This window comes from Hydra vulgaris, chromosome 13, assembly GCF_038396675.1.
Source record: "Hydra vulgaris chromosome 13, alternate assembly HydraT2T_AEP".
Taxonomy (NCBI): domain Eukaryota; kingdom Metazoa; phylum Cnidaria; class Hydrozoa; order Anthoathecata; family Hydridae; genus Hydra; species Hydra vulgaris.
Window position 1 is genome coordinate 56,247,984 of NC_088932.1, and position 71,102 is coordinate 56,319,085.

At 27.4% G+C, this 71,102-nt stretch overlaps 3 protein-coding genes across 3 annotated transcripts in view; 1 reads left to right on the forward strand and 2 right to left on the reverse strand.

Moving 5' to 3' along the window:
• The window catches only part of LOC100207116 (Krueppel-like factor 9), a 1,317-nt gene extending 802 nt beyond the window's left edge, over positions 1 to 515 (reverse strand). Inside the window, exons 1-2 of the mRNA XM_065814899.1 lie at positions 364 to 515; positions 1 to 258 (exon numbers count right to left, since the gene is read on the reverse strand). The exon at positions 1 to 258 is cut by the window's left edge and continues 802 nt beyond it. Of these exons, the coding sequence (XP_065670971.1) occupies positions 1 to 137 (137 nt within the window). The 5' untranslated portion in view covers positions 138 to 258; positions 364 to 515. The remainder of the gene's footprint in view (positions 259 to 363) is intronic.
• A 6,652-nt stretch (positions 516 to 7,167) lies between these two features.
• Positions 7,168 to 30,936, reverse strand: LOC100203524 (regulator of nonsense transcripts 1). Its single transcript, XM_065814900.1, has 21 exons — positions 30,324 to 30,936; positions 27,927 to 28,016; positions 27,106 to 27,454; positions 26,866 to 26,939; positions 26,183 to 26,270; positions 25,315 to 25,498; positions 23,634 to 23,742; positions 23,395 to 23,514; positions 22,953 to 23,040; positions 14,291 to 14,437; positions 13,674 to 13,877; positions 13,435 to 13,584; positions 12,345 to 12,406; positions 11,683 to 11,834; positions 10,253 to 10,370; positions 9,965 to 10,121; positions 9,268 to 9,511; positions 8,865 to 9,193; positions 8,514 to 8,630; positions 8,325 to 8,429; positions 7,168 to 7,915 (listed from the first exon to the last, which is right to left on the reverse strand). The coding sequence occupies exons 1-21, from the start codon at positions 30,743 to 30,745 to the stop codon at positions 7,766 to 7,768; spliced, it is 3,459 nt and encodes a 1,152-aa protein (XP_065670972.1). The 5' UTR covers positions 30,746 to 30,936; the 3' UTR covers positions 7,168 to 7,765.
• A 4,576-nt stretch (positions 30,937 to 35,512) lies between these two features.
• LOC100203780 (small ribosomal subunit protein uS19) lies at positions 35,513 to 43,810 on the forward strand. Its single transcript, XM_065814901.1, has 3 exons — positions 35,513 to 35,651; positions 35,766 to 36,092; positions 43,670 to 43,810. The coding sequence occupies exons 1-3, from the start codon at positions 35,649 to 35,651 to the stop codon at positions 43,781 to 43,783; spliced, it is 444 nt and encodes a 147-aa protein (XP_065670973.1). The 5' UTR covers positions 35,513 to 35,648; the 3' UTR covers positions 43,784 to 43,810.
• Positions 43,811 to 71,102: the final 27,292 nt, after the last annotated feature.

Genomic DNA, 71,102 nt, shown 5'->3' on the forward strand with positions numbered 1-71,102 from the left:
GGAGGAGTAGGGAAAAAACTGTCATTAAATTCCTTTGAAAGATTTTCATTTGTGCGAGCTCGGTTTTCTTTTAGAGATGCTAATATGTTGATCACTTTTTCAAGTGTATTTTCTAGAAATTGTTCGTTCGTTGTCATCTTATCTTTATTAGTTAATTTATTTTATTTATTGATATCTTTTTGTTGTTATTTGTTGTTTATTGTATTTAATTTTTTCTTTGAAAATAGAAGCTTCCCAGTTCAATAAAGCGCAAAAAATCTATAATAATCAGATTAAATTTTTCAATCAAACAATATTCGCTTAAAAAAAAATTATCAAAAATTGTTGTTGTTATAAAACTTAATAAAAAGTTGTTATTCTTACTTTAAAACATGTTCCTCACTTTCCTACCGCATTTACGTAACTAAATCAAACAGCTGGCTTTCGGCTCAAAAATGAATTAAAATGTATATTTTATCTTTTGATTGGTTTAAAACACAATTGTTTCGAACTAAAAAAAATCTAGTGGTTTAAATAAAATACGATCGGTAAATTTTTAGAGAACGCACTGGCAGTTTATTTAAAAAAAGTTTGTCAAGCGTGAATTAATATCACGCGCGATATTCATTTTTAATACAATTCTTTAAAAGCAAGTTCACAGTGCGCGCTGGCATTTTAAGATCATTGAAATAATAATAATATGTATAATAATAATAATAATAATAATAATAATAATAATAATAATAATAATAATAATAATAATAATAATAATAATAATAATAATAATAATAATAATAATAATAATAATAGTAACAATAATAATAATGGTAATAAAATAATAGTAATAGCGATAATAATCAAAAAAATTAGTAATAATATTTAATACCGTACTATAAAACAGAATAATCTACATATATTTTTAATACTATATTCAAAATGAAACATTTGCAGTAAATAGTGATTATCATTAATAATAATGTAAAAAAATATATAAAAAACATATAATATCAATAACAAAATAATATAACAGATAAAAAGAAGAAAAGAAAAAAGAGATGTTAATGACTTGGAAAGAAGAGTTGAAGAAGTATAAGTCCTAGGAGAGTTTTGTTATGTGTCAAAATTTTTTAAGCATAATAATTTAGAAGGAAATAGACATATATACATTAAAAGAAAAAAATTAAATAAAAATTAGTTATAGAGAATAACTAAATGGGGGCGATGGCATAAAAAACAGTTCAATGATTTTTTATTTATTATTATTACAAGCTTCATGGTTTTATAACAATGCCACAAACTTTACAGCCATATAAATTTATAGGATGGTGAAAATGAGATTATTTGATTTAGACTAAATGAATTTATATATTTTTTTTTATGTTTTATTTTTAAAGTTTTATCTTTTTATTTTTATTATGAGTTTTTTATATTTTATATATTTTTAACACACACACACACACACACACACACACACACACACACACACACACACACACACACACACACACACACACACACACACACACACACACACACACACACATAAGCCATTCGTTTCTTTCTAGAGAATGTTACTATCTTATTATAACTTTGTAATGTAATAACGCTTATTTTTTAAATAATACGAAAAAGCTTTTCCAAAAACCAAGAAAACAATTTGTTCCAAAAACCTGTGTAACCCCTGGATGACAAATGGCCTTTAAAAATCTTTAAAATAGAAGCTCTACGATAATTTAAAAAAATAATAAGTATTAAGTAATAAAAGTAAATATAAAAAATACAAAAAATTCTTTGAAAAAATTAAAAAAACAAATAAAAAAAAACTATTACTGCCCAAAATATTTGCACAATCTCATGTCATATGCAAAATATTATATCTGCACAAAAATATTATAGAAAAAGCTGGGGTATAATAAAGAAATTGGAAAAAAAAAATTATTTATTTTAAAATTTCCAAAAACAATAAAATTATACGTATTCGATAAAAAACGCGACAACAACAAATAAGAAAAAAAGGAAAGGCAGTGAGTTACTTAGTTATGAGTCGTAATAAAAACCTTAAAAAGCTTTAACTAGACAAAACAAACTATTTAAATATTACAAAATATTTTAACTTACTTTTTAACGAAAAGACTAAATACTAATAAATTGATAGACGGTCATTTGAAAATGGATAGAAGATGTTTTATGAATTATATAATGGAAAATAATTTGCTGTAAAATGATGATATAAATGCGAAAATTTTAAGTTTTGTTTCCGAAAGCAATTTTGAAGAATCTAATAATAGTTTGTCAATTATTTTGAAATTCATTTATTGAGCCAAAAAAAAGTGGAAAAAATCAAATAGAACGAGTGCAGTATTTGAAAAAAGAAACAAAATTTGGTTGACGTAATTATATTTGACTGGAAAAAACAAAAAATTGAAACGAAAACCTGTGGTATTTTTACTTTAACTATGAATAAAATTTATTATAACTTATACAATTTATTTCTATTGTTTTGATGAAAATTAAATTATTGTTAAATTATTGTTATAATTTAAGGTGGACGCCTTTCAGTTTTGTTTGAAGATGCGTCTGTGCGATCGAAAAATTGCATAGTTTACGACCTTTTGGATAAATACAATTTTAACGAACTTTTATATGCAGCGAGTAAATGTTTGAAAAAAGATAAAAGATTTATAGAAACAAAAGTTGTTAAACTTGTCCTTAGCGTTCGTCTTCGATGCTAATTTATCCAAAGAAACTTATAAGCATTAAAGAAATAATACTCTTCAATTTAACTCTATATACCCATCATATAATATTGTAAAATAAGCTTAAATTAAATGCTTACCTGAAAACGTTAAGGTCATTGACTACTCTGCAGAGGAACCATTACAAACTATTATTTCAATAGCTTACCAATGCTGTTCAGTGTGTGGTGCATCTCCAACCGAAACGAACAATCTATCTTTAGTAGTTTAAAAAAAAACTTTAGAAGGCAATATTAGGCATGTGTTTCAACTTTGTATGCAAGGATAAGGATTATAGAATGTATGCTCCATATTTCTTACAAGATGCCAATTATGAAGTGGCAGGCTAGGACTGAAGGAGAAAAACGTATTGCTAAACTAAGAGAGGTTCAAGTTCAAGCTGAATTTTAAAAAAGGATGGGTATTGTCATAGACCAACCAAGAGAAGGTGGGGCAGGTACATCAAGGAATGCAGCTAGGCGATTTTTTCAGCAATACGATGTCTCAGCTAATATAACGAATATAGATGCAAATCTTATGAAAAGGTTTTATATTATTCTGGCCACAATGTCATGTGATTATGACATTAGCTCATCAAAATTTAAAGCGTTCTGTAGAGAAACTGCTTTGCTATATGTAGACCTGCATCCTTGGTATCCTATGACCCAAACACTTCATATGTTCATGCACTAGGATCAGATATGCTCAATGACACCGTCTCCTGTCATTGAACTATTGAATGAGCCAACAACAGAATACTCTACTTAAAATATAAATTTAAATAATATCCTAGCTGTTAATTTGTCGGGCGATTTAACGTAATTTTTTATAAATGGAAAAAATTAGAGTTTTTAAATAGTTTGCGTAATTATTAATAAAAGGTTCTGGCAATAAGATCATTATTATAGCGATAAGATCGTTAGAATCTTCTATCAGATACCTTTGTTTGTATTTTAATTTTATATACTTTTTTTTTATCTAGACTTTGGATTTATAAGTCTGCGAATTTTACATCTTATAAAGGATTTTATCATGTAATAAGAACACAAAACATTTAAAACAAAAACAAAAAAAACACAGCTATTGCAATATTGTTTGGGCAAGCACATACTCTTTAGCAGTAAAGAAAACATACGTAAAACAAAAGCAAGCGTTTTAAAAAGTATGCAATCTTAATAGATTAACCCTTTAGAAAAAAAAAGTTGGAGCATATAAAATACAATCTCTTGATCTTAAATAAAAGATGAAAGATTTTTGTGCGAAATGAGTTATTAATAAAGAATATAGAATAATCAAAAGCTGAAAACTATTGGTAAGGCCAAACGCAAAAATAAGTTAAAACGAGCATGAACAGTTCTGTCATATTTGCATTTTTTCATTTTGGTGTCACCCTTCTGTGTCAGATTGTGATGGTGTCACCCAGTGCGGCCCGCAACCCCCTAGTTATGCTACTGAAAATAATTATATATTGTGACAAAATAAATTAAAAAAAAAAATTATTATTATATGAACAGCAAAGTGTATGTGATAAAATATAGATATAATAAAACGGTCAGTTCAGCGGACAATACTATTATGATATACAGGAAAGTGTTATTTTGCAAATTTGGATAAGTTTAGTTTGTTTGAAATTGAATACACTGTCATGTAATATTCAGGTATAAAGTATAATAATTAGCAGCATCTAACCATCTAACACAAAGAGTACTTTTTATAAATGCACGTAATTTATTAAATTTACCAATGCTACATTTTGCACAATTTTGTCAAACTTCTATTTTGATTTTCACGACCGCTGACTCAAATTTAAATGGAATAGGCATATTAGGATTTATAAGGATATGTGACTAACCTAAATAGGGAAATGCAGTGAGTGTACATTCATTACCTGAAGACCAGGGTACGTAGTCTTGTCATTAATTACAAGATAACCTACCCAATTAATTTAAACGATTTAATTTTTGCTAACGTGAAAGTCACCGTTGGAATAAGCGTTTGACAAATGAGCTTGTTTATGCAATGATATTCGATCCAACTTCGATCCGAAAAGTGAAGCCACTTTGACCCAAATTAGAAATGGCTTCCACGACATTTGCTATACAATATTTTGCCCATTTTACAAATGACGGATTAAATTTGCAAACAAAAAAAATTGCTTCGCTTTTCGTCCAATGAAATCCCGCAAGTTAGATATCTAGTGTGTGTGGGTATATATTTATATATTATTGTGTTCAAGAGATTTTAAATATACAAAGGCTGCAAACAATAAGATTTTCTTATACAGTCGTGTGACAATTTATTATGTTTAATCTTATTTTTTTCAGAGGTAGAGTAAAAATTTTTTATTGAAAAGTAATCATTTGTTCAAAATAAGGTTTTAACTCATAAAGTCAGTGCTTTTTTTTCTGCTAGTGGCAACACAGTCACTTTTGACAGCCATTTTGTATGATGTGGTCGTAATTATAATCTTTTCGCTGTGCACTTGTTGAGATTTATTACCAGAGTTTTGAATTCGTTTATTAGGTTATCTTTAAAATATTTATTCAAGTCAGTAAAAATATTGTTTCTTAAATATTTCTCTATATTTTAAAGTAAAAATAATTGTATTTGATTTGATATTTTCAAAGTTATGAGTACCAAAGCTAACTCTAAACTGTAGTACTGAAATGTGATATTTTATTTTAGTTATGGGGGAAAAAAGGACTTGTTACCACAAAAAACTGCTGAAATCAGGGCACTTTTAATAAATACTAATCTTTCTCAACGAGAAATTGCCAGAAAATGTGGTATTTCGCGGGTTTTTGTATAAAATATACACACAAAAATGGCAAATATGGAGAACTTGACGCCATAAAGGGTTGGCAAATGTCGAAAGAAGAGAATCCTAACATCATGCAGGGAAAGAATACTAAGATTATTCTAGAAAATAGACAGGCTACCAACATTGAAATAACTCAAAAGCTGGACCAACCTGAAGTTAAAATGTCAAAGAGAACGGTTCAACGTAGCCTGCACGATCTCGGTTACGTTTCACGTTGTCCTGCTAAGAAGCCTAAACTGACACTAATAATAATGCAAAACGGGTTGAAGTAGCCAAGAAAGTACAGGAATTTAACAGAATGGTAAAATTAATTTAAATGATTTTAAATTATCCATTTTCTTACATCAAAATTTAAAAATTCACTTAACAATCCTTGTATAATATTTTAAGGTATGCTTTAGCGACGAGAGTACTTTACTAGTATTAACAAAGAAGGCTCAATACGTAAAAAGATATAAAGAGGGGGGGGGGGGGAAATACTTATTGGACTGCATCATTCAAACTGTTAAACACCCCATCTCTGTGATGATCTGGTCAGTGATATGCGGAAGGGGAATAGGGAGGCTCTATATTGTCGAGGGAATAATGAATCAGTTACAATATAAAAAAGTCCGGGAACAAAGTTGTTGCCACAATTAGCAGAATAGTTTGATCTATGTGAAAAAAAAAACCTTCATGCAGAACGGGGCACCATGTCACACAGCTAAATTAATTAAAAAATATCTATCAGAACAGAATATCCCATTACTTGATTGACCAGGAAACTCTCCTGACCGAAATCCTTTAGAAAATATTTAGGGGCTCCTAAAGAAGCAAATATCTAAAGAAAATATTAAAAATAAAGTGTTTAATAGAAAGAATTATTCATCGCTGGAACCATAAAAAAAAATTGAAGGAAATGACTGAAAAATGCATCAAAAGCATGCCAAAAAGGTTCTTGTAATTATAGAGGCTAAAGGGGCAATCACCAAATATTGACCTTGAATATATTAGTAGTACTTTTTAAATAATAAAATTTATTACTAACTTGTTAAATGCTTTTTATTTGTCAATATAATACCCAATTTTTAAATAAAAATTGCTTTTGAGTACATAAATCACAAAAAAAAAATTAAAATAATAGACTTTGAAACTTGAGAATGTAAAAAATTGTGGATGGCCATAATAAATTGTCACACGACTGTAGGTTTAAATAAATTTTGGGTACAAAGTGAACACTTTAAGTTACATAGATATACTTTTTATTTATTGGCAGATACAAAATAAAAACTAGATCGATAGTTACATAGAAAATATCATTCTTCACTTTTGGAGTAATGAAGAATTCTACTTCAAAATTAGATTTACTACACATACATGGAATTACTTACTTTGGTACACGCCATTAATTAGTTGGAAAAAGCATGTCGTTAATCAGGGACATTTTTTAGTCCTTGACATAACCAACTTCCAAACATGGAGCAAACATTTGTTTATACTCATATCAAATAAGGATGCTTTGCAAAAAATTGCGATAATTGGGGCCTGGGGAAAAACCTCTCGCCCTCAAATTTTGAAAGTTCTATTATTTCTCTCAAACAAACTAAACCACGGCATGGCATTATCAATAATAGTTTAAAAGAAACAGAAAAGTTACATATATTGTGCTATTCACCAAAGATAATCGCAAGGCAGTATACATTTTTAGAGGAACAAAAAAAATAAAAAAAATAAACGTATTCTTTTTAAAAACGAATGAAAACGCTTCTAGAGTTGATCATTATATGCTCGTATAATTTGTATATGAACGCATCGGTATACTGTCATCGACTTGAATTGAAACGATATAAAGTCTAAATTATAACGAAATATTGCACTGATAGTGAAATAAACACAAGATCTGTTTTCGGCTTCTCAATTTAGTAATCGTATAGCAAGAATACAAAATATTGTGCCAGTGACGTTTTCTTAAATTTGATATTCAAAAAATAAAATAAAAATGAAAACGTCCATATTAAACGAGCATTAACGTTTTGTTTCAAAAGAATTCTGGTGGAAACAGCTTTGTAAACTTGCCGCCTTTATAGAAACGCACAACATGTGTAAAACCATTGAACATTCGCCATCGGTGGCCTATATGTCATCTGGTATCCTGTATATTCGGGAAGAGTGTATAGTGATTAATGAGAAATCACAAGTCATTAAACCACAAGTCATTCAACCACTCCCGGGCCACCACAGGGATTTTTCTTTAATACTGAGAGTTGTACATTGGCTGAGAGTAATCTGCTTGTGAAGAAAACGGATGGTAGCCACCACGATCTCCTTGATAAGACGAATCTTGAGATAAAACCTGATCAGCTTGAGATTTAAGCTGAAAGTCTTCGCCTAAGTAGCTATCCTAAAAATATTAAATAAAAATAATTACTTTAACAGTTAATTGCAACATTTTCACTTAATTACTTGTACTTAGATCGATTCTTCTAACTAAACTATAACCTACTTATTAAACAATAATAAAATAGAACATAAAAATATTCACTTCATAAAAAAAGCTAGTTTACATAGGATATTTAAGGAAAATTTATTTTTGTGCATTATCTGTCAAGTTATAACTGTTTTATTGAGGAACTTTGTCGCAATTATGAAAAAGGGTTCTTTAAGTTTGAAACTTTGATTAAAAGTTCCTGTCAATTTAGGAGTGTATTAAAATTGGTGAAATTGAAATATATGCTTCAGGTTAGAAACAGTGTCTGACCATTAGTTGTCACTATCATGAAAATAGGTTTACTGAAAAAATCATCAATTACCTGCGATAACTCTGGCTGAGAGAGTGGTTGCGACAAAGGATGCATTTGTTGGCTCATACCTCCTTGAGTGAGAGGACCTTGTGATAATGGTCCTTGAGATAAATCCTAAAAATGTAAACATTTAGCAAAAGATTTTTAATTTAAAACCACTTTATTGTAGGTAATTGTAGGTAATTTTATTAATTAAACCTGGTTAGTTCCATTTCTATTGTTATTATTATTATAATTTCCACCAGTTTTCTGGTTCATTCTTGGTCCAACGGGCATTCGTGGACGATTTTGATGACCTGGACGCACCGACATTGCCTTTAAAAATATTTTAAACAAAAAAGTTTAACTATAAATGTAATCTCTGTATACAATTAATTAGTTAAATAAATACAAGTTAGGCTCATCAAACCATGATCATATAAAAGTGTTGCCAATGAGGAAATAGTTTAGTAATTTAAAATGCATAAATCATTGAAGTGCTTATCATTTAAATAATGCTATAAAGTTTGTCAAACTAAAAAAATGAATGTAATACAAACATACACTTACCTGGTGATTAAACTGGTAAGTTGGGGGTGGCATTGGTGACATAAACATTCCAACTGGTATTGGCATATTGGCAGCAAATGCATTTCTAGCTTGATCAGGACCAGTAGGAAAAAAGTTCATTCTATCATGAGTGCGATAGTATGAATCCATCACAGGGTCAACATGTGGTGGTCTTATGTTTCTATTTGGATACATTCCAGGTGCAAGAAGTGCTTCTCTAGCATCAAACATTGTATTTGTCATAAAACGCCCACCTGGATTTGTTCGATTGACTAATTTTCTAGGCTTGCTAAACTGAATCATACTCTCTTTCAAATTGTTTAAAGGACCTAAACCATTTAATCAAGAGCCAATGAGCTGATTAATTTATTTAGTATTTTTTTTAAATGCAAACCACACTCACCTTCTACTAGTACTCGTTTTTCTTTGTAATCATTGAGAAGATGATTCCATAAGGGCTGTTTGGAAAGCACTTTTGGATTTCCAATAATAATTAGACCATATTTTGATCGAGTTAAAGCAACATTGAGCCTTCGAGGATCTTTTAAAAAACCAATACCTTGGTGCTCATTTGATCGAGCACAAGACATTATGATGTAATCTTTCTCTCTGCCTTGAAAAGCATCAACACTAGCAACTTCAATGTTCTAAAAAATTCAAATAAAATATATTAATCTGAAAGAAAATACTGATCAATAGCACTGTATAACAGTCATTTTTTGTTGACAATATAGTGTGTACCTAAAACAACTGTAATGTTTTTCTTTTTTTAAATAGAGTAGTTAGACATGCTACATCACTAATGATATAATACATCTAGTACTTCATGCTGGAAATTTCTGCATTATTTTATTTCCCTATTAAAATATTGAAAATACTTTTTGTTTTGTTTTTGTCAATTAGAAGATTGTTTGTTCTAGTGCGAAAATCAAACATCTTGTATTATTTAACATGTTGCTCGATATTTTTGCAAAGCAATTAATTTTAAAGCACTCAGATTAAATGACTAAAAACAATATATTGACTGCTGTTATTAACCATATAAATCTCCACAAACTTAAAAAACTGAATCAGAGATTACACAATAACTTTATTGATACCTGATATAGAGATGAGTGGAGAGAACCACTAAACTGCATGTAAGCTACAATATATGCTCTTTGACCCTCATATGGAGTTATAATGCCCATTTGCTCTGGTTTAACACCTGCACGTAAAAACCTTGTTGCAATTTTTTCAACTGTAGCAGCTTCAGTTCTTTATAAATAAAAATTTACTTTTTAAATTATTTGATATACATTAACTGATTTAAAAAGTTTATAATAAGGTTTCTTTATTTGTAGCTAATTGTGAAATAAGGATCATTAAACCATTTCTTTAAAAAAGACCTGTTCAAATAAGATGTGCCAGAAGAAGATATTTCTTCTTGTCCAGTGGTTGCATAAAAAAACATTGGTTTATCACCAACTGGCCATGGAAAATCAACACCAGGCTGTGATCTTTCAGCTGCAAAACAAAATAGATTGCATATATACACATATACTCTTGTGATATAAGTCTACGAAGAAAGCATACCTTTTGTAGACTAATTTTTGAAATGAGCATCATCCTGACACTCATTATAAATTCAAAAAAAGAATAACAGAAAAACAAAAATTATTTTGATGTAATTGATCTGTTCATATGTGCCAAAATAGATGCTGACAGATACTGCTATAACTCATGCTCTAATCTGTCAACATATACTGATACACATCCTTATTTCAGTATGATAGCAACATTTCATGCAAATCAAAGTACACAAATATTGATAAATATATCAAGTATTGCATACATTAAACAAAGATATTTTGCATAAATGTGCAAAATATCTTTTTTTCAAAATGCCTTATGTTTTTTGATTATTTCAAGAAAAACCCAATTAAAAATAATTCTTGGCAAAAACTCTTTACAAAATATTTTTTAAAACTAATGCTTTAAATTAATTTTTTCGTAATATTAACCTTAAATTTTTCTACATTTTAAAAAGAAGCTGTAATATGATTTACACAAAATGTCACTAATGACACACTAAAGAACTATTTGTAAATTAATAAAAACATCTCAACTGATAGTTTGAGTTTGACCAAAGAGTTCTAAATATGAAATACATTACGGCATACAGCAAAAATGTTTATTTGTTTTTACATTATTCTTTATTTGAAGAAGTGTATGGAATGAAGTCATAAAAGAAGCAGAATATTTTGACGCGCGCACACACACACACACACACGCTATATTTACTGCTTCATATTGCAAATAGTATATTATACAAATATGAGTATTTTAAATAATTTTTTTACTTAAGTTTATTGTAAAATTTACAATAAACTTTAGTATGGTCTTGATCAATTTAAATATAAGTTAAATGTTATCGTAATGCAAAAGTATTTGGTAAACTAAGATACCAGCTTAAAGGAAATAGCTGAAAACATAATAAGAACTGCATCTTCTTGGAAGATTTTGCTGATATTTTATAATAGTATATATATACAGGGCCTATGCAATGGTTACAATACAAAAACTATATACACAAAATATCAGGGGTGTACCATCGGAATTAGGAAAAACAGACAATAAATTGCCAACCTTAAACTGCTAGAGGTCAGCATCAGGACAGCAAAAAAAAATTTATACAAAAAGGGTTACCATAAAACATAGAAGAGATGTCGGTGATTATATGCTGACCTCAAACACTTTTAGGTCGGCATTGACCAATGCTGACATTAATTCCGAAGGCTGTTGCATATAGACTATTATGATCTCATTCTAAACTTACCAACAGTAACACCATTTTGAAGTGTTCCATCATAAAATAAATTTGATGGAAATTCGCTTAATGAAGGATGCATACGATATTGCACTTGCAAACGAATAGGTCGTATACCAAGTACAACAAGCCGTTCAAATAGTGATTGAGATAAACCAGCACTATTGAGTGAAAAAACTAACATTAAATTCTTTGCTTAACAAAAAAAAAAAAAAAAAAAAAAATTTTTTAATATTGTTGACTATTTAGACAATTTATGTAAAAAAAGTTAGCTCAAAGTTTCTAGAAGCCAAAAGAAGTATATAAGTTTGCTTAGAGTTTCTAGAAGTCAAGAGATAACAGTAAGATTAAAAAAAAATTACACTCTTTAATTTTACATAAATACAAAATACTTAAAGTGAAAGAAAAATAATATAATATTTTGTATACATTTAAAATTTCTTTAACTTCTTAATATTTTATTAAATTAGACGTGAGCTAGATGTAGTAAATAGTTTTTTAAAATTAAAATAAAATAGTTAAATTTAATCGGGTACATAAACCAGTGAATAAAAAAATTTTTCACTAAATTTATGTTTTACAGTTTGATTTATAAGTGCATTAGTGTTAAGTATTTATATAATTATATTATGTTATCGACTTAACCAAAATGTTTTTTAAAAAAACCTTACCTTGCAGCTTTCTTACACATAACTACAGGACCAAGTTGACAATGATCACCAACTAAGACAAGCTATATAAAAATATAATTATATTATATAAATGTAGTTTGTTACAAAAATGCTGCATTTGTATTTTTTTTTTTGAATATAAAAGCAGTTTTTAATGTAAACATTTTTTTAAAAATTAGTTTTTTTATAATGTAGACACTAATGTAGACACAACTTATTATTTTTAAAACATACAACTATTTAAGTCAATAAAGCAACAAAAATAATAGGTTTGCTAACATAAACATTTTGATTTTATCTAAATTTATTCTCATTTGAAAATTATTCTTTGCTGGTCCACCCTCATTTTGAATATTGTGGATTAATTTTTAAATAGAATTGATTATGTGGATTAATTTTAAACTATTATTGTATAGAGATAAACTGTTGAAGTTTAAACTTACAAAATCTTGATTCAATTAATAGAACTTTTTTTCAATTTTACCCTGTTAGTTTTTGAACTGAGAAAAAATAAAAAAAAATTTTAAGAAACTTATCAGTAATAAATTATAAAAATTAACTGGCAAGTTTAAAAATTTTATTAAAGATTGAATGAAGGTTTTGTGAATTTTGGCTCAAACTATTTATTCCACCAAATACTAATTTTAAATTTTTCATTATTTTTTGTTTATTTTATATCTTTTTTACAACAATTTTGAACAAATTTAATTTTGTCTATAAAATTTAATTGCAAATTAAACAGTCAATAAATCACGTTGTCTACGTAGATTCTTAGAACTCACTATATTCTGTATTTTAAACTGTTAGAGTAAACTCTTGGACAAAATGTTTAAAGGAAAGCTTATTGTATTATTTAATATACAAACATTTTTAAATGCTCTTTTAAAACAAAAAAATATTTTTATTCAATTTAAGTGTTCCTTTAAATATAATTAGTTTGTCTTAATGTCTTGAATTTCAGAGAATTCAAAGAAAATGTCTCCTATGTTATAAATAATACATCATCTGAACGCTCAAAATTGTATCCAATATAATAAGTATATTTGTAAAATTTAATTTTATGATCACAGAAAAAAGAGAGCTTAGAAACCTGTTTTGTTCCATGTACAATAGGGACCATACATTCTGGTTCAGTAGCTTGTGTGGATTCATCAATAAGAACACATCTGAAACGCAATTTTGCTACACGAAGTCTTGGATCACCAGCTCCAATACATGTTGTACAAATCACATCAGCATGCTTTAAAAATTTGTGAAAACTTTAGTAACTAAAAATTTTCATTAGATGAAAATAATATTTTTACAAAGTTTTTAATTAAAACTTTTTACCTGAAGTAACTCCTTTTCAGCTGATGTTTTAAGTGTTTTGTATCTCTTTTCATCAGAAGATGAAAGCTCACCTTGATCATCTTTTAACTGTTGCAATTTTTGAAGTTCAGGCATACTATCCATATTTCTTACTTGATTATGAAGCGCAAGAAATCCTACAGGTGAATCAATTGCTTCTCGACTTTTGGCAGCTAAACGAACTACCTATAAACATTTTTTAGACCATTAAATTTTAATTAAAAGTTTAGAGAATTAAAATTTGTGTTTAAAATGTTAGAATTTTTTATATTATTCTTCACATGAAAATTCGTTTGGATTAAAATCAGTACATTAAAAACTTGTTAGTATAATATATTAATAATTACACCTCTTAAATAGTGTAAATTTATATGCTAAAAACTAGGATGTTAAAATATTGTATGATACAGCCTTCGGAATTAGGAAAAATAAGGTTGGTAATAAATTGCCAACCTTATTTTTCCTAATTCCAAGTTGTCAGCAATGACTTGTTTCTATGTTTTATGGTCAAACACTTCTAGGTCGACATTGTCAAATGCCGACCTTACTTACGAGGGTTGATGATATATAACTATATGATTATAAAATATATAATATACCTTTAACCCTGTTTTATGAATTTTTTCAGTCAGTTGATCAACAGCAATATTACTCGGAGCGCAAACAAGAATCTGTCCCAATCCCTGTTTAGCAAGGTGATACACAATACTTGCTGATGTCACTGTTTTGCCAGTTCCGGGTGGACCCTAAGTAAAATTAATTACCATAAAATATATAAGTATTAGTAAATGTTAGCTGTAATCAAAACTCTCAAAAAAAAATTATATTTTTAAAAACCTCTCTTCTTTTATATTTTCAGCTTAAATAGTTAAAGGGATCCCAAAGTGCTGAGACAAGTTGTGTTTATTTTAAAAAGAATGATAAAAAAAACGTTTAGGCAGAATTTTTTTAAGTAAAACAAAATAATAAATGTATTCTAACAAAAAAAACTTTGTTGGTTTTAATTGAAGCTTGTCGTCTCCACAGTAGCAATTCTCTCATAGTCTTTAAAATATGCGGTGCAATCTACAGACTTTATAATTTATTCAAGCGCGTTTAACTCTGAAGAGTTTTAGTAAATGACGTCATTGTAGAATTTCTTTTTTGAATCAATATTATTTGTTATCATTTTATTTGTTTTTTAAAATAGCGTTTTTATCAATCATGACTTTCCTATAAATTTTATAGTAAGCTAAACATAAGAATATTTTTTTATAGAGTGCGAGAACCAAATAAAATTAAGATTTTTATATTACACTCTTAAATAAAATAAATATATAAAAAAGTTGTTGATCACCTTATTAAATATTTTGAATCTTTTTTTCTTTTTAAGTAAATAATGGGAACTTTTTTTTAGTTTATCTAAGCCGTTTATTGCTATGACATTTTTATTCTCCTATCGAAATGACATCTAAAAAATTTTAATTAAAAAATAATTTTGGTAAATGACATCATTTATTAGAGATAATAGCTGAATTCTTTAATTTATAGTTAGAAAATATTATTAAGTATGTCAATTTAGTAGAAATTGATAAACTTTAATGATTTGCATATAAATATTAAGGTAATTTTGTATTTTGTATTTGATAACTAAACGATTAAAATGTCGGCAACTCCATACTGATTCAAACCTCTTAAAAAATGACAAAAAAAACTTGTATGGATAAAAGAAATGAAATAGTTGACCATCGTATCAGCTATGAAAATTTGAATTTTGATATTGCTAAAATGTCAAAGTTAAGCTGTTTAAGTGCTGGCGCTGAACAATGGTGTAAATATGGATATTATAAAACTATGCCACTTGAAAAAGAACGTATTTGTTGCGATGAAATATAGGAAATAAATATCGCCTCAGGTATTACAAATTAAGTAACATTCTTTAAAATATATGTGCGCAGTATTAATAATAGTAATAATAATAAACATTAACTTTTTTGTACAAAATGGCTACGTAAAGTGAAAAAAATTTTGTTCTTTAAAGATCATCAATGCACAACAGAGCATAAAACAGACAGCTTTTTATTATTTAAAGCAATAAATAATGTTTTATGGCAATAATTCAAGACAGATGGCAATTAAAATTGCAGACCCCTCTCTCCCACCCAAGCGTACATACTTTATGAACAATTCCTAAATGCTGTAAATTAAACTTTTATAAGATTAAAAAATACAAAATGATTTTTTAACAGAAACTTTATAAGGATAATAATTTATTAACAATAAATATAATACACAATTAATTTACAGCAATAAACAAGCTTAAAATGTCTGAAATATTTTATTATTATTTTCAATGCGAACTTCATAAAAATAACAAAAAAATAATAATTTGAAATAACTAAAAAAATTCTATAGTAATTTATGATTAAAAAAAAAACAAAATTTTATATAATGATAAGTAACTAAACAAATTCTTTAATAATCTATAATGGAAAAAAAAAATCTATTATTTGCTAACAAAAAATATTTTAAAAATATCTTAGGCCGGGTGAATAAAAATGAGCAACTGCTTTTACTCAGTAATTGGTCAGCCTTATGTGAATGAAAACTTTAGCAGTTTTGCTCAAATTTTACGTAAATAAAAACTTAACAAAATATTCCTTAGGATTTTATTCAGGTAAAGCTGACCAATTACCGAGTAAAAGCAATTGCTTATTATTATTCACCTGGCCTCTTAACGTAATTCTACAAAGACGCCATTTACTAAAACTCTTTAATCGCGCCTATAATAAATTATAAAGTCTGTAGATTGCGACATATATTTTAAGACTCCAAGTGAATTGCTACTGTGGTGACGGCGAGCTTCAAGTAAAACAACAAAAGTTTGTTTTTGTTGGTATACACATTTATTATTTTGTCTTACTTAAAAAAATTCTGCCCAAACATTTTTTATTAAATCATTCTTTTTAAAATAAACACAACTTGTCTCGGCACTTAGGAATCCTTTTAAGAAGAATTTGTTTTTTGATAACATTTAAAAAAAAAAAATCTTCATTTTGTAAATTATAAAAAAATCATACTCTAATCATTCTCATATAGCTTGTATGTCTGACTCATTGGTTGAAACTTTGATATATACTTGTTTTATTAGTATACTATTGTACATTTATTTAAAATTTGTTTATTGTATTGAATTTTACTATTATACTATTGAAATTATTATTATACTATGTATGCTGACCATACCAAAGTTAGTACACCTAAAGATAAAAAATGAGTACAAGCCAATGTAGATATCATCATTGAGTGGATCAGAACTTAGCTAATAGAACTAAATATAAAAAATGCAGTCATGCGCTTTAACTAACAGTCCACCTTTAATAAAACTTACTTTATAACAGAATACAATCAACAAAGCAAAGCAAAAAGGATTAAATTTACTACATCAATTTCTGAAAAATACCTCAGCATCCGCATCTCTTAAAATGTTAAATTAAAAACTTTATCTCTTATTGGCCTGCAAAGCTAAAAATATGCTTGGTTTACTAAAACATACTTTTATAAGCAGAAACACTAAACTACGGAAAAAACTACTCACACTACTTATGTTACTTTATGGATTTTTGTTAAGACAATTCACAATACACCGTTTGAGTTGAGGAATGCCTGTTGCTTGCCAATTATCCTCGTAGACTAAGCATTTCAACTGACCCCAAAAGTCCTCAATTGGTTGCACTTCTGGTACATTGGGTGGATTTTTTACCTTTAGCAGGTATTTGATGTTATTGGCATCGAGAAAAGAAACCACTTCATTTGCATAGTGCGAGCTAGCTAAATCTGGCCAGAACAAGCACCCTTCATTTTTATTATAATCATCAATGAAGGGTATTAACCGCTGGCAGAGACATCCAATGTATGCTTGTTTGTTGATTGCCTGACCACTTACAAAAAACATTGGTTTTGAAGTCCCTTTGGGCGATATAATCAAAGAGACTAGCACCATTTCCTCGTACTTCTTCTTTCTTTTGAATTTGACGTCGCTAGTTGTAGATGACACGTCACTAGAATAGAAGCCACCCTTGCCAGCCAATGGTATTCGCATAATGAAATATGATTCGTCATCCAAGACAAAATCAAACTTCGTAAAATTGCGATATATATGCAGACACAAAGGTTTGATTCGAGCTAGTTGGCTTTTGCTTCGATGTGGAATCTTTTTCTTCTTGTAATATCTAATATTCATCTCGTTTTTAAGAATTTTAGATTTATACGATTGGTCACAACCGAATCTTCGTGATGATGATCAAATGCCTTTTTTAATTGGTCTATGTGCTTTTTGTCCATTTCAGGGTTCCCACTATTAAAACTGGGGCTAAAATTAAGGATTTTAAGGAGATTTAAGGAGATATTATCCTATTATTTAAGGAGATTTGGTCATGAACGACAATTTTTTGACGGAAAAAGTAAGGAGAATTAAGGAGAAAACAGTTATATTAAAAACAGAATCTTTCTTTTTTCAATAAATTTTAAATATAAATAGATAATCTATTTTAAATGAATATATATATATATATATATATATATATATATATATATATATATATATATATATATATATATATATATATATATATATATATATATATATATATATATATCATTGTCGTCAACATATAAGTTCATTTTTTTTCAAACAAGTTTCTTTTTTATAACATATAGCTTTTCTAGTAACTCTTGTTTTTGCAAGCGGCTGTTTTTAATGCATTAGATTATGATATTTAGCTTTAATGTCATCTAAATACAAAAGGAATCATTAAACAATGACATTACATTTAGTAATATAAACTAAAAAAACATTTATATTCAAGACATAAACCTAAGGCTATAATTTTTTCAGCACGGAATCCAATTTCATCAGATGACTTCTTTAAATTCTCAATTATAGACAATGTCTGTCAAATTTAAGTATTGACAATTTCAATACCTTCTATAACTTTTCTTTTTGCTACCATTTTCACTATTTTTTCTACAGACAGGTCTTTTGAACATTGATCATCAAAATACTTCTTTCTTGCTTGTTTGCAGTAATATAATTAATCTTTTGTTACTTCAACTTCATGAGCCATGAACCCATGAAATGTGTGGTAATCTTGGATTAAACGTAAAGAGATTATAGTGTCTGGGGACATATTGTCATCGATCAGACTTTAGTTGCTGCTAAAATCACGTTCAACTTGAGCTTGTCCGTACGATAAAATGAGGACAATTTTGAAAAAGTGCTGTAGATTTGCATACATCTTTAAATCACCGTATTTCCACAAAAAGTAGTCCAAACAATCCTTATCTTTATCAAAAGTCAAAAATACTTCTTTGTTATCAACAACTACACTTTTACAGAACCTGGAATATTCTTTCTTAGCTAAATCACCAACAGAAGCTCTAATTTTCTTGAAAGTAACAAGCTTCATCAACAGTTTATCACACTTTTCTGTGATATTCAACCATGATGGGGAATACCAGACAGCGAGCAACCAGTGAAGACAAAGGGCTTTTCTCAATAATATGAGTACACATTGAGACAAGAAAATCACATATTTCCTTTTTGAACTTGTCAATTTGAACATCAGTAATTATTCTCTTACTCTTGAGTTGCTGGAGATAATACTTCAAAGAAAAACTAACATCGACCTTGCTGGTTGAAAGCCGGTTTGCGCAATTAAACAAATCTATTTTAACAAAGATGTTGTTGTTTTGTCATATAAAAGAAACATCTAATCGAATGAACGTCGCACTAAAGTTGCGTAGTAGTTCTTCAAGTGTCACCACCAGAAAAGGAGTCATTGGTTTATCAGTTTGAAAAAAAACTTGAAGAAAAAAAAAATAGCAACATTGAAAATAACATTTTGTAATTTTTTCTCAAAATTTTAAAAATAATATGAAAAGAATATCTCAGAATATTTCTATACTTTTGTAATAAAACAAAATATATTACATAAAAAGCAATAAAATTGCATCTGGATCAAATATTACCTACCAAGGAATGTATTTAGACTGCCACTAATTTCTTCAAAAAACTTCAACTTTAAAGGAACTAAAACTTAATTTGTTCGAGCACTTAAATGTTCAAAGTCAGTGTTTTGCCCTGATTTGCCAAGTCCAGGTTGCTTACTCTTTGGTAAAGACTTCCAGTAGTCAACAACCAAGACTACTTTTCTCGAAACTTCTATTGCTTTCTTGGCAACACTTTAATTTTCAGCCTGTCGAGTGCCACAAAATATGTAAGAAAAATCTGAACTTGTTGCCTCAGCTATTCTTTCATAATCATTTGCTCTTGATGGACTTTAAGGAAATATTTGGTACATTGAAGACATTAACTTCTTTAAGTTCTAATCTGTAGCTTTAGCACCAGTTTGTAAGGATCCATTGATAGTATGTAAACCACGGGCAAATATGAATGTACTTAATTCATTATTATGACATTCTTTGTTGAGCATTTCCTAAAACAATTTAATTACATTAGGGCCATCCATAGAAACCTGAAGCTTTTTTCAACATTTAAACCAGTCATACAGGATTTAAACATATTTAGAATATCTGGAGCTGCAGCTTTTCCCATGAACTCTGAAGTATAATATCTTGTACAAACAGTATTCCTCTCTTCATTCCAATAGCGCACATGTAAGAACATTTGACCTTTTTTTACAACTTTATTGTAAGATTTATCAAAAAGATATACAAAGTTATCTAGCAGGTTAAGATCTTTTATTAGAATTTTTTTAAAGTAAGGGGCAAGACCATGAATTACAATACAGCCAGATTTTATTCGACCACATGAAAAGTCGCTAGCAATTTTGCTATCTGGAAACATCAAAGCAAATTGTCTAGAATTATTCTCACTTGATCTAAAAGAGTATTTGCTTTGAACAATATTTAAACATCAAACTAATTCTGCTTTCAAAACTGATTCCTTATGAAGCATATCTGAAATGATACATTGCTTTGATGAGGTAGGCTTGATGTGGTACTGATTGCAAACTTTCTTTGAACAAAACAACATAACCCTCTTTACGCAACCGCTATCTGTGCTTTTCTCCTCTTGCATGATATCTTATCATATTATTCTGAAACCAAGAAGTGTAACTATCATTATTCAATAGGTGTTCACTTGTAAAGAAAACAAAATAAAATTATTTAAAGAAAGTGAAAATTAAATACCAAAAGCAAAAAAAAAAGAACATTAAAAACTTACTTTAATACTCGGAGGGCTGATATTTGTTATACAGATATGTGTGTGTGTGTGAATATATATATATATTTAAACAACTTTAAAAAGTATTCTACACAATAGAGTGCTCAATGTTCTTAAAAGAACAGAGCAATTATATTAGTAGTAGAAAATCACTTCACAAAAAAAAAAAAATTTTTGTTTAGTGATTTTCTACTACTAATATATATATATATATATATATATATATATATATATATATATATATATATATATATATATATATATATATATATATATAAAACAAAAGTATTGGATTTTAACTCATCAAAGAAGTAACTTTATGCTTCTCTATAAGTATAATCCATTTGCTTTAATAAAATTTCCTAGATGAAAAAAAAAGAAAGTAAGGATCAATTAAGGAGAGCAGTCAAATTTTAACTTTTTTCAAGGTTATTTAAGGACTTCTAAGGAGTTTTTAAAAAAAAGGATATTTAAGGTTTTTAAGGAGGAGTGGGAACCCTGCATTTTTTCGCCTTTGGACCATGCAATTGAAATAAATATACTAATTTATTTCAATTGCATGACTATGAATAGCATACATAAATTGATTTAAATTTTGTCTCATTTTTTAGTCATCAGGTGTTTATCTCAAATCCGAAATTACCGCATGGAACCCTTATCTCAAGAAAGATATTGATGTATTAGAACAAGTTCAGCATCGTGCAATGAAAATCTCAAACAAGTTGAAAGGTTACAGCAACAAAATAAGGTGCACCAAACTAGGCCATACCACCAATTAAAAGAAAGGTGTATATCTGTGGTGACATGATCTAAAAATACAAAAAGATGACAATATTGACGCAATCTCCTGGCACACCCCACCTAATAGCATTCCTCCATAATATGACCATCACACATATACACTGAGAAAAAGACAACTGTTTTATGACAACTTCTTTAAAGAGATCCCCAAGGGATAATTGTTTTATAACATAACTTCTTAAAAAGGGGTCTGCAAGTGCAAAGACAAGTTGTTTTCATATCTTGAACAGTACTTAAAAAGTAAGTTTCTTATTAATTAAACTTTTTAAAACAAATTATTTATCAAAAAACTTTGTAATTTTTAATGCCATTTTTTTAGCATTAGTAAGGTAAGTTCCAGCACTTGACTAGTATTTATTTTTTAAATACTGGTCTGATCCCCTTTTGTAGTTAATATATGATACCAATACAAAAAAGTTCAAATAACTATAAAATGTAAATGTTATGTTATAATTGGGTTTTCCCTTTTCAATTGATTTTTATGTAAAATAATGTCTAAATATATAACCTTTTATAAAAGGTATAACAACCAAATAAAAATAACACAATCAATAGGTAATGCTTTAAAAGTCTAACCTAAATTTATTTTATTTTAAAAACAAAACTAATATTAGTGCTATAAAGATAAGATATGTAAATTTATAACTTTTACTGATATTTGTTAAAAACAAGTTCTGCTTATAAAATCTTAAAACTGAAAAATACTATTTTATTTTGTCAAGTCTCCAGTTAAACTAAAATGTTTAATGTAGCGCAAACATTTCTTATAAAAAGGAAAAACATAATCTAATGCTGTAGCTAAACAAGCTAATCATGCTAACTGATGATGTGTTTAACAGAACATGCCCATTCCCTGTGAACCAATTTATTAACTTTTTATTTTATATATTGGTTTAATAGTAATTTATCAGTGTGTTAATGTAGTAGTTTTGATAAATAAACTTATAGACTTAATATAGTTGATGCTAACAACTACTATAAAAGTATTTTTGCTCCCAATTTTTATGTATAATTATTTTTAATTAGATTTATTTTTTGCTCTGATATTTATTAATTTCTGATGTTTTAGTTTTAGCATCATTTGGATTAGCTTTTGCACATATTCTAGGATTTGTTGCAATGTAGCATTGACCTGATAACTCAAGGCATTGACTTTGCAAAATTTGGATTAATTAACAACTCTGAATATACTATACAACAATTTAAAATATACTACAACTTAAAAAACTTACTTGAATGAGACTTAAAGGTCGTTGAAGAACAGTTTTAACAGCATATACTTGAGAATGATTTAACTCAGGTAGCCCAGGAGCTGAGAACCTTTTATATATTTAAAAAAATGAAATTGTTAGATCTCACCAAAAAGTTATATAAATACATATTATAGTATATTTATACAAATATAAATATTAAGTTGAATAAGCAATTGTTTACACTAACATATTTAATATATATATATATATATATATATTAATTAAATGTTAGGGTTAGCTATTGTTAAATTATATTTTTGTATAAATAAAGCATGTTTATACATAATATATTAAGAGCTTTAATACAAAAATATAATAATCAACTCAGCAATAACTTAACTAAATAAAAAATAAATTAAAAATAAAAAAAAAATCTTTCATAAATTTTTGAAAACCATTAAGCAAATTTATGAAACATTACCTTTTAGGAAGATTGCACTTGACATTTTGCTCTTCAACATCATGGCCTAATAACTTATGATAAATGTAACCACTTACAGATGTTTCATCAACAGCAAAAGTTTTCATTGCATATTGCATTCTTTAATATGAAAAGAATCAAACAAAACATAATCAATTCAAGTAGCAAATAGAAACTAATCATTGAGGTTTTGAACTTTGCATTATATTAACTATTTAAAATTAAAATATTAAACTTACCTGTCAAATGATGTTGACTTCCAAATAAAATCTACAGAGAAATGATGAGTGCATTCTGTAGGAACGCCATCATTTTTTCGTAATTCAAGGCCAACTTCCTCTCCAAAATCTATTTAAATTTTGATTGTTAAAGAATTTAACAAGAAAATGAAAATAACCACTGAAATTGAAAATTTTTATGCAACTCAAAATGAACATTTAAAAAACATTAAAATTTAATACACATTTAAAAAAATTTAATTCACATTTTACAATACAAGACATTAGCCAGACATTATACCACTATATGAGTATTTTCTAAACAAAATTAGCATACACTTAATAAAAACATGCTTAAGTTAAAAAAAAATAATAAAAAAAATAATCATGCAACTAAATTATAGAAATAACCTTTTTATTTTTATACTATTTATAGAAACAGCATATTAAAGGCTTTTTCTTTGTTCTCAGCTTTTAAAACATTACACATCAAATTTTATTAAAATCATAAGTCTCTAAATAAACAGAAAAAACCCAAGCAGAAACTTTTATTTTGAATTTAAAATAAGTTTTCAAAATGGCTGTCAAGTTTTAAATGTAATACTCTATTAATAAAAAGAAAATGATACATAACTTATGTAATTCGAATCCTTAAAGGGGTCTCAAAAAAAGGGGAATTCAATCCTAGATATTTAAATTGAAATAATCATTAGTGCCTTAAAACTAGGAGTACACTAATGCACCAGTCTTGGTAACCATTGGCTGATGCCAATTGTTTTTTTACATCTGTGTTTCAATATTGTATGCAAAAATACAATTTTTCCGTAAATGAAGATGCATGTATAAGCCTAACTTATTATATAGGCATATCTGCCAATCACTAAAACTTTCAAAATATTTTTTGAACAGTTTTTTTATCAAGAGCTGCTTACATTTTATATGTCTTTTTTAAATCTAGAAAATAAATTATGACTCATATTTAAACTGCATACAAAAAAGTTTAAAATGTGAATTTACAAAAACTTTTCTGCTAGATGCTTCTCCTCTCGATATTCTTATATTAAAATAGTCCCAGATCGGACTTTTAGTTGCTATAATCTATATCTATATATATCTATATATATCTGTGTGTGTGTGTGTGTGTATATATATATATATATATATATATATATATATATATATATATATATATATATATATATATATATATATATATATATCTGTATATATATATATATATATATATATATATATATATATATATATATATATATATATATATATATATATATATATATATATATCTACATCGTCAACTATCAGTAACATTGGTTTGTATGTGGGACTGATTTCAAATAAATATTTGAAAACAATCCTTATTTACCTATTGGTAAAAAAATTTTGAGCCATTGCATCGGTATCAACATGTACCAATAGAGATTGGCCAAACTTAAGGCACTGAAGAATTTGTTCAATTTAAATAATCTTTCAATTATAGGAGCTTAAATTACAAAAGTTCAACTATATTAAAAAACAAAAACAAGTGGATGATAAACAGTAAAAAGTAACAAGGATAACAAATCAGCAAATAGCACAGAATCAAGATAAAATGATGAGCTCTATATCTATATTAAGCTAGCATTATTTTGATTTCATACAACATTTTTTGGAGGAATTAACAGTGTTTAGAAAGAAAAGATACTGTTAGGAACTTTAGTTACATGCCCTTCACCAGACCAAGGCTTCCTCATTTCTCCATTGTAGCGTAAGCGAAGCTCATCTCCTTGCATTAAGCGCATTTCACCATCGGCACGGGGAAAATTAAAGTAAGCTATTCTTTTTTTGTTTAAGCCGATGTCCCAACGAACAACAATATTATCTTGCGACTAAAGAAATCAATCAAAATTATACACAAACAACAATTAAAATTAAACTAAAAAAATTATATTTACAAAAACCTTGTAACTAGTGGAAATATTTTAATATTATAATACTATGAACACTATATAATGGCATATTAATAGAAAACGTCAACTCACAACAACTGAAAACTATTTTAAATTTGAATCTTAAACTAAATAATATTTGTTTCATTGTTTTTTCTCATTGCAATGAAATTAAAAAAAAGAATTTAACTTTTTATACCTAAATAAAAACCCATTAGGAAAAGCATCATTAAACAAGTTATTTACTTGTATAATGACAAACAATATATTTTTCTAACATAGCACTTTTAAGTCACATGTTGTTATGCCAAGTTTATTTGTAACTGAATGTTTTTTTTAAATATATTAAAACACTTTTACATTGGACACACTGTGTTTACATTTAAAAGAAACTCCTGCTTTTAAATGTTCTACATCTATAATTTTCTCCCTCTTTTTATTTTTTATTATAATATAACATAATATATATATATATATATATATATATATATATATATATATATATATATATATATATATATATATATACAAATTTCAATAAAAATTTATTAAGCATTTCAAAAATTGAAACTTTAATTTAAAATGCATGTTCAAAACAATCCTATTTATTTTTTCACTAAATACCTGTGATTCTTTTAACTTTTTGTCATACTCTGCTTCATGATTAACAAGAGGACCAAATATGTTTTGATACTGGTAAGCGTCTTCATATCTAAAATGGAATTAAGTAAATATCTTTGTAATATTTACTATAAAATATTTAAAGCTTATGTATTTATTGGTATCAATATTAAAAATTAGGATTTTTTTTTATAACTATATTTTTTGCCAATAAAATGTTTGCTTCCTTTTGTAACAGTAAATAATTTTATTAAAAACAACTTTATATTAAAAAATATAAATGTCTTTATATTGCTCTACTAACTGCCTAAAATTTTAAATTACTTGAAATTACAATTCATTGTACAATTAGATATTACTTAAAAACTTAAGGCTTTTACGAATGAAGCCTTCACCAAAATAATTTTGTTTTAACTTTTAAAGCAGAAACTAATCACAAGACTTTGATTTATACTAAATTTATACTAAGTTTGAACTTCAGTTTAGTTAATACTTAGTTATACTTCTTAGTTAACACTCAGTTAATACCTAGTTAATACTTCATTCAATTAATACTTTTATACTAAAGATAATACTTTTATACTAAAGATTTAATACGTTTATACTAAAGATGATTTAACATTCCAAACATTTATAGCTAAACTATGTAAACAAATAAAAAAATAAAAGTTATAATTTAATGAAACCTTAAAAGGACTGCTTGTGGCTCTTCATCAACACCTGGTTTCTCTAGATCTTCAAGTACTGCATCTGGGTTGTCCTGAAAAATTCCATATGTTTTTGCAATACTTTTCGTTAAACATAATAATGATTTAAAATATTGCAAAACATTTCACATTTTTATTAACAAGGCAAAGTAGTAACTATTATACTATTATATTTGTTTTTCTGATTTCCAAAAATATTAAAATACTTCAAAAAATTACCTTCCATAATTCTTCTAGTTTGTTAATTTGAGTCGCTGAAATTTGTCTAGCCCGAAGCTGCTCTTGCTCTGAAGGAATTTTAACCAGCCATGAAAGAAAACATCGATCATGAATCAATGGCTGCCATTGGGTTTGATCCCAAGTTGAATCTTGTTTATTGCTTTGTTGCGCACAAGGCTGACGACATAGTAAAACTACAACAGAATCTGCTTTTGCTGGAATAAATCCAAGTAAAAAAACATTGCGACAACCACAGTTATAGCATTCCAGCTGAGTTTCACCTAAAGGACCATCTTTGTGTAATGTCACTTCTTTGTGTTTACCTCGGACCAAATGATTAATAATGTGGCTAAAATAATTATTAAAAGTAGTAAGAAATATAGCTATAACCTAACTATTTATAGTAATAAAAAACACACTTAAAACAATGTTTAAATAATGTAAATGCATTTCTACTCAAATTATATATAAACAATATATCTGTGAAAATTATATATATTATAAATAAATTAATTTAATCTGTTTGTCATATTCTGAAAGATAACTTGAACAATTGTTTAATAATTTAAATATATATTCAACTATAGAGCTGGTAAAATTATACTTTACTCTTAACAAAGTTAGTTGACAAATTAAGTGACCAATTAATTTAATCTCGAATGAATTAGTCTTACAAATAAAAATATTTTAAATTTCGAGTTTTTATTTATATGTTTAGTTAAATGATTTAAAACTATTGTTTGAACTTTAATGTGATAAATTAATTAAACAAAATACTAAGTTCAATAACTTACGAAAAAAATTTACAAAAAGTAATATACCTCCCGGAAGTATTTCCTCTTCCATTACAAAACCATTTTTTGCATAGATTGCACAAAATTACAGAAGCTGGATCGTGGATACTACAATACCTAATAACAAACAAAACAAAAAAATTGAATAATTTTATTCTCTTAAAACAAGTTCAATGCCAACAAGGATAAATGTAATTAGAACAAGAGAGAATTCCAAAGCAATAATGTTCAAGAAAAAAACAAGATATAAAACTAGACATAAACAAGATTTATTCATTTTACAGCACACAGGAGATCAAGATTCAGTTAAGCCTTTGTTAAATAGTTTCAGGAGTATTAAAAAGTGTCCTGGAGAACACTTTTGCAAGACTGTAATAGAAATATTGTCAGCACCACAAGCTGTAGAGAAGTTGAAGTGAAAAATTAACCAGTTTATCTGGGATGACGAAAAGGGTGTGGTCATTAGATTTAAGGTATTAATTATGGAAAAGCTCTTTGCAAATAATTTTGTCTGGAGAGATAATAAGATTAGATCCACAAATTAGCAATGGAATGTTAGACTTAACATTGTTAATACTTTGTAAAAAAGATAAAAAAAATTTTTTTAGCTTAGAAATAGCAATTGCACAAGGTGACAACAATAGGGTAGAGGGGACTTGACACAAAGCAGATGAGAAGGAATTAAAGCTCTTATACCTGTCTGAATCCAGAAGATTATGTAGCAGGCTTAATTTATAGAATAGACACAAAAGACCATTTAAAAGAAAACCACAAAAAAGAAATAATAGTGAGCCTATAATAGTTAGAGGTAGCCTTATGATAGTAGTAAATTCAAGAGTATTATGTCATACTTTTCACTTATTTATTAGTAATTATTCTTTAAATGTATATGTATTAAGCGATTTCGAAAAACCATGCCCTGAAACTTGTTCATGTTTTGTCTATGATTTTTTTAATAATAAAGCTGGCATCAGGTAATTTACTTTGATTTAATTCTAATCTATATGAATATTAAGTGAACAAAAATGGTATACATTAAAGATGTTATAAAAGAATAAAGTTTGAAATAATCACACATAAAGCAAAAAATGTAAATTTTAGTTATTAGATAGATAAACTTGAATTTCTTTGAAAATATAAATTTTACCAGTGTACGGTTTTATATATTAATACAAATTTACTTTAATACATTATAATTTTTATATATTTGTATAGATTTTGAAGGCTAAAGGATTGCATTATACATTATAAAGCCACATCAATCCTTTAAATGCAGTTCACAGATGGTCACACACAGAAGCTGCAACTTTGAATGGTTCACGGTTACTCTTATAAAAATAAATTTGTAAATGTTTAAAATAAATGATTACATCTTTACAACTTATATTTGATAAACTTTTAATGAGAAAAAATTATGATCAAGGATTAAGGGTAAGGACTATGGATCAAACTTTTGTTTATAAACTTTTTATCATAACCAATTATTAAGGCAGAGGTAGAATATCAAATCAATTTAATATATTTTCACTTTAATAATAACTGCATATATATAAAATCATGCGGGACATTTAAAAACAGTTATAAACTGATGACGTGTAAAGACCTATGACGGTATAAATTATAGCATAATAATAATAATAACAATAATAGTAACAAATAGTAATGATAATATTAAATACAGTAATAAAAAAAAGTGTAATCTATATATATATATATATATATATATATATATATATATATATATATATATATATATATATATATATATATATATATATATATTACTATATATCAAATTAGTAAAATATAATATATAGTAATATATTAGTATATATTAAAATATAATATATACAAATATATTACTATATATTATATTTTAATATGTATTTATCTATATATATAATAGTGATAACCATTAATAATAATGCAAAATAAAAATCATAATAATATCAATAACAAAAAATATAACAGGTAAAAAGAAGGAAAGAAAATGGAGAGAAGTTTAACGACTTGGAAAGAAAAGTCAAAGAAGTCCTAGGAGAGTTTTGTTATGTACCAGAATTTTTTAAGCATAGTATTTTATAAGGAAATAGAAATATTGAATATGCATTAAAGTATAATAAAAAGAAAAAAAAAATGTTATAAAGAATTAAGCGGGGCGATTGCATAGAAAATAGTTTATCGTTTATTTATTACATGTTACATGGAATAGTGACCACATCAATCATGAAAACTGTAACTATTCCACTAACAAAAAAACGTCAATACAAACTATGTTAACATATGTATTAGAAAAGGTAAAGCAATTCAGACCTCAGAAAGTTCGTTATAAACTCAATTCCTTTTTAACACAAAATTATTACTTTTAACTCCACTTTTATAGTAATACTCATTAAAACAAAAAACTATAACTATCTTGCAAACCTGCATGCATGTGAAGGTAATACTTTTTCAGCAATATTTTCTTCGTCTTCTTCTTCAAAATTAAGGTCACTAACACTTTTGGCAAGATCCTTCACTAATGAGTCTTCTTTTTCTTTATTATTTGATAATTTTTCTTTATTGCCGTGTTTTCTGACTAACAATTCGTGTTCTTGTCCACCTTTCTTTACACTTATAGTTGTTGAATTTTCAGGGTAACCATTTAGTATGGGATGATTTATTTGTTCTAACTGAGAATTTAGTTGGGAAGCCTGAGATTGAGTTTGGGTTTGAGATGGCAAAGTAAATTCATTAAATTCAAATTCACTTCCTTGTGTATCTGCACCGAAGTCAGCTTCTTCAGTTTCTAAAAAAGTCAAGGTCTGAGACGACGGACCGTAGCTTTGGGATTCTAGTGTAGACATTTTGGCATAAAAACAACCTCTTAGCTGACCGAAAGTTGTAACGGCTCGCTCAAGACAACTTCTAGAAAGGGAAAGAACAACGAGTTGACACAATGTTACCCAGAAACCAATGCATCACTAAGTTAATATCATGTACAAATGCTCGCTTACTCAAACCGAACAAAATAAATGGGAGCCGATCAAAATTACTCAGAAAGAAAAGTTTGACATTAAAAACATTTGATTCAAAAGCAAATTAAAGTCATTGTACACTAATGTTATGATTAAATTAAATCGAGCGCAAATTTCCATGTGAGGCAATAGAGTATACGAAGAAAATTCGATAAATAAAAAAATATTAAAGTTTTGTAAATGCTTTGAACTATTATTTTATTAAATCAGAAATTGAATTAAGGTTAAACTTTTATTATTTATTATTTATCATTAATATAACTTTTATTTCGCTGATTAAACAATATTACAATTTTCATATAATCTTGTAAAAAATAAATAACATCGCAAACATAAAAGCCATGGTAAAAACGTTTATGATTTTTTTAAAATATATATATATATATATATATATATATATATATATATATATATATATATATATATATATATATATATATATTGTTATAATCAGTCAGGGACTCAAAGAAGGTAAGGATGATGCGTTTATCATCAAAACCTTTTCATAGAGCCCTTATAGTCACTCATTAACAATAACACTTTAATTTTTAAACAAAAATTCTATAAAACAAAGCTCATATTTCTTCTTTTATTATTATAAAAAACTGAAAATAATAAATATTAAAACAAATAAGAGAAAAGGAAAAAAAAAAAAGTTCAAAAATCTGAAAACAAGTAAACTTTAATATATATATGTCAGGAATTAATAAGTTGCATTTTAGTTGGCCGTTTAGACAATACTTTTTAGGTCTTTAATATTTTTATTTTGGAAATAATTCCATATTGATGGACCATGGTTTGTAATTAGAAAACTTGACTGCTGTGATTTAATTTTCCCTAGGTGATAGTTGTATCCGGTATTTGAACGCAGATTATACTTTTCAGAAAATGATATCAAGAAAATATCTGAAAAACGCTTGGTAGTAGATTGTTTTTATACTTAGGGAAAAGTTGCGTAGCCCCGGACGGCGGGTAACTCCAGACACTTGATGTACAGGTTAAACTAAAAAAGCTATGTGATTTTAAATACTAAAATAAAAACATTATTTGAGTTAAAAAATGGCATATGCAAAGCATTTATCACAATATGCCGCAGCAATTGGCTGGGAGTGCAAGACATTGTTTCCCACCACCAGATGGGCGATGTATCATCATATTTGATTCTCATGTTAATATACCTAATTTTTATGTAAACTAATTACTTTTTATTGATTAAAGATATGTAATTATTTACAACAATTGTTAAAAAAAAGTTCGTTTAATACTTTAATTCACTGGTTTTAAAACTAGTATTTGTGAATGAGGTACAATTGCGTGGTATCGGACACCTGTTTGTAGGTTGGTTTGCAGACAGCTTAATCCGTTTACATATTAAAAATGAGAAACTATTTTTATATAAACTTTAATAAATTTAATATATTACACAAACCTGTACTAGTAATTCATTTAATTCCAATAAAAATACCTTAAATTTGAATAAAGTATTTTTAAAGTGCTTAATTTCATTAGTAAAAGGCTAATGTTTATGTTTCTAAGTGATGATATTTGCATTCCCTTTCCTTATACATTTTTTTAAATGTGTTGAATACAGTCCAACGCTAAATAAAAATATTTTATATTTGTGCCACACTGGTAAAAAAAGAGTTAGAATCATGATTAACCTTAATTGCTAACCTCCAATTTTGAAACATGCCTTTTTTCTATCATTTTTTCTTTTATGTTTTGTATATTATTAAGGTAATCGATCTTTTTTATATGAAGAAAGTTGTACTAACAATTTCGTATCTCTTAATATTATGTAGACTGTACTAACATATTAATATCTGTTTTTTACCAAGGGTTAAAAAATAATTTTTTAACTAAGGTCTTAAAAAAAAAAAAGGTCCTAGTTGGTTAACATTTGCCGACTGCCAACTAAAGGTCCAAATTTATCGACTACAGGGTCCAAACTTGCTGACTATATTTTTGAACAAAATGTTCCTAGAGGGATTACACCCAACGCAGCATCCCACCTAGGAACGGCACTGCTCCATCTCCCTTTTATAAGTTATACCCACAAAAAGAAGACGCAAGTACCATCTAGTAAATGAAAATTTTATTCGACTATAATTTTTGCATACTAGTATTGGTAAATCTTATCTTTTATTTCAAAGGAGAAAAAACTTTTACATGGTAAAAAAAGAAAATTAAAAATGACAAAAATGACAATAATGTTATTCAAGAAATCTTTCATGAAAATGTGATAAAGATTCCATCATTCTGTTTTTATCTACTAAGCAGTTTTTTTATATTACTTACATTAGAGCTGCATCAAGCTATATTTGCATAGTTTATATAACAATGTATGAGGGAGATATATAAAGTTTTTAGGCAGTTTTGGTTTAATAAATGCTTGGCTTTGTATAGTATGACAATATTATGGACACGGACATACGCTAAGTAATCAAATTCTTATAACTTATTAGATTAAGTTAATTATGTGATTAATGCAACCATCCCAACAACCATAAACACCCCCCACCACCACCACCAAAAAAAAAAGAAAAAGAAGTTTAAAGTTAAAAAGTTTAACTTTAATACGTTGCACAGTGGGCCAGAATTCACTTTTACTGGACAAAATTCTTAACTAATTTAATATTAGGGCTATATTGACTAAAATTAGGATGAGTAATAATATAATGTCTGCGTTTCTTATGAAGGTGTTATTTTTTTAATTCGTTGCTATGGATACTAATTTTCGGATAGCAAAACTCTAGTTTTGGTATTTGCAGATATTTTTACGAGTGCTATGTTTACCAAACTTTATATAAGTACCAATATGAGGTCGCGCTTTTTAAAAACGTGAATATATTTTTTATTTAGTTGCTATGGATACCTAATTTTGCTTAACAGCAACTAACTTTTTTTAGTTGCATATGTTTTATTTGCGCTATGTACACTATTTAGCACCTGTTTTATTATGAGACCCTTGCTTGTGAAAGCAAAACTTATTTAAGTTTAATGTGATTAACAAGTGTTTTTACACATGCTACTACACGTTGCTAGATAAACTTATTTTCCTGTAGAAAAAAATTGTATTCTAGCTTAATTAATTAATTTTTCTAATTAGCAGATTTTACGAGCGTCTACAGAATTTTTAAAATTTGTTTATATTTTTCCCATGCATTCACAATCATCAAAAATCTTTGACAATGTAATCTATAAGTAGTACAAGCTTATCAAACAAAAATTCACAATTGAAATTGACAAATTTCCAACTTTTCTTTGTTTTTAATGATGATACTTGAAATGATAATGTAGGTTGTAGATAGTAAAAATAAACGAGTTGTTTATTTTTACTATCCTTCATTAATGTGGTATTAAAATCATTTTCAAGCCAAGCTGAATTCTTTATAATAAACCTTGCACCGGTTAGTTTACTTTGAATCCATCTCTTAACATAATCAAAATAAATAAACGAAAGACTGTTGAGTCAAATAAATTAGTGAATTTTGCTTCTTGTGACACTCATGAAGCCTTAATAAAAACAGCATTTCAACATCTAAAATGAATAGCCACAACCAAAGCAACCAAAATGATTATTAAATCAATTTGGTTTGACAAGCGCTAAACAAATAAGAACAAAATTTAAATTAGGATATATATATATATATATATATATATATATATATATATATATATATATATATATATATATATATATATATATATATATATATATATATATATATATATATATATATTATTGTTAAGTAATACGTATGACTAAGACCGTATTATATGTTTTCCACGTTTTTTAAAATTTTGTGCAAATAAAAATTTTTAAGCGCAATTACAGATTTTTTGTTAGGTAAAAGAGTTCAAACGTAAAAGAAAACCTAAGTGGCGCCTAGTGGCAGTCAGATTTATGAAATTATTAAAGCAAACATATACAAGCTTTAAAACATCTGAGTATAAAAGCAAGATGTAGCAATATAAAAAATATATTGTCAATTAAAAGCAAAAGTTAGACATTAAAAAATAAAAAATTAAGCATATTTAAATTTGCTATAAATATTAATTACATACCAATTTTAGTCTAACAACTTTTAAAATCTAGATAATATATAGAGTTATAATATAATATTTTAAAAAGCGCAATATTTTATGTAAATTTTATTTATTTCCGTCGATTTTTTAAACAACATTTTTTCTTTATAATTTTTTTTCTTTCTAATTTACATTTGCGTCTACTTCAACCACAGCATTAGTATATTCATTAAAACTTTAAGTGTATATAAATGATTTTAAATTGTTTTATAATGTCTTTATATAGGTTCGACACCATTAAGGCATCAAAATTCTGATTTTGGTTTTATACTTTTGTCCAGTCACTGGCCCACAGTGCGTTGCAGTTCTCTGCGACAAGACCTCACGGTCTTTTTTAAGTCTCCATATTTTCTATTCTTTTTTTTTTATTGATATATTCAATTGATTTTATTTCTCTCTTATATATTGTATAAAGATAAATAATAATGGTAAAATAAAGAACTTAAAATTAAATTTAAAAAAAGATCCGGATTGGAGTTTCTGAAGAAGCATTAGGTTTTGTATTTTGAATTCACCGCAAGCCCGGATTTTAACTATTTTTTTTGATCCGGAAAAAAGCCTGGATTTTAACAAAATCTAAATTCAAGATTGCCGCTGCGAACCTCGACCTTTTACTGCAGGACGATACGCAAAGGAGGCCAAAATGGTGATTTAATTATCCGTTTGTTTCTTCTTAATACATAAGTATTTCTTTAAGGTAAACGTTGAAGTTATAGGGACTTGTTTAACAGATAATGATGTGATTTTATTTTTTCAAAAGGATAACGATGCTGCCGATTTAAAAAAGAAACGTACATTTAAAAAATTTACTTTCCGTGGAGTTGACCTTGATCAACTATTAGATTTAAGTAATGAGCAACTTACAGGGCTTCTCCATTCTCGTGCTAGGCGTCGATGTGACCGTGGCTTAAAAAGTAAAGCTGCTCGTTTGATAAAAAAGTTGACTAATGCTAAGAAACAAGCTCCCCCACTCGAAAAACCTGCTGTAGTTAAAACTCACATGAGAGACATGCTTGTTTTACCTAGTATGATTGGTAGCATAATTGGAGTTCATAATGGAAAAACTTTTAATCAAGTTGAAATTAAGGTATTTATATTATTTTAATTATTTTAGAGCACTTATAATTTTGTAAAACAATTTTATTTGACCAAATAATTTATAATAGTAAAGTTAAAGTTTTCATTCACATATTTTTAAATTAAATTACACTTTATAAGTAGCAATAATACTGTATACACACTCTCTTGCACAATACTTTAAACACAAATTCAATCTACATTTAAAAATAAAATATTAAAAAGGTGGTAATAATTTAAACTTAGTGTTCCTTAAAGTTGTAATAAAGTAATAAAAATAAAGTTGTATTGTATTTTCCTACACTTTTTTTAACCTCAAACTAGAGCCTTTTTTCTTTGATTTTTATATGATAACAGAAGTTCTCTAAAACAGTTAAAATAAAGCCATTTTATGAGTTTTACTAAAGCTAACATAAATATAAATTTTTACATAAGTGACAAATTACAGAATTATCTATTATTTTAATATTTTTTATAATTAAAAATAATTGAATTATGGCAAAAGTCTTAACATGTTAAGTTATTTTATATTTATTAGTTAAGTATATATAAGTTTATATGCATTACACATCAACTATTTAATTTTCTAAATGTATGTTTTTAAAAAGTTATATTTTTCACCTAGTTGCACTCAAAAACACTTCATTTATTTATTGATCATAAAGTTGTGTTGTGAAACTTTGATAATAATTATTGTTTTGTGTAAAGTTACAGTTAAGCAGCCGTTAAATAATTTTATTTTTTTGCTTGTTGCGCTCTTAGTGGATAATACATAAGGGATATATTAGCTTCAGTACATACATCAACTATCTTATAGCCTGTTGCTACAAGGAAGCACCGCTACATCAGTTAAAGGCGCATGGGGCAAGGATCTTTTTTCTTTTACTATTTCAATTAATATTCCAAACGTTTAAAAAAACTTCATTTATGAGAGCGCAACAAGCAAAAAAAATATAATTATTTTAGGCTGCTTAAATGTAGGATTACCCTTGTTTGGACATTCTAATTTAAATTCCTGACGGTCAAGGTCAACCTATTTAAAAAATCTAAGTATCAAACAATACAAATGTATATTGAAAAAACTGAATATTGATAATATCCAAAATAATCTAAATTAAACTAATTTGAAAAAGCATCTAAAAATTTTTTATTGTTTATAATGTACTTTATCTTTATTTTTACACATCTTTATTTTCACTTCATTGTAAAATCGACTGTTGCCTTTAATAATATTCCACAGGTTTTATATTTGTCAAAATTTTTATATATGAATAAAATGATCGTATAGAGCTATAGAAATGATAAAGGGGGGTGGGTCTTTAGAAGTTAGGTGGATCTAAAGTTATTGCAATTTTTGTGCTGGAATAACTGATGATTTTTTTGACAAAGTGTCTCGTCCTTAAGTATCGGAAATTTGCTGTGAAACAGCACGGAAATAAAACTTAAAAAAAATCATTACAAACGATATACAAATGGGAAAAAAGCATTATAGTTGACTACTTGATATCTTGGACTTTGTGTATCATAAAATTTATTTCCGGCCCCTTGCACACTCGATATCTCAGACTTTTTTCCAGGTCCCCTTAGAGTTCGGGATATCAAGAGTTAAACTCAGGGTGTTAGCCAGCCTGATAAAACCGTGTATAATGCGGTTTCCCACTTGGTTTAAAATTCCCAAAGGTTCTTAAGATCATGGTAAAAAATAAAATTAAATCAGTTTCAGATTTAAAGTGTTGCGCTAGACGAGTTAAAAACGCAATTAGTACGCACGACAAGGAAATAAATTAACTTAATGAATTAAGAATTATGATCAATTTTTGAATGTGAAAAAACGTGTCGTGCAACAACACATTAACAAGCAAGATTCATTCAAAAGTTGTTAACATTAACAAGAAAAATTTATTCAAAAGTTGAAAAAAAATTATTTTTTAATTTTTAATAGACGTCAGTTATTTTCCAGTTAAAATTGTTCAATACGTTTAATAAATTATTTCATTAATTTATTTTTTTTATTCAAAAAATCTTTATTTGCATTCTTGCTGTTTATCTTAAGTTAGGAAAGTTACAAATGAAATTTGCATATTAATAGATATTATAATTTAAAATAAGTTAATAACGTTTTTATATTAAAAGATGTATTAATAATTTCGGGAAATAAGTTAGCTGGTAAATCGAAAATAACAACAAAAAAATAAAACATGCAATGAAATGTATTATATATTTTATATTTGCATAAAACATAAACGAAGATAATTAAATAATATTATATTATTATTAATTATTAACAATATTTAAAATAATTACAAGAATTTTTTTTTTTTAATTTACAAATACAAAATTTACGTAGATATTTAATGTATATATGTAAATTGAAAAAAAAAATTAGTTTTTGTGTTTAAATATATTTTTTACTTAAATACCTAATTTACGAGATATTTAAATATGCCGATTAAATTTAGTTGATGCCCTCATTTTAAAAAACTATAGCGTCTGTATGATATTTTGTTGACTACGACATATTTCCGTTAAATGATCAGTTCTGTGAATCATAAAGAGACGAAAAAAATAAAATGATAAATTTTGCGTTATCATAAAATACAAATGTTTAAAGCAAAAAAAACCCAGATCGTAGATTTTTTTTTTTTACAAAAAAAATCTTTTTACAATCCCTGTGGCTTGTCCAAATTCAAATAAGATTTTAAATAAACACAATTTTTAGGTAAAATGAATATCATAGATTAAAAATTTGATCTCTTGCGATTGTTTATTGGCGCTTGTTCTTGATTGCTAGTTCTTTTTTGGTCGGGATTCTTGTATTTTTTGTAAAAATTGATAGAAATATTGTATTTTGACAACTATAAAAAGCTAATATAGGTCAGAAACGATTAGAACTAGGATCTATAGATAATTAAGGCACCTTTTCAAAAGATTTTTTACTAAATTTAGTTAACGCAGATGAGCGAAAGTGATCTAAAGACTCCAAAATGGTATTCTTTAAATTCATTATTATGGTTAGTAAAAAAGATTAGAAAATTATATAAAAAAGGGAAAAGTTTCTTCAAATATTAAAAAAACCTGAAGCGAAAAAAAATATGACATCTAAAGCTTTTGTTTGGACATAATACGCTTATAAAATCATGCTAATTTCAAATGAATAAGTTTAAATAATTTGTAAATCACCTTACTACACCTAGTATTTAAATTGAAGTAGCATTATATTTGACGGAAATTGACGAGCCAACCAAGTTTTTCAATTAAAAGTTATTAAAATTTCAGAAACTTTAATTTAACTTTTGTTTAAAAGCTATCAATTTAAATAAGTTTTTTAACTTTTGAATGTATCTATGATAAAAATTGTAATATAAAATGATGTACAATAATACGATTATCTATGTAAGAAAGTTAAGAAAATTTGTTTAAGTATTTTAACATTTTTAGTTTTAAAATGCTAAAGTATTTAAAAACTGAAACATTCAAAATCTTTCCATATAATTAGGGTTGCCAACGTCTGGATTTTACGAAAATAAAATTTTTTACGGATTTTAAAAACCTGCACTAATTATTTTGTTAGTGTTTTTCTTTGTAAAAGCGGTAAAATTCTGGCATTCCTACGTATAATGTATAGTGTTTTTTATCGGCTATCGTTAATTAAAAAGTTGTATTAGCAAATTAAAAAGTTACAAGAGGATCTTGGAAATTGTCAAAAATGTTTTGTTAAAAATTAAATACGATTTAGCATTTTTTTTACATTTATAATTTAAAAATGAAAATAAAAATAACAGAAGACAATATATGTAACTAATCGTTTAAACCTTTTAAAATTGTATTTAAAGGTGATGTATGCATTTAAAATAGATCAAAGTTTCAATGAATAAATTTATTAATTCATTCATTAAAAAATTGTGAACAATTGTCTTTTGTTCTTGTTTTCTCTCTACAATACTAAACAAAGGAGATAAGCGATTTAAAAATGAAAACTGACGAAGATTGCTCAAAATGAAACAAATTGAATAATTAGAATTAAACATTTATAAAATATAAAAATATTCCTGAAATATGAAGTAGAAAAATATTTCCATAAACCCGGCAAAAATAAAATTTTTTTATTGAAACTTAATTGTTTTTAAAAAACTATCTACTTTTTTAAATGTCAGAATGTAATGACCTTTTTTTTTTTTTGGCGGCACCTAAATCCCTAATTTCGCTAAAACGCTGTATGAATTTTTTTCCTGGCTAACACCCTGCAACTGTATATCAAAATTTCTATATGCAAATCCAAAGTACCAAGTCTTCAAGGACACAAATAAATACTTATTTCAAATTGAGAAAAGGCTATTATTGCCATTTCCACATATACTTATTCAAAAATCACTATTTCTATATAAATCAACCCTTAAACTGTTTAAATGCTGAGAACTAAAAAATTATGTATGAATGTTAAAGAGTCTACATTCCATTAGATTCATCTTTTTTTTAATATGTATGGAAAGTTTCATACAAATGTGTTTTGGTGCTTAAGAAATCTTTCAAAAACTACTTTTGAAAATATGTGTCCGCTACAAGTTTTTATATCAATAGTGGTCTCAAGACATAGGTAATATATAAGTCAATTAATACAACGAATCAAGGTTTTAGCTTAATTATTAAAAAAAGAAATACGGAAGTTCATGAAAATTACGTGCTTTTTGTCAAATGTCTAATTTTTTTGTTGCACTCTGGAATCTTTACCTTTAATATACTTTATTAAAGTTTTTTTTTTTTTTTTTTTTGTAAATTATATTTTTTTTCTTTTGACTATTTTTTAGCTCAATTTTTTCTTTAATTAAAATAAAAAATAAGTTTTTTTAAATATAATCTTTTTCAAAAAACCTTGTTAAAATTTTGCTACTTTTCTGAAGCCATTAAATTGCTGTTTACCCATTTAGCAGTTTTAACAATTTTAACAATTACTTTTAATTAGAAAAATTAGTGGTTAGGGTTTAATATCCAGTTTCAATAATTGGAATTTTTTGTGTGCTAAAAATAAACTGCCACACTAGAATAAACTTTTTATCATTGCCTGTGAATATTTCATATTTTCTACTGCTACACTTGGTTTCTATTTAAAATATGACTTGAATTTTGTAATGAAATATAAAACAACTACGTACTGTTGTAAAGCATTAGGGATAATATTTACAAAAAGCTTTTTAATTGAATTAAACTTGAATGTTTAATGTACAAAAATAAAATATAATAAAATAATATCTTAAATAACTTAGTGAGTTTTTGTTTAAAAAAAGCAATGACTCAGGCTTGAACAGGAATGACGTGTGATTGCACACTGTAACTGACCACACTTATGATATTATTTCTTAACAATTTGACCATGGCAGTTTTGATGTTTTAACCATTTAAATGCTACACAAAAAAGTAGTTATAAATAACTTTAATGGTTGATCTTTTCTTAAGTTTTCATTTTATGTGAAGGTGAAGAAATAAAATAAAAAAGTAATTATAGTTATTGTTTAAATAAACATATATTGTGTAAATTAACAAATGTTATATTAAAAAAATTTTTATGTAGGCATGTTTTATAAATTTAAATATATAATAATTTGTTTTAAACTTTTTCTGTGGCTTTTTAAGAATCTTTAGAAAGATAATTTTTAAGGTTACTTTAATTTATGAACAAGGTAAATTAAATCTTCTGTTGCAATGGAATGATTTTATTGCTTTATTTTTTTATTTGTTTTTTTTTAACTTGACTAACTAATGAAATAATTTAAAAAATACCATTTTCGATAGACTACCGTATTTTTTTGAACAACTTTGCAAAAAATTTATGTTTGCACAATTTAAAAATTATGTATATAACACTTTTTAGTAATTAAAATAAAATTTGTTCATTCATTAAACAATTGTTAACAGTAATTTGTTAAAGCATTTTGTGTAACTTCAGCAAAATGCTTTAAAAGTTAACACTGTGCACCACAATAACCACTAGGTTTGAAATCTCCCCACATCCATTTTTTTTTCTTATTAAGAAGTAACATAGTATATAAATTAAGTAAAGGTATTATGAACCTCCATAGGAATGGCTAGAACAAAATTTTTACACATCTAAACTTTTGATAAAAAGGGGAGGGGCGGTATACCATTAACTTGATTGAAATTCATTTATTTCACATAATTTCGTGAAGAAACCTAATTTTTACTCTGTACTTGTGAACTCCCATAACATAAAGGCATTAAAAAAGTGAACATTTATATAACAGATTACAAAGAAATGGTATAAAAACAACAACAAAATGCATTTAATGTGAAAAATATCTTGACTAAGCTTTGAAATACGAAAATTGCATTCTATTTTATCAATACTCAATTCAAAAGTATTTTTCATGCTATTAAAATACTTTGTAAATAATAATTTTGACATAGTTGTGTAGCAAATTATATTAAATTCAATAGTAAACTTGTTAACTATTTATTAAATGTTCAAAATTCCACAACACTTAATTTGTTTAGCATGGTCTGGGTGGCTTTGCCGTCTCTTATATTTATTCCATGTCTTTAAACTCATGATGAACAGATTCACCTGCTTGTTCAGAGTAAATTTCAAGCCCTTTATCAGTATTGAGGAGCTAGTGTTCTTTAAACAAATAGTTTGTTTAAAGAAATTTAAATTTGTATACTAATATTATTAGTGCTATTTGTACAAATAGTAATATTAGGTATCCAGCTTTATTTAACTTCAATTGGCAAAGTTGTATGAACTTTGCTGGTACTTAGTAATGTTCATAATAATGTTTTGGTTTACAAAAATCTTTAACTCTGGGTATGCATGCTCTAAAATAATTTGCCCAAAGCTGTTGTCTAATTTCTTTTTTCTTACTTTCACTTTCAAGTTGTAAATGTTAATTTGTGTGTAGTTGTAATGTGAAGTAATGCAGTAGTTTCAAGTTGTAAATGTTAATTTGTGTGTAGTTGTAATGTGAAGTAATGCAGTAGTTTCAAGTTGTAAATGTTAATTTGTGTGTAGTTGTAATGTGAAGTAATGCAGTAGTTTCATAATAGTAAAGTTAGCCATTTCCAGTTTGTTTGAAAATTTATATATACCTAAAAAATGAACATTAACCATAGTTGTTTAAGAAACTAAGTTAAACCCAAAAAATTTTTTACGTTTGCGTTTGAAATATCAAGATACAAAATGTTTTAAAGTTCAGAACATAAAGTTTTGCAGCTTTATCTCTTGAATTTTATTTATAAAATTCAAATAAATGCTGCTATATTAATTCTAGGCTCTCAGAAGGTTGATTTGCTTCTTCAAGAATAAACTTCGTAGCTATAGAAACAATTTATAGAAGATATTTTTTACTTTTACTAATCAATATTTCTAAAGATATAAATATTAATAACTGTTATTTATTACACTATTTACTGTTATAAGCTTTGAAATTTTTGTTAAATATTTCATAACTATATTTTAAAAGTTTAAATCTTGTCTCAATTTAGAAATAACGAAACTAACCAAATGAAAGCTCTAATTTTTTGTAAGATTTTTTAGAGGTTTGACTTTCTAATTTTGAAAAACAATTCTTTTTTTAGCCTGAAATGATTGGTCATTACCTTGGTGAATTTTCAATGACGTACAAACCAGTTCGCCATGGTCGACCAGGTATTGGTGCCACACATTCATCAAGATTTATTCCGCTTAAATAAATTTAAACGAATAAAGTTCTACACATATTGACTGTTTTTTTTTGTGTGTGTATAAAGTATGCTTTTTTTATATAAATAAATGAGGAGCCAATCTAAAAATAGTTACAAAATTAAAAATTTAAGTTAATTCCATGTCCACATTTTTTATTCTGAAATCTATATCATCTATTAAAGTGTATTAGACTAATTAAACGTTTTTGTTTTTTGTCCTAAAAATAAGAATTAGAAATATCCATTTCTGTTTATACACAGCTATAAGTTGTACAGTTCTGGACAAATAAGCTCCTCAAATATTATCTTCTGCTAAGATGACTTAAGGACTTAAGTAAGATTTTTCTTAATGAGCTTTAAAAGCTCAAATATAGTTTTATAGGGCTAAGTGGTACGCTTATGCGCACAGATTAATTTGGATGACAAAAAAAAAGCCCCGTGTTTAGAGGACAGGAAATGTAATTTTTCAAGCAATTTTCAGAAATTCAGGCGAATTGATCTTATATCGTCAAAATTATTAGTCATATCGAGTTCGTTTTAATTTATGGGTGTTTAACTCATTGTTTAAAAGCCACTAGCAACTGAATCGGATCATGCTAAAAGGAAATGTCACAAAAATTGAAAATTTTTTGAGTTGATGGTCTTGATGTTTCAAGATCGGACCGCAACCCACACTAGAATTGAATAGTTTTATGTTTCGTAAAAATTCGTAGTTTCATTTTGCAAATTTAAATTTTTTTATAAAAAATACTTTTATTGTTACACCTCGTCAAATCGAAAGTTTTCACGAACTGACCGATATAAATATAGTTAGAAAAACAAATTTCCTCCATTCCCTCTATTTTATTTAAATATCCCTTTTTTATGTTTAACTTAATATCTTGAATTCTTGGTCTTATGCTATTGTATTTTACTATATAGCTTAAGCTAAATAAGAATCTACTTTATAAACTAACTTAATGTTTTGTGTACTTACTATTTTCATGAATAAGTAAAACATGGAAATAAATTCTGAAGAAAGCGACGAGTTTCTTAAGAAAATATCAGCAAAAAAAAGGAAAGGTGATCCTTTGGAAGAGAATTATAAAAGTTGCCAGAATAAAAGGTGAAAAATTTGTTAACTACCGATGAAATATTGTACCTCAAAAGTACACTGGCTTACCTTGCGGGTAATTTTGTTTTTATTCAATGTTACTAATAGTTTTACAATTTCATTCTGACAAATAATATTTTTAATAAAAGTATAAAAGCAGTATAAAAGTATGTTTCTTTAGCTGCAAGAGAAACGACTGACTTGAGAAAATTAACGAAGAGTGTATAATAAACCACTCACATACCTTCAACACTAAAGATGAACAGGATTTGTTCCGACAATCCTTGATAGATTACCAAGAAATAAAACAGAGTCGACCCAGGAAGAAAAAGGATTGTTTTTAAAAAAGTGCTACTTTTAAGTATCACGTTATGGTAGGTTCTAATTGAATGCAGGTATATTTTGAAGCTTTTTTAAGTTTTCATGCTGTTACAAGAAAACGAATTAAAAGATTGCGAGCTTTGAAAATGATTGAAAAAAAAACCAGAGGATAAAAGAGGACGTCACATAAAAAAAGCATTGTCTGAAGAAACCAATCTTTTTACCACACAGCACATTGAAAGCTTTCCAACTAAGGAAAACATTATCTCGGAAAACTTATATGCTATTTAGATGCCACTTTAAGTTTTAAAACTATGGCTGTTTAGAGAAAAATAATTTTCAATAAAAGTTTGCAAAACGAAGTTTTTCGACTACTTTAATAAAAATTAAAATCTTCCCTTTAAAAGGTCGCAAGTTGACATATGCTGCACTTGTGAAGAACTTAATTTAAAGTTAAGAAGTCCTCGTCTCAATGAGGCAGCAAAGAGATTTGATCAATCTGAACTTGATATACATAAATGAAAGTTGAAAAAGTTGTATAATTGAATCCAAAAAAACTTCATTGATAAGGACAATAGTCAAATTTTAACATTGTGTTTTGACTTGAAGGACATAAAAATCCCAAAAATACCAGTGTAGGAAACCTTCTATCTGAGGCAACTTTCAGTTCATGTTTTTTTGTGTTCATAACAATAAAAGTAACAAAGCACACATTTTTGTTTATCACCAAGGCACAGCAGGCAAGGGTTCAGATGTAGTGCGTTCCCTTCTATTTAACTATTTAATAAAAGTAGAGAAGCAGTTTACCGAGCCCCACTTATTCTTAGATAATTGTTTGGGCCAAAATAAAAACCATTCATTATCTAGACTACCCTTAGCCACGACTGATTTTAAAAGATATTGAGAAACTGAAAAAATAAGTGTGAACTAAACCGACACGATAGACTGTACACAGTAGACTAAGTATGTGACCTTATTAAGTCATCCTCCAAAATGATAAATTTGTGGTACAAAAAGTTTACTCTTCAGAAACTTTAGACTTCAAAACATAATGGTTGCAATTTTACAAAAAAAGTTGTGTTTCCGATAAAACCAAGGATAAGTTAAAAGGCAAGTGTAAAAAGACAATAAGCAAGTTCATGTTCTGCACATATGGTATAAAATTTCCATCTAAAGTTATTGACTGACCTTTCATCGATTTCTTTAGAGCAACGTGTTGCCCAAACTTATGTTTTCCAAGTAAAGAAGCTTACCCTGCAGGAAATATACTAAAAAAAGTTGAAAAATGGCAGAATTAAAAAACTACAATCCTACATTCCAGTGGAGTTTGAAGACTTTTATGCTAAAATTTATATGTGGCCAACAACTGAAGTTGCTGAAGTTGAAATTGATGACTAAGTTGCTCCTTTTACTTATCTCAGACTAAAGAGATTTCTTTGAAGACAATATATATTTCTAAAATTAGTTCTTTATATATAAGAGTGTATGTAAATACTGATTTCTTGGTGTTTTTAGTAAAGAACATTATTTTTTAAAAATATTTATCTGTCTTTTTTTCAAATTATGAAAGCTTTATAAATGTCAATAATCAAGAGTGTTTCATGATAACTGAGGTAATAAAGAATTTATACACAAAAAATTACATCTTTTTAAATAAAAATAAAAATAATGCAAAGTTATATTTAGTTTTCTCAAAACTATGTGTTGTTGACTGCTCCCCTTTTAGCATGACCCTATTTAATTGTTATAAACAACAATAGGAAACATTTGCGTCACGTGGAAATTGATATGACAACTGTCTCATCTATCCAATTAAATAAAAAAAACTTAATTATGTAAAGTATTGTGGTCTTTTAACTATTTTGTTAAAAAATATTCTATATTTTTAATCACCCTTGTATAACTTCTGTATAACTATCAGGGTGTCCACTGCTGGAAAAAAGTTTGTTTTTAAAAAACACGCTGGAGAAACTAGAAAATTAATGCTATAAGCAATTCTGATTCAGGATTTTTTTTTTAAATTGTTTAGTCGCTTATTTTGTGTTTAGTTATTGATTTTTAAAGGTTATTTTAAATCTTACAAACAATATTTAATCCTTTTAAAGTTTTATATTTTTAATTTAGATTAGTATTGTTATTTTAGTTAGTATAAATATGGAATTATTTAAAAAAATGAAGCTTCAAAGATGATTTAAAGATGACTGGTTGAGTGATGATAACTTTAAAGATTGACTAAAGAAAGATCTTAAAGATGTTACTTAAGTAAGATGTGTGGTTTTCCACAGGTCAATAGAACTCTCTTCAAGTAGGTGCTCGGCCTTGACTTATCACGCAAAAGGAGCATAGCACAATATAGAATTAAGAAAAGTGAAAGGATTCTGTGCAGAACCAAAAGAGAAAAGTTCTATACCATCTGTCTTTTCTGAGTCCAATGAGTCAATTACAGAAATACAAAAGACATTAGACTCGTGTGTCAAAAAACTAAATGCTACTAAGGCTGAAATGTATTTGACAGCTTAAAAAAGTGGATAGTTGTTTTTCTCTATGTTCAAATAATGACTTAAGCTATGTTTTTACAGCTATGTTTCCGGACAGTGCCATAGTTTCACAATTTTAGATGGGTTGAATCAAAACTTCATACAAGTTAAATCATGGTTTAGCTCCTTATTTCAAATAAGTTTTGTTAGAAGTTTTAAAATTGTCAGACATCTATGTCTATTCTTTTGATGAGAGTTTAAATGAGGTCACTCAAACTTCTGAAATGGATATTTATATTAGATTCTTGGATGTTAATAGAAATCATGTAAATGTCCGTTGTTTTAGATCAAGTTTCTTAGGTCATACAACACACCAAGACTTATTAACTCATTTTATGGATATTGTTAAAAATTTGGAAATAAAAAAGCTATACCAAATATCAATGGATGGTCCAAATGTCTATCTAAAATTTTTCGATGAATTCAGTACAAGTGTGACTGAAACTATCTTACATTCTCTTATTAACATCGGAACTTGTGGTTTGCATATTGCCCATGGGAGTTTAAAAACTGGAGAGGCTGTCACAGAATGGACTCTGAAAAAAGTTTTGAATGCCGCCTATTATATTTTACATGATCTCCTGCAAGGAGAGAAGACTATAAGCCTGTTACTGGTTCTTTCGTTTATCCTCTTAACTTCTGATCAACAGGGTAACTACTTCTACTGTGCTAGCTCCATTCAAAACATAAATTGCCATGCTTAAGACAATCAATTTTTGACGTGACATTTAGTTACTGACAACTATAGTAAGATACATAAGAACATTTGTTGCAAAACATCTGACTCGCTGACTGATACAAAAGTATTGACAAGAGAACCAATATAACTAGGTATGAAGGGGTCAAGGCAAAAATAGGGGATGTTAGTTTTTGAGATTTTTTTTGTTAACATGTTATACAAATCATAGGCTACATTCTATATTGAATTTGAAGCAAAAAAATAAAAACTAAGGGAAAAAGACAAGTAAACGGCAGAAAACGAGATAGTAAATAAAAATGAAACTTTCAAGTCATATAATGGGCGAGTCTTGTAACTGCATTCGTTTAAAGTGTTTTGAAGTTATTAGTTTGCAAGATAGGCAAACAACTTTGGATAAGTTTAATCAAATGTCATGTAAAGACCAACAGGATGCTTTTTTGACATCGATTATAACTCCAATGGAAGCGAGACAAAGAAGACCTAGAATACGAAGAGAAAGATTTACACTGCACTGTTACACTTCTTATCAATATCATTTAATAATAGCAAGAGACTCTCTTGTAAAAATTCAAATTTGTTATAAAGCGTTTCTTTCTATATTTAACATAAGCAAATCTAGACTCGAAAGAATACAGAAGATCTTAACAACGACTGGTAAGTAGTACATTTTCATAGAGCAAGTAATTTTTTTTTCAAAATATTTTCAGGATACACACAAACTTATTGATTGGCAAGTTAGTACAAAAGCAAAGCTAAAACTAATAAAAAAGTTGCCAAGTGTATTATTAAATAATGTTTATTGGATTATGATAAATGTTCATAAGTATTTGCCACCATAAACAAATATCACCATAAACCAATGAGTATATATTGGATTTTTATTTGTAATTTATAATAAAATTAAAATAATTTAAAGTTTCAGTATATAAATATAAAAATGTTTTTTAGCCTAGTAATCATAATCGTCATATCCATTTTCCACTTTCAGTTTTGGTTGTTTTAGTTTAAGAACTGGTTTGCTCTTTTCTTTAAATTCTGTTCAAAAAAAAAATTACTTTTTTTTATAGGAATGTCACCCAAAGATCAAAGAGGGAAACACATGAACCGTCCTCGAAGTCTTACAAAAGACAAAAATGAGAGGGTTATAAACCCTATCCGATTTTATAGAGGATACAGCAGTCTCATTACTCTCTCAAAGATTTTAAGAAAGAATAATATCAAATTTTATTAGTATTATTTTTTTTATATTCAGATGCATATTCAATAAGAAGTTTAACTTTGTCTTTGGTTACACAAGAAAAGTCACATGGCATGCGATAGATTTAAAATAGATTTGTCAAATTGTCATCCTCAACATGAACTAGAAAAGCTTCTAGCTGAGTGGGAGCTTCACTGGAGGAAAAGAAAAAGTTTTTATGAAAAGAAAACTGCTGTTGTACACGGTGCACACTCTTTGACCTGATTCGCTGCAATTGCGTTTGGTTTTTGGAAGAATCTTCCTTGCCCTAATATTACAACCAATGACAGATATTACAAACGAAAACTTTCTTTGTATACTTTTTACATACATAACCTGGGAGCTAATAAGGTTTACCTTTTTTCTATGATGAAACAATAGGAAAAAAAGGATTGAATGATGTAGCATCAATGTTGTTGCACTACTTTATTGAAATCCTGTCTAATGAAGTCACTCAACTTTAACTCTTCTGTGATTCATGTCCTGGACAGAATAAAAATTGGATTATGCTACAATTTCTTCACTACATGGTCCATCAGAAAAAAAAGATTTGAAAATATTAAATCTTTTCCTATCAGAGGACACTCTTATATGGAATGTCATTGAGACATGATCGTAATCAATCAAAAGATTCATATAGACACTCCAGCTGACTGGCGTAGGCACTTTGAGGATGCAAGAAAAAGCCCTTCTCCTTTTCATATAATTTCAGTTGAAAACACCATGCTGCTAAATAAAGAAAAGGACATTAAAACTTTATATTTTACCTCATCTCCAAGTCAAACTCAGCCACTTCGAGAAATTGTAATTTCAAAAACCCATCTCGATAAAATAATTTACAGAGATAGCTGGAGTGGACCATTCCTTGAGGCTACTGTCACAAAACCAATTAAAAAGAAGAGTATATTGTTGGAGCTCCTTCAGCCTTTAAACTGAGTCCTCATATCTATTTTGTCAGCAAATTATAAAGACCTACAACATCCCAAACTCTTTTGCAAGCTTGATGCACAAGAATTTTATGACTATCTTCCGTATGAAAGAGATGGTCAATCATCTCTTGTAAATAACTACTCTGACTTTGATGAAGAAGAAGAAATTGAATTGTAAAATTTAAATTTAATTTTGTTTTTTACTTTTTAATTGATCGTATATTTCTTCTAAGGGATTTTATACATGCGCCTATTTATCAATTTGTTTATATTTATTGATGCTGAGCTTATTAATTTTTTAAATACATATGTATCATATATTCTTGTTATTATTCTTTGAAATGTATAAATTCGTTGAATACATATATTCGTATATATACATATATTCGTATATATACATATATTCGTATATATACATATATTCGTATATATACATATATTCGTATATATACATATATTCGTATATATATATATATATGTATATATATATATATATATATATATATATATATATATATATATATATATATATATATATATATATATATATATATATATATATATTCTTATATTCTTAATATATTCTAAAACAGGCCAGTAGCAACCGGGTGGACAGCATGGGCATTTGCCCCCCCCCCCCAATAATTTTTCAAATAAATGATTTTGAAGAAATTGACTGAAAAAATAACAAAAGAAAAAAAAAGAAGGTCCTTGAAACTATTTCAGGGTAGTACTGCCCCCAATATAATTTTTGTTTATACGGCCCTGTTATATATTCTTTTGAATATTCGTTGAAATAAAAGTTAACTTAAAAAAAGATAATATTGGTTTGTGAAAGGATATTAGAGCTTAAATCGCTCAAAAGTAACCCCAGTTTTAAAGAAATGTGTTGTGCAAATCAAAAACAAGGAACGTCATATTTAGAGACAGATTGCAAAATTTAATAGCAAACCAACAGTTTTGTAAATATTTGAAAACATTACATTTTTTCATTCATTCTAAGGTCAGTAAAAAATAAAAATCAAGATCAAACTTCTTCTTGTAAGATTAAGGGCTAAAAATTGGTCTTTGAAAATTGGTTTTGAGTTTTCTCAGTTTGCGAAAAACTGACATCCCCTGTTTTCGCCCTGACCCCTTCATATGATTTAAAATGTTTCTAAATGGTATTTGATTTATTTTTTAAATTGGTTGAAAACAAAAAGGTGGTTAACAGGTTGATCAAAGTGTGGAAAAGTTGAAATTTTTTTTTTTTCTAGAATTCTTTACCTAAATCCAAACAACTAAAATGTAAGAGCTATGAGACATTAAAAAAGGCACTTCAAGATCACTTAATGCTTCCCAAGTTACATTTCTTTGCTTTTATTGCAAATATAGCTAAACCTTTTTTGAACAAATAACAGACAGACTGTTCAATGGTTCTATATTTATATAGTTTGATGTAAAGGAAATAATAATAAAGTTGCTTAAAGTTATTGCAAAACCAGAAAAATTGAAAAATTCTTGATAAATTCAGAAGCTAGAAAATGATGAAAGGTCTGTATCTTTCTTTGACTAATAATCTGTTACCTGATAAAAAGCTTAATGCAAGATTTTCTGTTTCTGAAGAACTACAGCCAAGAAATTTGTTGTTTCAACGGTGAAAAGCTTTTGTGACAAATCTCCATTCAATTATTCATTGATAAGAGCATCTAATATCTTTTACCCTAATGTCTTGATTGAGTTGACAAAGCCAAAATTGGTTGATCGTTTGAAAACTTTACTTAGGTACTTCATGAGTTTAAGGATATTATCAGAACAGCAATGTGACTTGGTGTTTCTCAGTTTAAAGATTTTATGGATAATGAAGTCAAAGCCAAAAAGCAAGAATCTTTTAAGTTCTTCCATCCAAAGGAAGTTATTATTATTGTAATATTTTATTTTTCCACTCTTAATATAAAGAAACTTTACATTAAGAGTGGAGCTATTGTGTTTGAAACCAAATAGATGAGAATGGCTATCTGATATTTCCGGACATTTTTCCATAAAATAAATTCAAAGGGCTTTGTCAAAATAGGCATGATACTAATTCCGCGATTGTTATCGGGATTATCAAGAGGTTTTTTTTTATAGGATTTTACTATTAGAACATTTGATGTTGATAGGTATTCCAGTGTCGTGAAATAAATAACCCCCATAATAAATTAACTTCCGTTGCGTAAAAAATTACCCGGGGAGTTAATCTATTTCAAAATAGATTAACTCCCCTTGAAATAAATTAACCCCTGTCGGCGAAACAAATTAACTCCCCATAATATTTTAACTCCCTTGGAACAACTTATACGAATTACAAAAAAAGTGTTTTAACTTGATGTTTTCCAAATGTGTTGTTTTTAAATCTGTTAAACAGTTATTGATCTGGATATAAGTTATATTTCTACTATTATTATATCATATATTTATATATATATATATATATATATAACTTTTTTTGTCTGGGATCGGGATATTTTTGAGAGAGTAAGTAAAATTGTTAGTTTCCATGTTTAGGTTAGGTAAAATACAATTAAAGAGTGCTCAACAAGTATAGACTTGGAGCTTAATATGTAAATGTAAAATTTACATTTTACATATATATATATATATATATATATATATATATATATATATATATATATATATATATATATATATATATATATATATATATATATATATATACAGGGGGAAGGTGGGGCATAACAGCCCCCGTAACGTTCAGATTAATGGAGTATGAAAATAAAAACGGCATACGCTTTTTTAACAGTGTAATTTGATAAGCACATCATTAAGCTTTAAATTGCTGCAATTAAGAAAAAAATATAACGGTTTTTGAAAATGCTATAACACAAAAATTAGACTTAGTGAAAAAAACGGTTTTGCCTATAGAGAGGCACAACCGCACCCTAAAAAAATAAAATTTATATATATATATATATATATATATATATATATATATATATATATATATATATATATATATATATATATATATATATATATATATATATATATATATATATATATATAGGAAAGTGTGGTCATAACAGCCCCCGTAAGGTTTAGATTAATGAAATATGAAAAAAAAAACGACCTTTGTTTTTTATCAGTGTATTTCAACAACCAACCACAACAAAAAAAGCTTTTAATTTTAGCAATTTAGAAAAAAATGCAACAGTTTTTGAAAATGTTATTAAACAAAAATCACAAAAATTGCTGGGGGTATACTTTTCGTGATACAATTTCTGCAGGTGTATCATTTTTTGTTTCTACAGTCTTGTCAATTGTTTGAGCGCTTTTTCTTATTTTAGTTTTTATAACCATCTTTTTTGCCAGTTCCGCTTTATATGGTGAACTGGTGAGTATAGTTGTTTTGCCCTTTTGGTTTGCTGAGTTTTCTCATTCAAAATACTTACAATTTTTGCAGGTGAAGCAATTGTGAAAGAAGCCATAAGTGTCACAGACAAAGTTTCTGATTCAGAGCAAGATGTCAGGGATAATTCTTGCAGTGAAATAGTTTGTGTTTGAGACTTGGTAATTAGATTCGGTGTTGCTGAATCCATCTCAGGAAATGACCTGTTGGTTGTTTCTGAAGGCTCAAACATCCAATCATCAAAAACTTCAGGATTAAGTAGACTTATTCTAGTCTTTCTAAAACATTTTACAGCTGTCAACATGTTTGCAGATTTCATATAAGCTATTCCAAATAGTTCTGGAATCTGATATTTGGTTACAACTCAAGGATAATGTGTACGCAGCCAAATACGAACTTCATTCAAATAGTTGCTACTAAATGGTGCCATGAAGGAGACATCTAGCGGCTGCAGACGGTTTGAACAATGTGGTGGAAAGCAGTAACATAATTTTCACGTGCTTTCATTATAAACTCTATATTTTTTGTATGCGTTGCATGACCATCTAATAATAGCAGTACAAGCCTTTTTTTGGGTGGCATTACAAAGTACAGAAAATGGTCAAACCACTTCAAAAATATATCTGCTTGCATCCAACCACTAGGGTGATATGATGCAATAGTACCCAGAGGAGCTTTTTCGATAATATTAACATTCTTGGGAGCTCTAACAAGGGGTAAAATAATCAAGGGGGGGGCACATATATACCAGAGGCACTCATACACATTTCGATTGATATGACTTTCCCTTGTTCAGCTGATATTAGAGTTCCAACTTGTTTTTTACCCCTCTTAGCAATTACTTTTGACACTTTTTTTGGTACTGAAGAAATTCCTGTCTCGTCAACATTATATATATATTATTTGGAGTTATGTTTCATCTATGCTTTTAGTCAATAGTTCAAAAAATATATTCACAGCAGGTCAGTTAAATCTCATTGCTCTAGCTCCAGAAGTTCCCTCTGGCATACGCAAAGAAATAACAGGATTGCGTTTTAAAAAGTTTTTTGCCCACTGTTAACCTGCCATTCCTGTTTTTTTGTTAAAGATATGTGGCATCTTGTTCTTTTCAGCTAGCTGAAATGCCAGTTCTCTAAAACTTTTCATTGTAACTGGAAACAAGCGACTCTCTAGAAAAATTAGGTGTTTCGCTAACTCTTGCTCTTGTTAAAGGTTAAAAACTGATTTAAAATTCACAAGTTTTTTACTGCACAACTACTTAGTTCTAAACTCCCTTGCTGAAGTTTTTTTATTCTGTCTTGCAGTGTCGTTGTTGGGATACAAAACGTTAAAGATGCCTTCTTATACCCCATTTCCTTCTTCATTACTGATTCAATAGCTGCTTTCATTGAATTTTCTTCCCAGGATTATCGATTAGTTAGACGTTTGTATTTTCTAACCATATTAGGTTACTGTATGCACAAAATAATAACTTTTTCTTTATCAAAGAAAAAATATAATACCAATATATAAATATACAATATGTATCTATATATCTATATCTATATCTATATATATGTCTATATCTATATATATATATCTTTATCTTTATATATATCTATATCTATATCTATATCTATATCTATATCTATCTATATATATATATATATATATATATATATATATATATATATATATATATATATATATATATATATATATATATATATGTATATATATATATATATATATATATAATATGTAATATAAATATATATATATATATATATAATATATTACATATATATACAATATGTATATATATTTTATATACATATATATATATATAATATATTATATATATACAATATGTATATATATTTTATATACATATATATACATATATATATATAAAATATATAGTATATATATATAATATATAGTGTATATATATATATATATATATATAATCTTTGTATTATATTAAACACACACACACACACACACACACACACACACACACACACACATATATATATATATATATGTATATATATATATTTATATATATATATATATATATATATATATATATATATATATATATATATATATATATATATATATATATATATATATAGAGAGAGAGAGAGAGAGAGAGAGGGTAAGAGAGAGAGAGAGAGAAAGTGAGAGAGAGAGAGTGAGAGAAAGAAAGAGAGAGAGATCTTCTTTTTATATATAAGATAAAAGCTTGTCAAAAATAAACAGTTATAAAGTAATTTTATTCAACGCTCACTAGATATTTATATATTATATATTTAAATATATATAATACTAAATATATTTAAAAAATTTTTTAGAATTGAATACTTACACAATTTTGTAGATATAATTATAAGTTAAATTATTTAAAACGCGTATTAAAGGGAGTTAATTTATTTCAGTGGGGGTTAGAAATACTTAAGCCACCGGTTAATTCATTTCGTTATATTTTAAATAATTTAACTCCCGGGGTTAATTTATTTCGAAATAGATTAATTGGGGAGTTAAAATGTTTTAATCGGGAGTTAACTTTTTGGGGAGTTAATTTATTTTACGTCACCGGCACCGTTCCGGAATACTTATAGATGATATTGTTATAAAACTTTGAAAACCATGTAAGTAGATTGTTTTTATATTTAAGATGTTCTGCAGTAATTCCGCAAGAATCGCGTGATATCTAAGCATAACAAGTTTCGATGTCGAAGTTATTACGAGTATTTTATTAGGCTCATCTATGAGTTGTGGAGTATGACAGTGTTTGTAATTATTGTGGGTAATTGTAGAGTGTTGAGATTGGTACTAAAGTTTTGTATAAATTCTTCTACAATTTCTTTTTTTTATTAATAGTAAAAATGCGAGTGTTTGGATTTAATTTAATCGAATATTTCGATTAAACCAAATCCAAGCATTCGTATTTTAAATCTTTCGCATATTGTTCCAAAACTTTGGTGGATTACTTTTTCAAAGGTATTTAATATTTTTGATGATTTTATTGATTTTTAAGTTATAAGCTGCTTTTACAATTTTTCGGAAATTTTTACGAGCTAGCTTGTATTTATTAAATGAAATGCCTTCCTGCGATCTGCTGTAGTTATATTTTTTTCATTCCTTAGAGTGGAAAGGAAGAATATATTTGCACGATTTAATTTCTGGTGTCCATCATGGTTTAGAGTGAATTCCTGGGTTTTTTTGTTGGAAACAGTCTTCCATAGCTAAAATAGCAGCATTTTTATTCTCATTTTTTTCGCATGTTGTTTTTCGCATTTCTTCTCCAATAAAGGTTTAATATTTAAAAAAATCAGAGAGATTCTGATTACAAATTTTAATAAAGTTATTATCATTCCATGCATACTTTTCGGGATTGTATTATATTTTTTAAGAATACTATTTACACCTGGCGTTATACTTTTATTTTGAAGATTGGTATTCGTAGTGATGGGTAAGTGATCACTCATGTTTAGATGTGAAGAAGGAATAACATGGCAGTTAGTAAAGCATATTGAGAATTCTTTTAAGACTGCAATATGATCAATGTAAGATGAATTATTTAGCGTTTTATGTTTACTATTATTATTTATTTCGTCATTTTACATATTTTACAATGTTATCTATAAATTTAAACAAATATATATATAACTGCATATATGACTGGGGCAAGTAGAAGTCAAAGTGTCTTACCATCAAGCCCCTTCGTGAAATACAGAAAAATACAATAAAATTTTACATCTTCCAATATTATATAAAAGAGTGAAATTAATAAGTTTGAAAAAGAATAAAAATTTAAAGGTTAAAAAAAGAATTTCAAGTTAAAAGATAAATTTAAATAAATAAATAAAGTTAAAAAAGAAAGAAAAAAAAATAAATAAAATAATTGAAAAAAATGATTAAAAATAAAAAATTAAAAATAAAAAATTAAAAATAACAAATAAAAAATAACAAATTAAAAATTAAAATAATTGAAAAAAATGATTAAAAATAAAAAATAAAAAATTAAAAATAACAAATAAAAAATTAAAAATAACAAATAAAAAATTACAAATCAATACATATGCGTATACATATTCAATGCAATATTAAAAATAAATAAAATACATTAAAAATGAAAAAAATTATTTCAACTTTTTAAAAAAAAGAGAGAATGTACATAATGTTTAAATTTAGTTAGTGTTTTTTTATAGTTCTTTTAAATGTATCAATAGATTTTATTTTTTTTCATATTTTCGTCAAGAATCGAATTCCACAAGCGTGGTCCCCGGCATTCATCGATTTTAATTCCTAAAGACTTAGACTTTCATGAGTTCTCTCAATGATTATATTTTCTATTTGTAGAGAGGGTAGAATATTTGGCACAATGTGCTTCTTTGCTGTTTTGAATGAAATAAAGAGTGTTTTTTCTACGTATAGGGATAACTTATTTGTTTTTAACCATATATTTAATTTTTGGAGTTTTATGTTTGCATTACTATACAGATCCTTGATGTTTGTCAAAGAGGAAAATAAATTTTTATTGTCTGCAAAAATTATAAATTCAATTTTGAAAGAAACCTTTAGAAAGTTGTTTATATAGAATAGGAACAGAAGAGGAGCAAGAATCGAACCTTGGGGACACTGCAAGTTAATTTCAACAATTTAGTGTGGTAATTATCATCTGTAATAACAAACTGTTGTCTGTTATACAGGTAGCTTTTTGAACCACTGTAGTGTTTGGTTTTTTAGTCCATATATTTCCATTTTTTTAGTAGGATTTCATGATTTGTTGTGTCGAACGCGTTTGGCAAGTCTACAAAGACTCCGAATACAGATTTCTTTTCACAGATTGATTAACTAATCCTGTTGGTGAAGTCTACAATAGCATGCTCTGTCGAGTGTCGAGTTTGAAAACCATATTGATTTTTAATCAGGATTTTGTTTATGATTAGGTATTTACATAAATGATTGTTGAATATTCGTTCGAGAAGTTTCGAAAATACGAGAAGGATTGATATTGGTCTGTAATTATTTATAGAGGAAGTTTCTCCAGATTAACAGATAAGAATTATTTTGTTATTTTTAAATGGTCGGATTCAATTCCTGTAATTATCGAAGAGTAGAATATTTGGAAAATGGGTTTACTTATTTCTTAGAAAACATTCAAAATTATATTGGCTGGGATATTATCGATACTTGGACCTTTGTTAATTTTTAATGTTTTATTTGTAGATTTCAAGTTCTTTGTATTCTAGTTCTCTGAATACTAGAGAGCAACAAGAGCCCTCGATGAGAGCAACAAGAGCCCTCGATGTAACTTTTAAATGAATACTAGAGAGCAACAAGAGCCCTCGATGTAACTTTTAAATGAATACTAGAGAGCAACAAGAGCCCTCGATGTAACTTTTAAATGAATACTAGAGAGCAACAAGAGCCCTCGATGTAACTTTTAAATGAATACTAGAGAGCAACAAGAGCCCTCGATGTAACTTTTAAATGAATACTAGAGAGCAACAAGAGCCCTCGATGTAACTTTTAAATGAATACTAGAGAGCAACAAGAGCCCTCGATGTAACTTTTAAATGAATACTAGAGAGCAACAAGAGCCCTCGATGTAACTTTTAAATGAATACTAGAGAGCAACAAGAGCCCTCGATGTAACTTTTAAATGAATACTAGAGAGCAACAAGAGCCCTCGATGTAACTTTTAAATGAATACTAGAGAGCAACAAGAGCCCTCGATGTAACTTTTAAATGAATACTAGAGAGCAACAAGAGCCCTCGATGTAACTTTTAAATGAATAGTTTGTAAGCTGAATTTTAGAAGCAAGTTTAGAACCTATACTTGCAAAGTATTTGTTATATACCTATACTTGCAAACTATTTTAACCTATACTTGCAACCTATACTTGCTAAGTATTTGAACCTATACTTGCAAAGTATTTGTTAAATTTTTCAGAGATAATTTTTTATTATTAAACTCTTTTTCATTTATGAGAACTTTTGGAGGTAGTTAGCTTGAGTTTGTTTTTACCAATTATTTCTTTCATAATATCCCAGGTTTTTTTTATTATCTCCTTTATATTTTTGAATTTGCTTTAAATAATATAGTCTTTTGGATTTTAATTATATTTTTTCAAATAGATTTTTATATTGTTTATACTTAGACAAATTATCGCCACTTCCTTTTTTAAATATTTTATGTAAAATTTATTTTTGTTTTGACGATTTTCTTATTCCTTTGGTATTCATTGGGGTGGTTAGATATTTTACTTTAATTTCTTTTTTGACTTTTGGAAAATGTTTATTGTAGAGAGTTAGGAAAATGTATATAAACTTATTGTAAGCGAAGTTTGTGCGTCCGAGGTTACATTCATGATTTATTTTTTTTACTTTTTATTTTATTTTTGATTAATTTACTACCGCTAGTGAGGCTTTTAGTTTTTGGGTCGAAAATTTATTTATGCTTCTTTTGATGATTTTTATTTTCAGGTTATTGACACGTTTTGCTTGCTGTGATAGTGAGAAGTAATTGAGAAGTGGTCAGATATACCCGTTTTAATTATTACTGCTTTTAAGGATAGATCTTGAATTGAATTTGCCAATATATTACCAATAGCTGTAATTAAGGTGGGAGTTACCCGGCTAGGTTTGTTTATAATTGTGAAGTTGTAATGCTGTATCATATCGTCAAAAAAAATTTTAGTTTAAAAAAATTTTGGTATTTAGTTATAATATCTCCTTCGGACGGTCTATAACAAGAGGATATTAGGAGGTTTTTTGCAGTATCATTAATGACTTCAACTGTAAAGACCTCACTAGTTGAATCAGAAATAAAAAGATCGTTTCTAATTTTTTTCTAAAATTTTAAATCATCATAATTGTAGGTTATTATTCCCAGGGCCACACAAAAGATTTTTTGTTGTTTTAGATATGACACTTTCACATATTGTGCTTACTCCAAACTTAAGTAAGTTCATGTCTATGACAAATGAGAAGGCTTTGCAAAAAATTGCAATGATGGAGGCCTAGAAACAAAAATACCCTAAAATTTTGGCCCCCACCTTGCTCAAAGGTGAGGGCAGTTATGTAATAAAATTTTCAACTTTACTATTTTATACTAAATTTAAAATCATTGACAGGTTTCAAATTTCATGTAAAAATATTGGAAATTACAAAAGTTGTTACCATGCAAAATTTACCCCTTTATTTAGCGGGGAGGGGGTCGAAAAGTTTACATGTATCTAACAAAATACAAACTTACAAAAATTAAAAAAATATATTAAATTTATAAAAACTTTTTTAAATACTTAAGAAACAAGCTAAAAAAATTATTAATCAAATCTTTTACAAAATAATATAAATAATAATAAAAAAGCATAGGATGTTATAAAAGAAGTAATAGGAAAGGAAAAGATTGATTTAGGTAATATCCTGGCAAACCATTTAAATACCGATAACAAAAACATTGTTATTTATGGTCAAAAAAGATTGCTGAAAGATTTAGCAATTATTTTATAAACATTGGAAAGACACTAGCTAATAAAATAAATCAAAGTAAAAAAATATTTAAATCATATTTAAAAGAAATGGACTTTGTAATGGACGAGATTGACTTATCTTCTTAAGAGCTTCGAATCGCATTTAAAACAATACAATCAAAAAAGAGTTCGGGCCTTGATGACATAAGCTCTCAGGTGGTTAAAGAAGTTTATGATATTATTAAATATCCCCTATTGTATATCTTTAACCTCTCATTAAAAAGTGGAGTCTTTCCTGAAGACTTAAAATTAGCACGCGAAGTTCCGATATTTAAAAGCGGAGATAAATTTCTACTTTATCAAACTATAGGCCTATCTCCATACTTTCATGCTTCTTGAAAGTACTAGAGCGCATAATGTACAACAGACTTTTTACATACCTTCAAAATCACAATATCTTTTTTAATAACAAATACGGATTTAAAAAAGACCATTCAACTGAACATGCAGCAATAAAGTTAGTTAACGAAATTTTGAATGGGTTTGACAAAAATCAATATACACTTAGAGTATTTATCTATTTGTCAAAGGTGTTCGATACAGTGGATTACAAGATCCTTTTATACAAACTTAGTAATTATGGTATAAAAAACAGAAATCTAAAATGGTTTAGTTGTTATCTAAACAATCGGAAACAAGCTTTATATTACAATAAAACTTACAATTCCCTTGAAACCAGTACTTGAGGCGTTCCCCAGGAATTTATTTTAGGTCCTTTGCTTTTTCTTGTCTACATTAACAACATATATTTATTTTCTTGTATATTAAATTTTATTCTTTTAGCAGATGACACTCAAGCTTTCTACACCCACTCAAATATTAAAACTATTTTTAACACAGTAAATCAGATGCTTGAAGAGCTAAGCGATTGGTTGAACGCCAACAAACTTTCCTTGAAAATTGAAAAAAGCAAATACATTCTTTTCGCAAAACCATCAAAGTCAGACACATTACTATTAAAATTTCCAGATATTTTAGCTGACAAAACAAAATTAAAAAGAGCATTTTCTGTGAAGTTTCTAGGAGTAATACTAGATGAACATATTAACTGGAAAGAGCATATTAAGTGGTTAGAAAATAAAATATCTAAAAGCATTGGGATTATGCATAAAACTGAGTATATTCTAAATAAAGTATGTCTAAAAAATTTAAACTTTGCATTTGTTTATAGCTGCATTAGCCACTGCAATGTTGCCTGGGCAAGTACTTACCAATCAAAACAAGCCTTAGTCTATAAAAAACAAAAACAAGCATGCCGCATGTTCACAAATGGATATGCTAGTACCAAACAATTAATGAAAGAACTGAGAGTTCCTAATATTTATGAAAAAAATATCTATAGCATCCTTCAGTTTATGTTTAAATTAAAAAATAACTTGGTCCCAAAAATATTCCACAACTACTTCCAACTTACTGATCATAAATAAGAAATGAAACATTCTAAGCAGAATTACTATATTCCAAAAATATCTTTGAGACAATCCAAATTCTCCATATCTAGAAGAGGGCCACAGTTATTGAACTCATTTCTCGCAACTGAGATTAAAACGATAAACTCGTTCCAACATTTTAAATGCGTTGTTAAACAACAGTTACTTGACCTTGAAGTTTTTTTTTTTCATTTACACAATAGCTGGAAATGTTTATGGTATATATATATATATATATATATATATATATATATATATATATATATATATATATATATATATATATATATATATATATATATATATATATATATATATATATATATATATATATATATATTTTTTTATATATAAATATTTATTAAAATGCATTTAATTGTATTTATATTTATAAAGATACATTTACTTGGCTATTTTAATTATACGAGTTTTTATATTTATTTATACGTTTAAGTATATATTTATATTTATATGCGATATTTATCGCTAATAAAAAACGCGTCTTACTTCCGCAAATTCACCGGCAGTTCACCCGCAGTTAAAATGCTCAGTAAAATATTGTCTTGAGTTGTTTTTTTAAAATTTTTTAGTGATGAATATAGAATAATAATTCGTTGCATGAGAATTATAGGGTTCTATCTGCATTTTTTTATGTTAAAAGAATCTAACAATTAAAGTTTTAATTAATAATTAATAATAAAAACAAACAACTTTAAAAATATTACGAATAATAATATATTTTTAATAATAAAACCTTAATAACATAAACGACTTGTAATTTATAACTATAAAGAATAATACATTAAAACATTTTAAAATTAAATATCGAAAGTTACGTTCTCGCAACATAAAAAAATGCAGATAGAACCCTATAATTCTCATGCGACGAATTGTTTTAGGATGGCAGTAGTAATTTTTTTTAATTTTATGACTTTTTTATTAAAATCGTGTGCAGTTTAAATGAATAGTTTTTGTTCTGCAGCGACACTTTTCGAATAAATTGTGTAGAAAAAAAGACATTGTAATGAAAATATTTATTTAGCGCAAATGTAATTTTATTACAAATATAATTTTAGTAAAAATTTAATATAATTAATTGATTTTATATTTATCATTATTATATATAATTTTAGAAACATTTTAAGAACAGCCCCTCATTCTGAGGGGGCCACAAACTTTACATGGTCATAAAAACTAAACACTGAATAATTTAAACATAAAATTTGATGTCGATGAATATATAACTAGTTTATATTTACGAAAAAATAAATAAATCAAGTCATTGCCCTCACGTTCAGGGTAGGGGGGCTAAGATTTTAGGGTTTCTTGTTCCCATTCTCCTATCGCAGTAATTTTTTTTTTTGAAAAATCTTTTCGTCATACATATAAACGGAAAAAAAATTTGGAATATTCTATTTGTTTAAAAGTTAGTTATTTTAAGTTATATATATATATATATATATATATATATATATATATATATATATATATATATATATATATATTTTGTTATTCACCTCCTCAAGGCCGATAGAGCCACTACAGATGAGGAGGCTAATTAATATTGGTTATAACCCTCTCTCAACTCTGTAACTCCGAAACACAAACCTTGACGAACAAGGCCGCTGCGCGAAGAAACACGTTGAGCGCGGTACTACCAGGGACGTGGTGGGGATCGAACTCGGAACTTCTTGCTTATGAAGCGAGCGCTTTACAACTACCGCATATATATATATATATATATATATATATATATATATATATATATATATATATATATATATATATATATATATATATACATAATATATATATATATATATATATATATATATATATATATATATATATATATATATATATATATATATATATATATATATACATATATATATATATATATATATATATATATATATATATATATATATATATATATATATATATATATATATATATATATATATATATATATATATATATATATATATATATATATATATATACAGTATCGGACAAAACGAGTGCAACCAAATAATGCTAATTTAGTTTTTTTTATATAAAAGTGCTGCATTTTTTCAATTTAGAGAAATAACTATGTAACTGTTTAAAGACTAAGTTCTTCAAGTTTTATTCATCACAAAGTTCATTATTTGTACACGAAAATTAATAAACTAATCAAAAGTATTAAAACAAGTTGATTTCCTTCTCGACAAAACAAGTGCAACTCGACAAAATGTTAACCAAGCTGTATTTCGCTATCAATATTTCGTGGCGAATCCTTTGTTGTCGATCACAGCCTTGCATCTTCTAGCCATAGATTCGATCAGGTGATCAATGAAACTTTGTGGAATTACTGCCCAGGTCTTTTGGATTTGTTCAAACAGTTGATCCTTATTTCGAACACCTTCATGATTAATTCTACGGTTGACGATCTCCCACAAGTTCTCGATAGGGTTTAGATCCGGAGATTGAGGCGGCCAATCCATCACCGATAGGTGGTTGTCTTGAAACCACTGCTTGACTACTTTTGTAGTGTTTCAGATCGTTGTCTTGCTGAAAAACACATTTTATTGGCATATTCCATTCAGCATGAGGTAACATAACATCTTTCAGGATATTTTTATACATGAAACGGTCCATTATTCCATCGTTTTGATGTATTGGACCTAGAACGTTAGCAGAAAAACACCCCCAGACAATTACATTGCCTCCACCATGCTTCACGGTCTTATGATAGTAACGTAAATCGAAGCGTTTTCCGGCTAGTCGACGTACACGGCAAATGCCATTGCTTCCAATGATGTTGAACTTCGATTCATCACTGAACAGGACAGTTCGCCATTTCTGCACATTCCAGTTAATATGAGATGTAGCAAACAGGAGTCTTTTCTTCTGGTTTGTTAGTGAAATCAGCGGTTTCTTTGCAGGGCGTCGAGAAAACAATCCGGCTTCAACTGCACGTCGTCTGATTGTTTGGTCCGATGCAGGCAGCTCTAGTTGCTTCTGTATCTTGACTGATGATATCCAGGGATCCTTCTTGACGGATCTGACGATCATAGAATCCTCTCTAGAAGTGGTGGAACGCAGTCTTCCACCTTTGTTATCTGCTGCCAACTTCCCCGTAGAACGATATTTGGAACATAGTCTTGATACGGTCCATTTTTTCACGCGATATTTATCACAAATACTTTTTTGTGACATTTCACTTACGTAATCGCCAAATAATTTTCTTTCTTAGTTCCAATCCAAGACTGTCGGGAGCCATTTTTGCACTTGAAGTCATAAAAATAATAAAAATAAATAATCACACTTCTCAAGACTTACCGTGTTACATTTACCTTGTGATGATACAATAATGCTCTGTGGAACTTAACGTCTTGGTTGGATGTGGACTGTATTGATGTAATGAAACAATTGTTGTATTTCACTTCTTGTATTGATGTTCTTCGATAAAACACTTTGATAAAACTCACTTCGATAAACTGTCTTGATAATACTGACTGATTGACTTCCATATACTGACTGAATTACATGTCGATTTACATGTCTCTTATATAGTAAAATGAACCTGTGTGAACCAGTTCTGGAAGATTCTAGATGCTTTTTTTTGATGCTTCTGGAAGCTTCTGGATGCGTCTGGATGCTTCTGAATATTTCTGGATATTTCTGGACGCTACTTGATGCTTCCAGATGCTTCTTCTGGAAACTTCTGGAAGCTTCTGCGTGCTTCTGGAAACTTCTGGAAACTTCTGGATACTTCCTTTAATTATTAAAAAACTTCCGTGACGTTGACACGGACCAGACTTAAGAAAACGAAACAAACCAAAAAAGTTGCACTTGTTTTGTCCGCTGCAAAATGGCACTTGTCAACGAAATTCTGCCTGTGTGCTGCCACCTGTCAGCTGATTGCTCATGTCATGGCATGCTATGACTCCAGACTCCTGAACTGTTTGCTGTGGTAGTATAGTTCGTTTCGTTTTTAAGATATGTAAAATTAGGAACACTCTTTAGTATTGTTTGATGTTAGTTGCAAATGTTTTGTCCAATACTGTAAATATCCCAATAAGTTCTAAATAAATATTTCTCTTTTAAAATTATTTACATTTTCTTTTTTTTATTTACAAAATTACCATTAAATATTTTTGTAGTAAATAAAATTTAGTAATAAATAAAGCTTTATGCTAAATAAAGTTTGTTTCTTTTTTTTTTTTTTGATTCTGGTCTCAAAATTTTAATATTTATTTTAACTTTGACATTATGAGTCACATTACATTGTCTTTTCCCAGCCCATTTTGCGCATATTAAGGTAATTTAAATTTGTGTTATATAATTTGATCTAAAAGCATACAAACTTAATATTAAAACTAATCAAATTAATTATAACTCTATATAGAGCATCAAAATATTTGTGAAAAACTTGTGCTGGTGTCTATTGCTCTATTTTAGCTTGTGTCTGGCAACAGAACATACTTACACATATGTGTAAGTACCTTATACAGTAAGTAATACGGTATAATAATATATAGGTATGGACATATTTATTATACTGTATCTTTTTATGCAGTGATATGCAACACGTGTTATAGTTCATTAGTTATTTTTTCCAATTTTATACAAACATGCATTAGTACTCATTAGATACTACAACATTTCCTCTACTTATGGAGATTTTGGTTGTTGCTTCAACTTTTTTTCGATATAAAAATATATTTCTGCTCCTACGACAATGCCCAAAATATTAAAGTTTTTTTTTCTTTGTAGTTATACAATATTATTATAAAATGAAAAAAACACACTTCATTATATCAGGATATAGTGATACATGATCTTTTCCCTGATATGTATTTTTCCCTGATATATATTTTCCCTGAAACAACTTACCCCAAAAACTTATTATTGATGGAAAACTAGTTTATCATAAAGAAATTATTATTGAGAAATTAAACAGGTTTTTCCTTGATGTTGGTCCAAACTTATCAGCAAAAATTCCATTTGGACAAAAAAAATTCGATTCATATCATACTAAGACTGATATAATTATGGACGAATCGATTTAAAAAAAAAGTGAACTGCATAATGTTTTAATAGTCTGAAAAAAAATTAAAAGTGCAGACATAGATCAAATTAATGTTAATGTAATAAAATCTGTTTTTGATATTATCAAACCCTCGTTATTCCATATTTTTCAATCTTTCACTTAAATCAGGTCATATTCCAGATAAATTAAAAATTGCAAAAATAACCCCGATTTTGAAATCTGGTGATAAGACTAATATTTCAAATTACAGACCAATTTCATTTTTGCTCTGCTTTTCGAAACTAGTTGAACGCATTATGTGTAACAGACATTATAAATATTTAACTGAAAATAAGATTTTAAACTTTAATCAATACGGTTTAAAAAAAAACCATTCCACTAACCATGCAATAAATGAATTGGTCAAGCATATATCAAATGGGTTTAATAGTGGTTGCTATACAATAGGGTTTTTTATTGATTTATCTAAAGCCTTCGACACTGTAAACCATAAGATACTTTTGAAAAAACTAGGAAATTATGGTATCAAAAATCAAAGTTTACTTTGGTTTAAATCATGCCTAACAAACAGAAAACAATTTATACTTAAAGAATCAAAAGACTCAAAAAACAACTTAATAACTTGTGGGGTACCCCAAGGTTCTATTTTAGGACCTTTATTATTTTTACTTTATGTTAATGACTTATATTTAGCATTAAAAATACTCAATACTATTTTATTTGCAGATGACACTAATTTATTTTATTCTCACAAAGATATTGATGTTTTTTTTAGAATAGTAAATGAAGAATTAGAAAAGATAAATGAATGGTTTATAAATAACCGTCTTTCATTAAATGCAGAGAAAATAAAATTTATCCTATTCCATAAGCTTAGTAAAGCCGTGAATATTCCTCTTAAATTACCCAATCTTTTAATGAATAACATAATAATTAAAAGGGAATTGGCTACAAACTTTCTGGGAGTGCTTTTAGATGAAAAATTGTCATTGAAATTTCATATTAAGTATATTGAAGGTAAAATCTCAAAAAATATTTCCATTTTATATCGAACAAAACCTTTTCTTAATAACGAGTCTTTAAAAAATCTTTATTTTTCGTTTACACACAGTTATCTTTCATACTGTAACGTTGCCTGGGGTAGCACTAATCACACTAAACTAAAGAATATTTATTACAAACAAAAACATGCTTGCAGGATAATATTTGGGGCAACCAGAAATGCACAATATGAACCTCTCTTACGTCAGCTTGGAGCTTTAAATATTTATAAGCTAATATTCATCAAGTAATGTTATTTATGTTTAAAGCAAAACGTGGGTTATCTCCAGAAACATTTCAATCCTATTTTAATGAAATCTCTCATAAATAGCCTACCAAATTTTCAGAGAATAACTTTGTCGTTCCAATAATACATCTTAAATTAAGTTCGTACTAAATTCTATATCGGGGACCCTTTGTTTCGAAAAATTTTTATCCAATTTTTAATGAAAAACAAAACTTCGTTTTAAATTGTACTTTGGAAAATTTTAAGGCGAATTTAAAATAGCATTTGCTAAACATGGAATTTGATATATTAGATTTTAACTATCTTTTTTAATATCTTTTTTGACAATTTAAAAAGGTTTGAATTAAATCACTTAAAATAATCAGTTAAACTTTTGCATTTTCTTTAGCTTTTGTTACTAATGGTTTGTAAGCCATTAGTCACAAACAAATACATAAAAGCAAATCTGCTTTTACGTTTATGTTTTTTGTTGATATCTATTAATCAGCTCAAATTCCTATTTTTATTCCATTATTATTAATAAGACGTAACTCTTGTTTGAATGTTATACATTTTTATACAAAATGATTTTTGTGGATTGTTAATTTTCATGATTTTCTCTTGTTTGCACTTTTTTATTTTTTAAATCATTTCGCTGAATATTGTTGGCAAAAAATCATTTTATTGCTGAAATTGTATGTATTTATATTGTTTTATTTATCATTTATTATGTATGTAAATTGTAAACACGTTTTAGAGCACTAATGTAACGAGACTCGGTGATAAGACCACTTGTCTTCTTCTTGCTCCGGCCAGGATTTTCTATTAATGTAATATCTTTTATGTAATTTTTAAAACACGGCAAAATAAATTAATAATAATAAGAAATAAAAAATAATATAATGAAGTAGGGGAAAGGCGCCTATGATGGCATACATAACTTTGAAGCTTTATTATTCAGTATCCTGAAGACCAATAACAAAAGTTTTGATATGGATACATTCCTTGTTACATCTAGAACAATAATTACCTTGGGAGTTTTTATCAGTTTTATTTTTTTTATAAGTTATTCTTATTGTAAAAAAAAGCACAAGTATGCCATCATAGGCAACCACTGCTCCTATGATGGCATAGGGGAGGATGGGGCTAGTTAGGATCGAGGGTAACTTAATAATTTCATTTAAGCTTAGAGTCTTCCTTCAGAAAAGTCAGAAATTACTCGAAACCATCCTAATTTACCATTTCATGCTACACACCAGCATTGTAAAATTTTGCGCATGCGCATAGGATATATTGCGTTTTACGTATTTTTTGGACCAAAAAAAAATGTAGGAGCATCGCTTTCTTTTAACTTTACTTAAAAATAAGTTTTTCTTATAAATAAAAAAAGTTTTCCCAACTCGTCAATATTTCAAAAACCCCAACTCATTAGTATGCCATCATGGGTAAAAGTCATCATTTTCATTAAAACAAGCTGTGTCTGCTTTGTTCAAAAGATAACATTAAAGTAACTATTCCACTAAATGCACAAAACTTGAATATAAAATGCATGAAAATTTCATTTCTGCACAGTTAATAGTAAAATCACAATCTTAAATATATGAAGGAAATAAAAATACAACAGCACATCCCAAAAAAACAATATTTGTGCACAAGGGACGTTTTTTCACTAAAACTAATGTAAAGTCCAGTATAGTCATGTAGGTCTAATTTTTTTACCAAAACCAATTTTAATGGAAATATGACTGGTATGCCATCATAGGCGCTATGCCATCATAGGCGCCTTTCCCCTATGTTTAATTCCTTCCTAGATAGACCGACCAGATTTTTTTAAAAGAAAAATAATATATTTCCTA

What these genes read in the sequence shown, in the direction of transcription:
- LOC100203524 (XM_065814900.1), bottom strand. Translation starts at nt 30,745, where the DNA reads ATGTCTACACTAGAATCCCAAAGCTACGGTCCGTCGTCTCAGACCTTG. An exon ending in ATGTGTAAGAAAGCTGCAAG is followed by an intron (nt 11,835 to 12,344) that starts GTAAGGTTTTTT and finishes TTCACTCAATAG; the next exon opens with TGCTGGTTTATCTCAATCAC. An exon ending in ATAGAAATGGAACTAACCAG is followed by an intron (nt 8,430 to 8,513) that starts GTTTAATTAATA and finishes TTACATTTTTAG; the next exon opens with GATTTATCTCAAGGACCATT.
- LOC100203780 (XM_065814901.1), top strand. An exon ending in TTAATCAAGTTGAAATTAAG is followed by an intron (nt 36,093 to 43,669) that starts GTATTTATATTA and finishes TTCTTTTTTTAG; the next exon opens with CCTGAAATGATTGGTCATTA.